The following is a 72089-nucleotide window of genomic DNA, read 5'->3' on the forward strand; positions in this document are numbered from 1 at the left end:
GTCAAGGGAAATACCGCATCCAAGTGCCCACTTGCCTCAGAGATATCGGACTCTGCGTCCGTGTTGTCACACTCTGCCATGGCTGCCAATACCTTATTTGGGCGATTCGGACGTTTCGGGCAGTCGATCAAGAAATGATCCGATTGACCGCAATAGAAACACAAACGCTCACGGAGCCGGTGTTCGCGACGTTCGTTGGTCTCTCGCTTTTGCAGAGAGTCCACTTGCATAGGAACGTCCTCGGCCTCCCGTGGTGTCCTGAGAGCGGGTTCTCTAGAAGGAAACGCAAAGTTGTTTACACGGTTTACAGCTGCCCATTTTTCCTGTCTACGCTCCGTCAAGCGGGTATCAATACGCACACAGTGCTGGAGAAACAGTTCAAAATCCCCTGGAGATTCGGAACGAGCTAACTCGTCCTTGATGGTACCGGACAAACCTTTTCTGAAAACAGACAATAATGCATTGTTTCCCCAGTCGGTGTCTACCACTAACCTCTTGAACTCAGTGGCGTATTCAACGACAGAACGCTTTCCCTGACGTAAGGAAAGGAGAGCCGATTCAGCGGTAGCACGGCGATTCGGATCATCAAACATTTGCACCATTGCGTTCAGAAAGTCATCCAGGTGATTTAAACGGATGTCCCGATTCTCTATCATAGGATTAGCCCAAGCCAGTGCTCGTGAGGTTAATAACATGATTATACATAACACTTTGGACCGGTCAGAACGGTAATAATCAGCATGTACATCAAAACAGTATACATTGGTTCACAAATCCACGAAACTGACTACGATCACCATTGAAACGGAATGGGGGTAACCTAGGCATACCGGCAGCTGATACGGACGTAGTGGGGACGGCTTCCTGAGCCTCCACTCTGACTTGCAAATCCTGAATAGCCGGACCCAGTACCTGGTGATCATGGCCCAGCTGTGCCTCCACATCTCTGAGTTTAGTTTGCACCGCCTCCATCTCCTGCTGCAAGGAGTTGATCATGGAAAAGAGCTGATCTACTCGTGTCTCAGTCATTGCCCCAGCGAAATCCTCTTAAGGCCTGAGTATAATGTAATACTACTGTATGTTCTGAGGATTTCGATAGCGTTAGGGCAATGACAGAGACGAGTTCTTGGTACAAGATGTTATATAATATGTAACCACGGTAGATACACAACGGGAATAAACACAGTAAAACAACACACAAAACACTTTCACGAAACGGAGCGAAGGGGATTCCCGGGGCCACGCACCGGACTCCCCCAGGGAGACCACCAGAGCGAACCCCTATACAGGGACTGTCCGGCAATCAACCCCGGAAGGCCTAAATGCGCAGCAGCCGGTACACAAGGGGCAAGTGGTATAGTCCAGGAGTGTCCGTACGGGATGATTGTCCAGAGTGGTTACGAACCGGGCAGAGTGCTGATCAAAGACGGCAGACGGAGTCCGGGCACAGCTTGAAGAAAACCGGGTATGGTCCAGAGTCGGTCGGTAGAGTTTCAGGAAAATCCAAGGCAATCAGGAAGTAGAAACAGCAAAGCAGGAGCACACAGCAAGCAGTATACTCAGGCACTGGACTAGGCTTAGAGGCGGCCTTTTAAGCAGCTGGACAGGAAGTAGGGCAACAGAACAGTAAACTCCATGTTAACCGAGGGCAAGCTTCTTCAACAGAGAACTGGAAAACCCGGAAATCTGACAAACTGTGTCATCGTCTCAGGCTGAGTGAGTACCACAGTGCCGCAAGGCACAGTGCTGCCCCCGCGTCCCTGCGCCCACCAAGCCCTGTATCACCCACCTCATCACTGGGCCCCGGGATCACCAACCCCTACCCACGGAGGGGCAACACAACAACTGGCTGCTTCATACCATCCTTCCTGGGATCCCCATACAGAGCAGCGGTGGTGTCAACCAAATCACCACAACCGTGGGTGGCGTCACGGACAATAACCAATCCCCACACCCAAAATCCCCTTTCACTCACGGGCGAGGAGCGCCGCTAGGGTCCCCGGAATCCGGCCCATCGCTCGAGCCACCGAGCAGCAGCAGGCCGCAGCAGCCGCGGCAGCCGGACCCGAGCAGCAGTGGAAGAGCGCGGCGTCCCCTCCTCCGCCCGCGACATTTCCACCAAACAACCATGCAGGTGCAGGGAGTGAATCTCCCAGTTGTAACTTGACAAACAAGGGACGGTCTCGTCATCTCCAACAGTCTACCCGTACCATTAGCACCGTATCTGGTGCTGGTAACAGCAATTTTATTGAATCTTTTCATAATTTTTTTAGACCCTCCTTTGCAAGGCCACCAGAGACAACAAGTCTGACACATAGTCAACGGCTGGAGAGGATGATACAGGAGTATCTCCAAATGAACATCGATGCCATGACTTTGCAAATGGAGCCTTGCTCATTTTGGGCTTCAAATCTTGAAAAATGGCCAGAGCTCTCCACTTACGCCTTGGAGATTTTGTCGTGTCCAGCTGCCAGCGTTGTCTCTGAACGTGTCTTCAGTGCTGCTGGGTGTGTGCTGACAGATAAGAGCACGCGTCTGTCCAGTGACAATGTGGACAGACTAACGTTCATCAAAATGAACAAGTCATGGATCCACAAGGAATTTACTGCCCCTGTGTCATCCTGGGGAGAGTAAATGCTTGTGGATTTGGAATGTGCTTGATGCAAATCAAAACATCCTGTTTGCAACTAGGGCACAAGTGCTGCCACTGAAGGGTTTAGTGTCTGTGTGGTCCAATTTTTGGAAAAAAAGGGAGACTCCGCTTGGAGTAACCCTTACTTACATTGTTTTTAAAAATGATCCAAGATGAACAGAGCTGGGATCAGGAAAGACTTTGCTACCTACCCCAGTGTCATCCTGGGGACGGTTAAGTATGGCGTATTTTTGAATGTGCTTGATGCAAATCTAGCTGTGAAGTGTACAACTAGGGCACAAGTGCTGCCACTGAATGGGTGGTGTGTGTGGGGCCCAATTTTTGGAAAAAAAGGGAGACTCCGCTTGGAGTAACCCTTGCTTACATTGTTTTTAAAAATGATCCAAGATGAACAGAGCTGGGATCAGGAAAGACTTTGCTACCTACCCCGGTGTCATCCTGGGGACGGTTAAGTATGGCATATTTTTAAATGTGCTTGATGCAAATCTAGCTGTGAAGTGTACAACTAGGGCACAAGTGCTGCCACTGAAGGGGTTAGTGTCTGTGTGGCCCAATTTTTGGAAAAAAAAGGGAGACTCCGCTTGGAGTCACCTTGCGGTGTTTTACATGATTTTAGAAGGGCGTGCCATGCCTATATCTGTGTCTCCTCCTCTTTTTCCTTGTCCAGCTCTTTTGTTTTCGCATGAGTATATGTCCTTGTCACTTCCCCATGTGTTTGTGTTGTGTTGTGAGTTGTTTGTCACCTTTTGGACACCTTTGAGGGTGTTTTCTAGGTGCTTTTATGTGTTTGTGATTGCCTGCCATTGTTTCCTATGCGGTTCGAGTTCGGTTCGTCGAACGTTCGACGAACCGAACTCGAACGAGACCTCCGTTCGTCGAACCGAACTCAAGCCGAACCGCGACCGGTTTGCTCATCTCTAATAATTACAGGACATGTGAACTCAACCTGACTGAGAATGTGATGACAGATAGCAAAGTTTAGGCCACTTCAGCAAGCATGGTTTATCCCAATTGCTGAAAAAAATCACATATTGATATATAAAAGGGCTGAAATGGATATTGAATAAGTAGTGTCAACAGCCTATTATTTGTCATCATTTTATTTTCAATTAAAAGGAATAAACCAGTGAGGACTAGTTATTTTTTTCTGTTTACTGACTTAAAAGATAAAGATTTACCGTATTTTTCAAATTATAAGACACAATTTTCCTCTTAAAACTTTTGGAGGAAAATGAGGGGTGCTTCTTATAATCTGAATGTAGCTTACTGGGGGGTGTAGAGAGGGGTAACAGGAGGTAGGGGCAATGCTGTGCGCTGTGCTGCGGGCGCTACTCTGTGCCAGGGCTATGGGCCTCCGTGCGGCAGGCATCTGTGCGGCTGACGGCGGTGGGCATCTGTGCGTCCGGCGGCAGTGAGTATTTCAAATAATGGCACCTTGAGTTGGCGCATGCAAAGATGTAGATCTTGGCTCAAGCTCTAATTAGCGAAGATGCCGACTCCGGACTCCATTTTTTTTTTAGCCCCAGCGCAGAGCAGAGCCCAGTACCAAAGAGTAGAGCTCGTAGCTCCAGGACAGAGCAACGCCGCAGCCGGCAGTAAGTATCTAGGTGCCCCTCTGCATCACCCGCAGCATTGTCTACTCCAGCACTGCCCCTGCCTCCTGTGCCCACCACTGCTGCCATCCCCCTCAGGTAAGACACCACCGGATTATAAAATGGACCCCATGTTTTGTTTTTTTTTACCTTTTTTTTCTCTAAATTTGGAGTGCATCTTATAATCCAGTGCGTCTTATAAAATGAAAAATACGGTATTTTATCTTGTGAATAGATGTAGCGCCATTCACCATCTTGAGTAAAATATCAGTTGTTATTGGATTCCTTTAAAACATACAGGTAAGCCAGGGATCTGACAGTGTGCAGCCAGACGACGGGTGTTTTGCGTGTTTACACGCTTCTACAAGTCTGTGTCAGAAGCATGTTCATTTGCAAAACAGAATCCAATAAAGACTGATATTTTACTTCAAAAAGTGAATGCTGCTACATCTTGTTCACAATAACTACAGCATTTTGCTTCCCATTTCTAGGATTTAGTAGCTGTGCACCACAACTGTTTTTTTTGTTTTGTTTTGTTTTATGGTAGCTTTCTTACCGTAATTAGCAGTAAACTCCACACCCTGGTTTAACAGTGCCTAGTTTTGCCCTACTTTTGCTTGGATTATATTTATTTTATCCTGTAATATGAACTCATAGAATGTAATAATTACATGTATAAGTTTTAAATTGTTTTTATAGGTAAAATTCCCTTTATTCTTTCCTCCCTTGGTATGACATGGTGAAATTCTATCCTTAGATTCTGTACACTACAGCCAAGCATAGACTGTGCAGCATGTCAGATGACCTCATTGATGATGTGGCATTTGAAAGCGTAGGATAAGCCTATGTGCATGCCTCTACTTCTAGACTGGATGCACAACTGTGAAAAGATTTCACTGAAACAGTTAGGGTATGTGCGCACGTTGCTTTTTACCTGCTTTTTACCTGCTTTTTTGCTGCTTTTTCTTCTGCGCTGTTTAATGCCAAAATGGATGTGTTCTTCTATTCAAGCAAAGTCTATGTGAATTTGGGTTTCTTGTTCACACTATGTTGTTCAAAATGCTGCCTTTTTGTGGCAGAACTTTGGTCAAAAACTCAGCTTTTCAAAGAAGCAACATGTCAATTGTTTTTGCCATTTGGGTTTTGCACTGCAAAGCTGAGTTTTTGACCAAAGTTCTGCCACAAAAAGGCAGCATTTTGAACAACATAGTGTGAACAAGAAACCCAAATTCCCATAGACTTTGCTTGAATAGAAGAACACATCCATTTTGGCATTAAACAGCGCAGAAGAAAAAGCAGCAAAAAAGCAGGTAAAAAGCAGGTAAAAAGCAACGTGCGCACATACCCTTAATCTCATCTTTCAGGGTGTGTACATGGACAGATTATGGGCTGCTGTTGCTAGAGTCCTTCTATAGAGAAATAAAATAGATATTATGATCTCTCTAGGAAAAATCATGTCATTTAAGTTATATATGCTTATTTAATGCATGGGCCCAAATAGGTGGGTGGATTTCAGAAAGCAAATTATTGATTTTTAATTTAGAATTTTAATAGGCCTACTATAATGGAACATTTGCTCTATCTATTGTATTTACTCTAAATATACTATAAATCATCATAGAATATATTTCAACTTGCATATTGTGGTGAGTCTGTTTATATTGTTAAAGACAACTCCTTGTCAATAGCTATATTTTCCCCTCTGTAAAATAACAACCCTTATTCTAACCTCTGTTGCTGGCGCCATTCCAGCAGTGTCAGCACGGGTTCTCCTGGGGCTTGCGTGACACTGTTATGTCACAAGATCCCTATGGCCAGTGCTGGCTTCATGCTTCATTCTCCTCTCATTCAGGCATAATTGACATCCAGGGAAGGAGAGAGGGCAGATAGAAGGAGAGAGGGAGAATGAAGCAAGCATTACAGTATCACGCAATCCCCTGGAAAAAGAGAGAGATATTTTTTTTCCAGAACAGGGACTCAAGAGGAACTACCGTAACTACACAGATACTTTGGTCAGGGGCAGGGGGACATTTGGATGGTGCAGATGGAACGGAAGTTGCTGGGCGATGCCAGCTGTACCTGGATGATAGGGACTGTGATAGCCATGAAGACAGAACAGAGGTTCCCAGGCGATGTTTGCTGCCTGCTGCACATGGATGATAGGGCCTGTGGGGGCCAGGGGCTGTGTCAGGGCAAGTAAAAGAAAAGGGAGTTGAGCATTTGGCTCGACCACCCATAGTACTCGATTGATCACCGAGTATTCCGAACACCCCGATGCTCAATCGAGTATCGAGCAGTGTCAAGCACACTCAATCATCACTAGTTACAACTACTGCACCCAGTAATCTAAAGCTGGTGTCACACACAGCGACAACGACAACGACGTCGCTGCTACGTCACCATTTTCTTTGACGTTGCAGCGACGTCCCGTCGTTGTCGCTGTGTGTGACATCCAGCAACGACCTGGCCCCTGCTGTGAGGTCGCCGGTCGTTGCTGAATGTCCAGCTTCATTTTTTGGTCGTCATTCTCCCGCTGTGACACACACATCGCTGTGTGTGACAGCGAGAGAGCGACGAAATGAAGCGAGCAGGGAGCAGGAGCCGGCGTCTGGCAGCTGCGGAAAGCTGTAACCAGCGTAAACATCGGGTAACCAAGGGAAGACCTTTCCCTGGTTACCCGATATTTACCTTCGTTACCAGCCTCCGCTCTTGCTGCCAGCGCCGGCTCCTGCTCTGTGCACATGTAGCTGCAGTACACATCGGGTAATTAACCCTATGTGTACTGTAGCTAGGAGAGCAAGGAGCCAGCGCTAAGCAGTGTGCGCGGCTCCCTGCTTCTCTGCACTGTGACATGTAGCTGCAGTACACATCGGGTTAATTAACCCGATGTGTACTGTACCTAGGAGAGCAAGGAGCCAGCGCTAAGCGCAGCTCCCTGCTCTCTGCACATGTAGCGACGTTATGATCGCTGCTGCGTCGCTGTGTTTGACAGCTAAGCAGCGATCATAACAGCGACTTACAAGGTCGCTGTTACGTCACAGAAAATGGTGACGTAACAGCGATGTCGTTGTCGCTGTCGCTTAGTGTGAACCCAGCTTAAGTGACACATCATTGGATTCAGAATTTCTTTGCCTACATAATGCTGCTCAAATGAGGTATCAAAAAACCTGCTGACAGATTCCATTTAAGTGGTGAGAGTACAGCCAGTTGCAGACTGATTTATCAAAATGTGGCTGCTATATACCAGAGAAAATCCTCTTAAAATTTCCACAATTATGCTAGTAAAACCTTTATTTTACTCTGGTTTGCAACTGCATGCAGGTGTCTTCCCATACTGCAGCCACAACTTGAGAATCCAGCCTTAAAGTGGTTGTCCGGTCTAGAATGCCACTCTTTGTGACTGCAGACTTTTAAATCCTACCAGATGTCTGCGAATCCGACTAGTGGGCACAGCCTCACTCAATACACTTGTATTAATGGAGTTGTCCGACATAAACTCAACATTTTTTGTTAAGCTAATCTGTGCTGTATTGTCATATAAAACACCCCTACATTGTTATTTTTTGTTTTCTAACTTTTGTTCCTCTTTAATTATCCCTTTATTCTCTGCAGCTCTTTGTTTCCATTCACCTCCAGCAAACATGATAACTTTCTGTGCTAAACCTCCCAGTCAGACCTGGCACCACCCGCCCTCACTGTCCAGCCCACCCCAGTGTCCAGCCCCGCCCCCTGCCCGCCCCCTGCATGCACATTCCCTGTCAGTATTCTGCCCCAGCACTGACCTGCTATCACTACAGCATTGGAAATAACAGCCCCACATCGGGCTCTGCACCTCACACCACATCGGGCTCTGCACTCCTCCACCACATAGGGCTCTGCACCACACACCACATCGGGCTCTGCACACCACACACACATAGAGCTCTGCACCACACACACATCGGACTCTGCACCGCACACACACATAGGGCTCTGCACCGCACACACACATATGGCTCTCCACCGCACACACACATATGGCTCTGCACCACACACACATCGGACTCTGCTCTGCACACACACATAGGGCTCTGCACACCACACACACATCGGACTCTGCACCGCACACACATCGGACTCTGCACTGCACACACACATTTGGCTCTGCACCACACACACACATCAGACTCTGCACCGCAGACACACATTGGACTCTGCACCACACACACACATCGGACTCTGCACTGCACACACACATATGGCTCTGCACACCACACACACATATGGCTCTGCACCGGTCACACACATAGGGCTTTGCACTGCACACACACATAGGGCTCTGCACCGCACACACACATAGGGCTCTGCACCCCACACACACATAGGGCTCTGCACCCCACACACACATAGGGCTCTGCACCGCACACACACATAGGGCTGTGCACCCCACACACTTATAGGGCTCTGCACCCCACATACACATAGGGCTCTGCACACCACACACACATAGGGCTCTGCACTCCCCACACACACATCAGGCTCTGCACCGCACACACACATAGGGCTCTGCACACAACACACACATCGGACTCTGCACGGCACACACACATAGGGCTCTGCACACCACACACACATAGGGCTCTGCACCGCACACACATCGGACTCGGCACCGCAGACACACATCAGACTCTGCACCGCACACACACATATGGCTTTGCAACCCACACACATCGAACTCTGCACCGCAGACACACATCGGATTCTGCACCGCACACACACATTGGACTCTGCACCGCACACACACATATGGCTCTGCACACCACACACAGATATGGCTCTGCACCACACACACACATAGGGCTCTGCACCGCACACACACATAGGGCTCCGCACCGCACACACATATAGGGCTCTGCACTGCACACACACATATGGCTCTGCACCCCACACACACATAGGGCTCTGCACCGCACACACACATAGGGCTCTGCACCCTACACACACATAGGGCTCTTCACCGCACACACACATAGGGCTCCGCACCGCACACACATATAGGGCTCTGCACTGCACACACACATATGGCTCTGCACCCCACACACACATAGGGCTCTGCACCGCACACACACGTAGGGCTCTGCACCCTACACACACATAGGGCTCTGCACCGCACTAACATATGGCTCTGCACCGCACACACATAAGGCTCTGCACTCCCCACACACAAATCGGCTCTGCACCGCACACACACATAGGGCTCTGCACACCACACACACATAGGGCTCTGCACCACATACAAACATAGGGCTCTGCACCCCACACACACATAGGGCTCTGCACCGCACACACACATATGGCTCTGCACCGCACACACACAGGGCTCTGCACACCACACACACATAGGGCTCTGCACCGCACACACACATAGGGCTCTGCACACCACACACACACACATATGGCTCTGCACCGCACACATACATAGGGCTCTGCACCGCACACACACTTAGGCCTCTGAACCGCACACACACAAAGGGCACTGCACCGCACACACACATAGGGCTCTGCACCGCACACACACATAGGGCTCTGCACCGCACACACACATAGTTCTCTGAACCCCACACACACATCGGGCTCTGCAACCCCCCCCACACACACACATGGCGCTCTGTACCGACCCCCCCACCATCGTTCTCCACCGACCCCCCTACCCCCATAGGGAACACATGTAGGGAATACATACTTACCCCTCCTCAGTCCCCTCTGCTCCTGCACATTCGCACGCTGTCTGGTCAGGACATATCAGCACAGTAGTGACGTCAACGCTGTCCTGAACTGTCAGACACAGACAGCGGGACAGTGATGAGAAGAAGCGCAACGCTTCCTCTCATCAGTGCTTTCAAATGTATTGGCATCTGTGATCTGTGATGCTGGTACATTTGAATGTGCGATCCTGAGCAGGGGGCCCGGTGCTGGCGGTGACACCGTGTGCAGCTGCCGCCAGGCCCCTCCCCTCAGCTCACGGGTCCCACAGCAGTGCCGGGGAAGGTTGTGGGGAGAGTACAGCTGCGGGGGAAAGTGTGGGAGGGTGCAGGAAAGGGGGGCGGGGACTCCACGCACTGTAGCCGCCCAGCAGGGTCTTCAGGTTCCTTTTCGAGCTTGTCAAGGTAGGCGAGAGTCTGATGTGCTGTGGCAGAGCATTCCAGAGTATGGGGGAGGCACGGAATAAATCTTGGATGCGATGGTGGGAAGAGGAGATGAGAGGGGAGTAGAGAAAGAGATCTTGTGAGGATTGAGACAGAGATAGAGAGAGACAGACACACACACAAACAGACACAGAGATAGAGAGATATAGAGAGAGACTGATACAGAGACAGAGAGATAGACACAGAGACATAGACACAGACAGACAAACAGGGAAAGAGACAGAGAGACAGACAGACAGAGACAGACAGACAGATACTGGGGGAGAGACAGAGACAGTTACTACACACACACACACACAGACACACACAAACACACACACGCACAGCCGGCTGCACTCCACGATTCTGAAGTTGGTTTCTTATTTGTCTAGTTTTTTATTCACCTATTTGTTTTCTGTTTTTTTTACAGGTTTCTCAACAAAAATAAACCATCCCAAGTATATGATACCATGCAGTCATGTGCCCTGTATATAATACCATGCAGCCATGTGCCCTGTATATAATACCATGCAGTCATGTGCCCTGTATATAATACCATGCAGTCATGTGCCCTGTATATAATACCAGGCAGCCATGTGCCCTGTATATGATACCATGCAGTCATGTGCCCTGTATATAATACCATGCAGCCATGTACCCTGTATATAATACCAGGCAGCCATGTGCCCTGTATATAAAACCAGGCAGTCATGTGCCCTGTATATAATACCATGCAGCCATGTGCCCTGTATATAATACCATGCAGCCATGTGCCCTGTATATAATACCAGACAGCCATGTGCCCTGCATATAATACCATGCAGTCATGTGCCCAGTATATAATACCATTCAGTCATGTGCCCTGTATATAATACTATGCAGTCATGTGCCCTGTATATAATACCATGCAGTCATGTGCCCTGTACAGTCATGACCAAAAGTTTTGAGAATGACACCAAAATGATATTTTCACATGATCTGTTGCCCTCTGGTTTTTAATTGTGTTTGTCTGATGTTTACATCACATAGAGAAATATAACTGCAATCATATTATGAGTTCCAAAAGGTTTTATTGACAGTTAAGGTACTGTCACACATAACGAGATCGCTAGCGACATCGCAGCTGAGTCACCGACACTTACCAGCGATCAGGCCCCTGCTGTGAGATCGCTAGTCGTTGCTGAATGGTCCAGGTCATTTTCTTCAAAGGCGACGTCCTGCTGGGCAGGACACATTGCTGTGTTTGACGCTGTGTGACAGGGTCACAGTGACTGCTGAGATCGTTATACAGGTCGCTACTGCGACCTGTATTGTTCCTGCATCGCTGGTAAGATCTGACTGTGTGACATCTCACCTGCGACCTCCCAGTGACTTACCTGCGATCCCTATGAGGTTGCATCGTTTTCGGGATCACTGGTAAGTCGTTGTGTGTGACTGGGCCTTTAGGGGTGCTTCACACATAGCGAGATCGCTACCGAAATCGCTGCTACGGCACGGTTTTGGTGACGCAACAGTGACCTCATTAGCGATCTCGCTGTGTGTGACACTGAGCAGCGATCTGGCCCCTGCTGCGAGATCGCTGCTCGTTACACACAGCCCTGGTTCGTTTTCTTCAAAGGCGCTCTCCCGCTGTGACACACAGATCGCTGTGTGTGACAGCGAGAGAGCGACGAAATGAAGCGAGCAGGGAGCAGGAGCCGGCATCTGGCAGCTGCGGTAAGCTGTAACCAGGGTAAACATCGGGTAACCAAGGTGGTTACCCGATATTTACCTTAGTTACCAGCCTCCGCAGCTCTCACGCTGCCTGTGCTGCCGGCTCCGGCTCTCTGCACATGTAGCTGCAGTACACATCGGGTTAATTAACCCGATGTGTACTGTAGCTAGGAGAGCAAGGAGCCAGCGCTAAGCAGTGTGCGCGGCTCCCTGCTCTCTGCACATGTAGCTGCAGTACACATCGGGTTAATTAACCCGATGTGTACTGTAGCTAGGAGAGCAAGGAGCCAGCGCTAAGCAGTGTGCGCGGCTCCCTGCTCTCGCGGTTATGATTGCTGCTTCGGCTGCTGTGTTTGACAGCTAAGCAGCGATCATAACAGAGACTTACAAGGTCGCTGTTACGTCACAGAAAATGGTGACGTAACAGCGACCTCGTTGTCGCTGTCGCTTAGTGTAAACCAGCCCTTAGAATGAGTTAATGCAGCAAGTCAATATTTGCAGTGTTGACCTTTCTTCTTCAGGATCTCTGCAATTCTCCCTGGCATGCTCTCAATCAACTTCTGGACCAAATCCTGACTGATAGCTGTCCATTCTTGCATAAGCAATGCTTGCATTTTGCCAGAATTGGTTGGTTTTTGTTTGTCCACCCGTCTCTTGATGATTGCCCACAAGTTCTCAATGGGATTAAGATCCGGGGAGTTTCCAGGCCATGGACCCAAAATCTCTATGTTTTGTTCCATGAGCCATTTAGTGATCACCTTTGCTTTATGGCAAGGTGCTCCATCATGCTGGAAAAGGCATTGTTGGGCGCCAAACTGCTCTTGGACAGTTGGGAGAAGTTGCTCTTGGAGGACATTCTGGTACCATTCTTTATTCATGGCTGTCTTTTTAGGCAAGACTGTGAGTGAGCCGATTCCCTTGGCTGAGAAGCAACTCCACACATGAATCGTTTCAGGATGCTTAACAGTTGGCATGAGACAAAACTGGTGGTAGCGCTCACCTCTTCTTCTCCTAATAAGCTGTTTTCCAGATGTCCCAAACAATCGAAAAGGGAATTCATCTGAGAAAATGACTTTACCCTAGTCCTCAGCAGTCCACTCCCTGTACCTTTTGCAGAATATCAGTCGGTCCCTGATGTTTTTTCTGGAGAGAAGTGGCTTCTTTGCTGCCCTCCTTGAAACCAGGCCTTGCTCAAAAGTCTCCACCTCACAGTGCGAGCAGAAGCACTCACACCAGCCTGCTGCCATTGCTGAGCTAGCTCGGCACTGCTGGTAGTCCGATCCCGCAGCTGAAACAGTTTTAAGATACGGTCCTGGCATTTGCTGGTCCTTCTTGGGCGCCCTGGAGCCTTTTTGGCAACAATGGAAGCTCTCTCCTTGAAGTTCTTGATGATGCGATAGATTGTTGACTGAGGTGCAATCTTTGCAGCTGCGATACTCTTCCCTGTTAGGCCATTTTTGTGCAGAGCAATGATGGCTGCACGTGTTTCTTTAGAGATAACCATGGTTAACTGAAGAGAAACAATGATACCAAGCATCAGCCTCCTTTTAAAGTGTCCAGTGGTGTCATTCTTACCTAATCATGACTGATTTTTCGCCAGCCCTGTCCTCATCAACACCCACACCTGTGTTACTGGAACAATCACTAAAACAATGTTAGCTGCTCCTCTTAAGGCAGGAATGCAATGATGTTGAAATGTGTTTTGGGGGTTAAAGTTCATTTTCTTAGCCAATATTGACTTTGCAAGTAATTGCTGTTAAGCTGATCACTCTTTATGACATTCTGGAGTATATGCAAATTGCCATTAGAAAAACTTAAGCAGTAGACTTTGTAAAAATTAATATTTGTAGCATTCTCAAAACTTTTGGCCATGACTGTATATAATACCAGGCAGTTATGTGCCCTGTATATAATACCATGCAGTCATGTGCCCAGTATATAATACCATGCAGTCATGTGCCCTGTATATAATACTATGCAGTTATGTGCCCTGTATATAATACCAGGCAGTCATGTGCCCTGTATATAATGCCATGCAGTCATGTGCCCTGTATATAATACCATGCAGTCATGTGCCCTGTATATAATACAATGCAGTCATGTGCCCTGTATATAATACCATGCAGTCATGTGCCCTGTTGTGAATACACTTAAAAACACCTAAAAAAAATTATAAGACTGCCACAAAAATGGACATCAAACTGGGCACTGAGGTATGTTATTGAAGGGGTTAAATGGCTTTGGGCCACTGATCTCACACTACATTTACATACCTAGTGATGCCCCACATCCAATTCAAGTTACTCCAGCCTGGCCCAAATGGATTTCAAGAATCAGAACTGGCATCAAAGTGGGAAAATGAGGGGCATCACTAGGTATGTATTTATGGTGAGGTATCGGTGTCACAAAGCCATTTAACCCCTCAAAAACACTTGTTACTTAATGAATAGTGGTGAGCGAGTACTAAAAAGCTCGGGTGCTCGAGGCTCGGGCCGAGCATCCCAAGATACTCGTGTACTCGGCCCGAGCACCGAGCCCGATGTTATCCTATGGGAGACCCGAGTATTTTTCTGAAATGACCCCCGGCAGCATGTAGAAACCCTAAAAATGTCACAAAAGTCTCAGAAGAGTGCTCAAATGACATGGCAACAGCATGGGGAAGACTCCTTGAAGCATTTATCACTCAAAAGTCACAGCTGTGAACAATTTTGTCCGCGTTTTACGCCATTTTTACGGACTCACCAGAAAACCTTCAAAAATGACACCAAAATGAATTTTCATGGCGGAAATGTTAAGGGCACATACCCAATAGTGAGATAGAGCTGGTGTAAGTTACTTTTGGAGATTACATGAAAGATTTTACGTGAAAACATTGTGTGGCACTCCCATGTCCCTGAGAAGAGATGTACATGAAGGCCTCTTGAGTCTAATGTGCCCATTTTGAGGAAGTGAGTCTTTGTAGTATTTTCCTTTGCCAGGGCAGTCCAAAATTGTGAGGTTCACCAATGCCCCTGCATACAGACGTGCATGAGGGCCTGTAAACCAGAAGTGCCCATTGTAAGGAAGTGGGTCTATTGTAGTATAGCCCTTAGGCAGGGCAGCCAAAAATTGGGAGGCTCCACATTGTCCCTGGATAGAGACGTGCATGATGGCCTGTAAACCTGAAGTGCCCATTGTAAGGAAGTGGGTCTATTGTAGTATAGCCCTTTGGCAGGACAGCCAAAAATTGGGAGGCTCCACATTGTCCCTAGATAGAGACGTGCATGAGGGCCTGTAAACCTGAAGTGCCCATTGTAAGGAAGTGGATCTATTGTAGTATAGCCCTTAGGCAGGGCAGCCAAAAATTGGGAGGCTCCACATTGTCCCTGGATAGAGACGTGCATGAGGGCCTGCAAACCTGAAGTGCCCATTGTAAGGAAGTGGGTCTATTGTAGTATAGAACTTTGGCAGGACAGCCAAAAATTGGGAGGCTCCACATTGTCCCTGGATAGAGACGTGCATGAGGGCCTGTAAACCTGAAGTGCCCATTGTAAGGAAGTGGGTCTATTGTAGTATAGCCCTTAGGCAGGGCAGCCAAAAATTGGGAGGCTCCACATTGTCCCTGGATAGAGACGTGCATGAGGGCCTGTAAACCTGAAGTGCCCATTGTAAGGAAGTGGGTCTATTGTAGTATAGCCCTTAAGGTCCAGTCACACTAAGCAACTTTCCAGCGATCCCAACAACGATAGGGATCGCTGGTAAGTTGCTAGGAGGTTGCTGGTGAGATGTCACACTGCGACGCTCCAGCGATCCCACCAGCAACCTGACCTGGCAGGGATCGCTGGAGCGTCGCTACACGAGTTGCTGGTGAGCTCACCAGCAACCAGTGACCAGCCCCCAGCGCCGCGTGGAAGATGCTGCGCTTGGTAAATAAGGTAAATATCGGGTAACCAACCCGATATTTACCTTGGTTACCAGCGCACGGAGCTACACGTGCAGAGAGCAGGGAGCAGCGCACACTGAGCGCTGGCTCCCTGCTCTCCTAGTTACAGCACACATCGGGTTAATTACCCGATGTGTACTGCAGCTAAATGTGCACAGAGCAGGAGCCGGCACTGACAGTGAGAGCGACGGAGGCTGGTAACAAAGGAAAATATCGGGTAACCAAGGACAGGGCTTCTTGGTTACCCAATGTTTACTGTGCTTACCAGCCTCCGCAGAAGCCGGCTCCTGCTGCCTGCACATTTAGTTGTTGCTGTCTCGCTGTCACACACAGCGATCTGTGCTTCACAGCGGGACAGCAACAACTAAAAAATGGCCCAGGACATTCAGCAACAACCAATGACCTCACAGCAGGGGCCAGGTTGTTGCTGGATGTCACACACAGCAACATCGCTAGCAACGTCACAAAAGTTGTTCGTTAGCAGCGATGTTGCTAGCGATGTTGCTTAGTGTGACGGGGCCTTTAGGCAGGGCAGCCAAAAATTGGGAGGCTCCACGTTGTCCCTGGATAGAGACGTGCATGATGGCCTGTAAACCTGAAGTGCCCATTGTAAGGAAGTGGGTCTATTGTAGTATAGCCCTTTGGCAGGACAGCCAAAAATTGGGAAGCTCCACATTGTCCCTGGATAGAGACGTGCATGAGGGCCTGTAAACCAGAAGTGCCCATTGTAAGGAAGTGGGTCTATTGTAGTATAGCCCTTAGGCAGGGCAGCCAAAAATTGGGAGGCTCCACATTGTCCCTGGATAGAGACGTGCATGAGGGCCTGTAAACCTGAAGTGCCCATTGTAAGGAAGTGGGTCTATTGTAGTATAGCCCTTAGGCAGGGCAGCCAAAAATTGGGAGGCTCCACATTGTCCCTGGATAGAGACGTGCATGATGGCCTGTAAACCTGAAGTGCCCATTGTAAGGAAGTGGGTCTATTGTAGTATAGCCCTTTGGCAGGACAGCCAAAAATTGGGAGGCTCCACATTGTCCCTAGATAGAGACGTGCATGAGGGCCTGTAAACCTGAAGTGCCCATTGTAAGGAAGTGGATCTATTGTAGTATAGCCCTTAGGCAGGGCAGCCAAAAATTGGGAGGCTCCACATTGTCCCTGGATAGAGACGTGCATGAGGGCCTGCAAACCTGAAGTGCCCATTGTAAGGAAGTGGGTCTATTGTAGTATAGAACTTTGGCAGGACAGCCAAAAATTGGGAGGCTCCACATTGTCCCTGGATAGAGACGTGCATGAGGGCCTGTAAACCTGAAGTGCCCATTGTAAGGAAGTGGGTCTATTGTAGTATAGCCCTTAGGCAGGGCAGCCAAAAATTGGGAGGCTGCTCCACATTGTCCCTGGATAGAGACGTGCATGAGGGCCTGTAAACCTGAAGTGCCCATTGTAAGGAAGTGGGTCTATTGTAGTATAGCCCTTAAGGTCCAGTCACACTAAGCAACTTACCAGCGATCCCAACAACGATAGGGATCGCTGGTAAGTTGCTAGGAGGTTGCTGGTGAGATGTCACACTGCGACGCTCCAGCGATCCCACCAGCAACCTGACCTGGCAGGGATCGCTGGAGCGTCGCTACACGAGTTGCTGGTGAGCTCACCAGCAACCAGTGACCAGCCCCCAGCGCCGCGTGGAAGATGCTGCGCTTGGTAAATAAGGTAAATATCGGGTAACCAACCCGATATTTACCTTGGTTACCAGCGCACGGAGCTACACGTGCAGAGAGCAGGGAGCAGCGCACACTGAGCGCTGGCTCCCTGCTCTCCTAGTTACAGCACATATCGGGTTAATTACCCGATGTGTGCTGCAGCTACATGTGCACAGAGCAGGGAGCAGCACACACCGCTTAGCGCTGGCTCCTTGCTCTCCTAGTTACAGCACACATCGGGTTAATTACCCGATGTGTACTGCAGCTAAATGTGCACAGAGCAGGAGCCGGCACTGACAGTGAGAGCGACGGAGGCTGGTAACAAAGGAAAATATCGGGTAACCAAGGACAGGGCTTCTTGGTTACCCAATGTTTACTGTGCTTACCAGCCTCCGCAGAAGCCGGCTCCTGCTGCCTGCACATTTAGTTGTTGCTGTCTCGCTGTCACACACAGCGATCTGTGCTTCACAGCGGGACAGCAACAACTAAAAAATGGCCCAGGACATTCAGCAACAACCAATGACCTCACAGCAGGGGCCAGGTTGTTGCTGGATGTCACACACAGCAACATCGCTAGCAACGTCACAAAAGTTGTTCGTTAGCAGCGATGTTGCTAGCGATGTTGCTTAGTGTGACGGGGGCTTTACGCAGGGCAGCCAAAAATTGGGAGGCTCCACGTTGTCCCTGGATAGAGACGTGCATGATGGCCTGTAAACCTGAAGTGCCCATTGTAAGGAAGTGGGTCTATTGTAGTATAGCCCTTTGGCAGGACAGCCAAAAATTGGGAGGCTCCACATTGTCCCTGGATAGAGACGTGCATGAGGGCCTGTAAACCTGAAGTGCCCATTGTAAGGAAGTGGGTCTATTGTAGTATAGCCCTTAGGCAGGGCAGCCAAAAATTGGGAGGCTCCACATTGTCCCTGGATAGAGACGTGCATGATGGCCTGTAAACCTGAAGTGCCCATTGTAAGGAAGTGGGTCTAATGTAGTATAGCCCTTAGGCAGGGCAGCCAAAAATTGGGAGGCTCCACATTGTCCCTGGATAGAGACCTGTTAGGTTCTTAGTGCGTCCGTGCTTGCATTTAAAAACCGCACGTGTGTGCCTGTTGGTGGCAGTGTTCAGGTGCACTTGTGTGCGTTTTGCACAAACTTGGATATAACGCACAAGTCTAGTGAATACACAGCAGCACAGGATTGCTAAATGCGCAAGGGCGTTGGCAGCGAACAAGGAAGTGGACGTGATGGTGGTGCAGGCAGAGACCAAGGTCGTGTGCAAGCTCTAATTTCGCCACAACAAAGAGCCACATCTACTCGCTCGCACGTCCTGTCCCAAATTCTTGGGGACCGCAGCAGTACACCGCTCTTGAACCAAGACCAGTGTCAACAGGTTGTTAGTTGGATAGCGGATAATGCTTCCAGTCAGATTGGCACCACCACAAACACTCTGTCTTCCATACGGTCAAGTGTCAGTAGCCGTGATACTGCACCGCACATTTCAGAACCTGATCCTCCTTCCTACCACCAGGCCGAGTACACGTCCACAGACATTACTGATCCCACACTTGGACACTCGGAAGAGCTGTTCATGTTTCCATTCACACATTCTGGCCTCTCGCCAGCTCCTGTTGAAGTGGGCCATGACGAGATTGTATGTACAGATGCCCAAATATTTGAGCAGCAATGTTCTCACGAAGTTAGCAACGTGTCTCAACAAGGGGTGGACGATGATGAGACACAATTGTCAGGAAGTCAGGAGGAGGAGCAGGGTGCGGAAGAGGAAGACGACGTGGTGGATGATCCAGTAACTGACCCAACCTGGCAGGAGGATATGCAGAGCAAGGACAGCAGTGCACAGGGGGAGGGAGGCGTAGCATCCCAACAGGCAGTAAGAAGCAGGGTGGTGGCCCCAGGCAGACGTCAGGCAACCGTTCCCCGGAACAACAACACGACACAAGGTGCCTGTACAAATGTTAGGTCTTCCCGAGTCTGGCAGTTTTTTAAGTTGCCTCTAGATGATTCTAAAAAGGCCATTTGCAACACCTGCCATGCCAGCATCAGCAGGGGTACCAAAACTAGCAGCCTGACCACCTTCAGCATGATCAGGCACATGTCAGCCAAGCACCCGACTTTGTGGGATGTACAACAGAGTCGAGGAGCAGTGCTTGCTGATGTCACTGCTGCGTCTTTGCTTGTTGTGCATGCGAGCCAATCCCTTGTCCATGCTGCCCGCAAACAAGCCTCCTCCGGCCCTGCACCTGCAGTTGCCCACGCAGAAATAACACCATCATCAAGCACGTCCTTGTCCCAGCGCAGCGTTCAGTTATCCATTCAGCAATCCTTTGAACGCAGGCGCAAATACACTGCCAACGCCCCACATGCCACACTTCTAAATGCTAACATTTCGTGACTGCTTGCGCTGGAAATGTTGCCTTTTAGGCTGGTGGAGACAGAAGCATTCCGCGACCTGATGGCGGCAGCTGTCCCACGTTACTCGGTCCCCAGCCGCCACTATTTCTCCCGGTGTGCCATCCCCGCATTGCATAACCACGTGTCACAAAACATCACACGTGCCCTGAACAACGCTGTTTCAGCCAAAGTCCACCTAACCACAGACACGTGGACAAGTGCTTGTGGGCAAGGCCGCTACATCTCGTTGACGACACACTGGGTTAATATTGTGGAAGCTGGGACCCAGTCTGAGCGAGGGACGGAACACGTCCTTCCCACACCAAGTTTTGCAGGTCCTACCTCAGTGAGGGTTTCACCCACACTCTACAGCTCCGGAATGTCATGCTCCTCAGCCTCCTCCTCCACCTGCGCATCCTCATCCACTTTACCCTCCACACCAGTCCCAAGCTGAAAGTGTCGCGGGCGGAGGAGGGGACGCTGCGCTCTCCCACTGCTCGGGTCCGGCTGCCACTGCTCTACGGCTGCTGCTGCTCGGTGGCTCGAGCGATGGCCGGATCCCGGGGACTCGAGCGTCGCTCCTCGCCCGTGAGTGAAAAGGGGTGGTTTGGGTTTTGGGGATATTGTCCGTGACGCCACCCACGGTTGTGGTGATTGTGTGGACATCACCGCTGCTCTGGACGGGGATCCCGGGAGCGGTGACAGGGAGCAGCTTTGTTGTTATTTCTCCCCTCCATGGGTAGGGGGGTTGGTTGTCCCGGGGCCCGGTGATGGGGTAGAGATGGATGACAGGCGGGTTGCGGGGCCTGATGAGGTACAGGGTCGTAGGGGCAGCGCTGTGCCGCACGGCACGGAGGTACTCACTCAGCCCAATGATGATGACACAGTTCACGGTAAAACAAGCGGCTGGATGGACGGGTCCCTCGGACGGCTTCGGTTGTTCCTCCCTGCAGGTTAGTGATGACTGTCTCTCCCTGCACCTAAGTTCAGTGTTGGTAGCGATGGGTTCCCACCGGTAACCCGCTCCCCAACCTGGATATGGGCCGGAGGAGCCCCTTTTGCCCGCAGGCGCTGGCCCTGGGAGACGGTTGCCCTTGGCGGTGGCGGTGTCTCCCCTTCACGGTTGGACGGTTGCCTTCTATCGGGACTTGGCTGTTTGGAAACCCGGAGGTCCCCTTCACTAACGGATTTGGCAAATTCACGGCGACTCCAAGCCTTGCCGGGATCCGAAAGGCCCCTGCCAGTGGTGCTGGCTTCTCTTTGTATACCGGTCCGGTACCGCCGGGTCACCACCCATCCACGGTCCTTACGGCAGACTCCAATCGGCCTCCACTGCAGACGGTTACCATCGCCTGCCAACCTTGCTGTCCTGTCCGGGCCACACACCCGGACCAACTTCAGGCTCTTTGCTGTCACTTTTCTCCTCTCTACTACTTTCCTCCTTCCACTTCCTTAGCTTAACTCTCACTGCCTGTGTTTTCACTCCTCCAGAACTGTGAACTCCTTGGTGGGTGGAGACCAACCGCCTGGCCCCACCCCCTGGTGTGGACAACAGCCCCTGGGGAAGGCAACAAGGATTTTGTGTTTTGACTATGATGTGCCTGCAGGGAGTGTGGGGTGTGTAAGTGTTGTGCTCTGTGGCCCCTGGCTTGTCCAGGGCGACACAGAAGCACTGCAGCACTGCCTCGGCGAAGCGGCAACAGGCTGTGCTGAAGCTAATCTGCATAGGTGACAAACCCCACAATGCAGAAGAGGTGTGGACAGCTCTGAAACAGCAGGCAGATCACTGGCTCACACCTCTGAACCTAAAGCCAGGAAAGGTCGTGTGTGACAATGGCCGGAACCTGGTGGCGACTTTGAGGTGAGGCCAGCTGACACATGTTCCATGCGTGGCCCATGTGCTCAACCTCGTGGTTCAGCGGTTTCTAAAGTCATACCCAGAGCAGTCTGATCTGCTGGTAAAAGTTCGCAACCTGTCTGCACATTTTCGAAAGTCACCTACTGCTTCAGCCGGCCTTGCCGGCTTTCAGCGCCGTTTGCATCTTCCGGCTCACAGACTGGTGTGTGATGTCCCCACGCGTTGGAATTCAACTCTGCACATGTTGGTCAGGATATGTGAGCAGAAGAGGGCAGTTGTTGAGTATCTGCATCACGTAAGCCGTCGGGAAATGGGTCAAACTCCACACATAACACCTGAGGAGTGGAGATGGATGTCCGACCTATGTACCATCCGCCAAAACTTTGAGGACTCCACCAAGATGGTGAGCGGCGATGACGACATTATTAGCGTCACCATACCGCTTCTCTTCCTTCTAAAATGGTCTCTGCTCAAAAACAAACATGATGCATTGCAGGCGGAGCGCGATGAGTTGGAGCAAGGAACAGTAGTGGGTGTGGGTGATAACACACAGCCCAGCCTCGTCTCATCACAACATGCAGTGGAGGACTATGACGAGGAGGAGGATGAAGACATGGAGCAACTCTCCGGCCAAATTGAGGATATGACATGCACACCAGTCATATCCTCGGTTCAGCGTGGCTGGCCGGAGGACAGGGTAGATGATGATGATGAGGAGGTGGAGGAGGACAGCATGTTCAGTCATCGTGTTGGTCAGGATACTGAAGTGATGGCTGTTAAGAGTCTGGCGCACATGGCTGACTTTATGGTAAGCTGCCTGTCTCGTGACCCTCGTGTTAAGAACATCTTGGCCGACAATCATTACTGGTTGGTAACACTGTTAGACCCACGCTAAAAGGAGAACTTTATGTCTCTTATTCCCGAGGCGGAGAGGTCAGGCAAAATGCAGCAGTTCCGGAAGGCCATAGTCACGGAAGTAGGCAAAGCATTCCCCTCACAAAACGCTAGCGGCATAGGTCAGGAATCAGTGGACAACCAAGGCGTACAGCCGAGAGGGGCACAAGTCCAATCCGCCAGAGGTAGGGGAACAGTCTTTAAGATGTGGGACAGTTTTCTCAGCCCCTCACGTACCACAGCCCCTGAGGTGCGGGGTAGTGCCACAAGAAATCTTAAGTCTGCCCAGATGCTCAAGGAGTACCTTGCAGATCGAACAACTGTACTCCGACCTCTGTGCCTTACAATTATTGGGTATCCAAGCTGGACACGTGGCATGAATTGGCTCTCTACGCCTTGGAAGTCCTGTCGCTAGCGTTTTGTCAGAGCGTGTTTTTAGTGCCGCAGGTGGAATCATTACAGATAAACGCACCCGCCTGTCAACTGAAAATGCTGACAGGCTGACTCTGATCAAGATGAACAAGGGTTGGATTGGGCCAGACTTCACCACACCACCAGCAAATGACAGCGGAATTTAAAGTTTGTAACGGGAATTTGCCATGTACCTCCACTCACCCATGGGTACACACTTCTGGACTTTGGATAATCGCTGGACTGCTCCTCCTTCTCCTCATGCGCCACCATGATGACCGTTACAATAGTTAGGCCGTTGTTTCAGGTATACCTCCAGTGGTAAATTTTTTCGCCCATTCTTTCAGAATGGGCATTACAACAACAGGAGACCCGCTCCTTTGCAATGGGAACAATGTTTTGAGGCCCTCATGCACATCTCTATCCAGGGACAATGTGGAGCCTCCAAATTTTTGGCTGCCCTGCCAAAGGGCTATACTACAATAGACCCACTTCCTTACAATGGGCACTTCAGGTTTACAGGCCATCATGCACGTCTCTATCCAGGGACAATGTGGAGCCTGACGCTGCCACCGACAGCCACACACGTGCGTTTTTTAAATGCAAGCATAGACATACTAAGAACCTAACAGGTTTTTAGGAGCGACATTTACTGAGAAGTTTAACACTATCAGACACTGCTGACTGACGTGTATTATTCACTAGACTTGTGCGTTATATCCAAGTTTGTACAAAACGCACACAAGTGCACCTATACGCTGCCACCGACAGGCACACACGTGCGGTTTTTAAATGCAAGCACGGACGCACTAAGAACCTATCAGGTTTTTAGGAGCGACAATTACTGAGAAGTTTGACACTATCAGACACTGCTGACGTGTATTATTCACTAGACTTGTGCGTTATATCCAAGTTTGTGCAAAACGCACACAAGTGCACCTGTACGCTGCCACCGACAGGCACACACGTGCGGTTTTTAAATGCAAGCACGGACGCACTAAGAACCTAACAGGTTTTTAGGAGCGACAATTACTGAGAAGTCTGACACTTTCAAGACTGTTTTAGGCCCCCTTCACACGTCCGTGATACACGTGCGTGTTTGGTCCGTTTCCGTATATACCGGAGACACGGCCAAACGTGCACCAATGTTAATCTATGATTGTGGTCACACGTGCGTTATTTCATTATGTCCGTGTGTGCGTGTCCATGATCCGTATGTGTTTGCGTTTTGCACGGATGCATGTCCGTTATCTGCATGGAGCACGCACACGTGGACACAATGAAAGTCTATGGGTATGTGCACACACGTTAGTAAACACGTATGCATCTACCTATAGTCCGTGTCCGTTTGGTGTTTTTATTTCTAGTGATGTCGGCTATTCTTTCTATTTCTGTGTATGTCGGTCAATCTCCCTGAGTCCGTCGGTCAGTCTCTCTGTCTGTCTGTCCCTCTCTCACAGTCTGTCGGTCAGTTTCCCCCCCTCTCTCATACTTACCGTTCCCCGATCACCGGCGCGGCGCTGCACGGCAGTCACACTGCTGCGGCGGCTTTTACTATTTTGAAAAAGTCGGCCGGTCATTAAACAATCTCCTATTCCCTGCTTTCCCCGCCCACCGGCGCCTATGATTGGTTGCAGTGAGACACGCCCCCACACTGAGTGACAGGTGCCTCACTGCACCCAATCACAGCAGCCGGTGGGCGTGTCTATGCTGTGCAATAAAATAAATAAATAAATAATTAAAAAAAAACGGCGTGCGGTCCCCCCCAATTTTAATGCCAGCCAGATAAAGCCATACGGCTGAAGGCCGGTATTCTCAGGATGGGGAGCTCCACGTTACGGGGAGCCCCCCACCCTAACAATATCAGTCAGCAGCCGCCCCGAATTGCCGCATACATTATATGCGACAGTTCTGGAACTGTACCCGGCTCTTCCCGATTTGCCCTGGTGCTTTGGCAAATCGGGGTAATAAGGAGTTAATGGCAGCCCATAGCTGCCACTAAATCCTAGATTAATCATGTCAGGCGTCTCCCCGAGATTCCTTTCATGATTGGGTGCAGTGAGACAGCTGTCACTCAGCGCGGGGGCGTGTCTCACTGCAACCAATCATAGGCGCCGGTGGGCGGGGAAAGCAGAGAATAGGAGATTGTTTAATGAGCGGCCGGCTTTTTCAAAATAGTAAAAGCCGCCGCAGCAGTGTGAATGTCGTGCAGCGCCGCGCCGGGGATCGAGGAACGGTGAGTATGAGAGAGGGGGGGAAACTTTAGTCACTCGGGGGATTAGCGGTCACCGGTGAATCCTTCACAGGTGACCGCTAATCAGTACTCGACACAGACAGAGCCGCGGTATGAGGATAAAGTCGGGTGAAGTTCACCCGAGTTCATTCTCATCGCGCAACTCTGTCTGCTGTCAGCCGACATTTATAAACGACATTGTGCATCACACACACGGACATTCCACACGGACATTCCACGTACACATACACGTTAATTCCACACGCACACACGGACGTTCTACACACAAACACGGCTAGCATACGCAATTCACACAGGTGCCACACGGACCATAAAAACGGACACAAAAACGGGACACGGACCCGAAAAACGGCCCGTAACACACGTGCGTGTTTTTCACAGACGTGTGAAGGGGGCCTTAGACTGTGTACACCAGCCCCAGATATGATGAAGGCTGGTATACAGTCACCACTAGGAATGGCTATATACCCTGCCTGCGTGCCTGTATACATCTACAATAGTCCTGAGAAGGACTCTTCTGGTCACTAGCCTGTATTCCGACCTGGCTATACCCTGCCTGCCCTGCCTGTATACAGCAACAATAGTCCTGAGAAGGACTCTGCTCCTGTACTCCGACCTGGCTATACCCTGCCTGCCTGTATACAACTACAATAGTCCTGAGAAGGACTTCTGGTCACAATGTTTGCAGCCCTGCTACGGAAATAACTATAAAGGGACGCAAACCTTTCCCTGAAGCAGCAACACTCTCCCTGCACTGACTGTCTGGATGGCTGTGTGCAGAGCACAGCGCGCCCGCCGGTATAAAGGCTCGGTCACGCTGTGCAGGCCGGCCAATCACTGCAATTCCACAACTAACAGGGCTGTGGCATTGCAGTGGTCTGCCAGCCAATCCCTGCATGAGGGCTGGCTCTCAAAAGAGCGCCAACATGCAGGGATGAAGACCACGAGTACAGCACGAGTATCGCGAGATTACTCGGTCCCCGCCGAGTAGCCCGAGTACAGTGATACTCGTGCGAGTACCGAGTAGTGACAAGCATACTCGCTCAACTCTATTAATGAAATCTGTGAAAATTGGGTTTCTGCCCACTTTGATGCCAGTTCTGATGCCCACAACCCATTTGGGCCAGGCTGGAGTAGCATGAATTGAATGTGGGGCATCACTAGGTATGTAAATGTAGTGTGAGATCAGTGGCCCAAAGCCATTTAACCCCTTCAATAACATACCTCAGTGCCCAGTTTGATGCCCATTTTTGTGGCAGTCTTATTTTGTTAAGTGTTTTTAAGTGTATTCACGACAGGGCACATGACTGCCTGGTATTACCGTATATAAAGGGCACATGACTGCCTGGTATTATATACAGGGCACATGACTGCCTGGTATTATATAAAGGGCACATGACTGCCTGGTATTATATACAGGGCACATGACTGCCTGGTATTATATACAGGGCACATGACTGCATGGTATTATATACAGGGCACATGACTGCATGGTATTATATAAAGGGCACATGACTGCCTGGTATTATATACAGGGCACATGACTGCCTGGTATTATATACAGGGCACATGACTGCATGGTATTATATAAAGGGCACATGACTGCCTGGTATTATATAAAGGGCACATGACTGCCTGGTATTATATACAGGGCACATGGCTGCATGGTATTATATACAGGGCACATGGCTGCATGGTATTATATACAGGGCACATGACTGCCTGGTATTATATACAGGGCACATGACTGCATGGTATTATATAAAGGGCACATGACTGTCTGGTATTATATACAGGGCACATGACTGCCTGGTATTATATACAGGGCACATGACTGCCTGGTATTATATACAGGGCACATGACTGTGTGGTATTATATACAGTTCACATGACTGCATAATATTAAATACAGGGCACATGACTGCATGGCATTATATACTTGGGATGGTTTATTTTTGCTGAGGAAGCTGTAAAAAAACAGAAAATAAATAATAGCCGAATAAGAAACCAACTTCAGCCCCGAATAAGAAACCAATTTCACCATTGTCTGCACCCCCATATCACACACATCCCTGCAGCACAACCATATCCCACACAAGCTGCAGCACCCCCATATCACACATAGCCTGCAGCACCCCCATATCACACACACCCTGCAGCACCCCCATATCACACACAGCCTGCGGCACCCCCATATCACACACACCCTGCGGCACCCCCATAATACACACAGGCTGCATCACCCCTATATTACACACAGCCTGTAAACATATACAGGCTGCATCAACCCCATATCACACACAGCCTATACACATATACACACACAGCCTATACACATATACACACACAGCCTATACACATATACACACACAGCCCACAACAACCCCGGTATTACATAGCCTGTACACATATGCACAGACACACAGGCTGCAGCACCCCCATATTACACACAGCCTGTACACATACACACACACACACAGACACACACACACACACACGATGCAGCACCCCCATATTACACACAGCCTGTACACATATACACACAGGCTGCAGCACCCTCATATTACACACAGCCTATACACATATACACACACAGCCTATACACATATACACACACAGCCCACAACAACCCTGGTATTACATAGCCTGTACACATATGCACAGACACACAGGCTGCAGCACCCCCATATTACACACAGCCTGTACACATACATACACACACACACAGACACACACACACACACACACACACGATGCAGCACCCCCATATTACACACAGCCTGTACACATATACACACAGGCTGCAACACCCTCATATTACCCAAAGTCTGTACACATATACACACACACATACACACACACAAGCTGCAGCACCCCCATATTACACACAGCCTGTACACATACACACACACACACACACACAGACACACACACACACGATGCAGCACCCCCATATTACACACAGCCTGTACACATATACACACAGGCTGCAGCACCCTCATATTACACACAGCCTATACACATATACACACACAGCCTATACACATATACACACACAGCCCACAACAACCCTGGTATTACATAGCCTGTACACATATGCACAGACACACAGGCTGCAGCACCCCCATATTACACACAGCCTGTACACATACATACACACACACACAGACACACACACACACACACACACGATGCAGCACCCCCATATTACACACAGCCTGTACACATATACACACAGGCTGCAACACCCTCATATTACCCAAAGTCTGTACACATATACACACACACATACACACACACAAGCTGCAGCACCCCCATATTACACACAGCCTGTACACATATATGCGCGCACACACACACACACGCTGCAGCACCCCCATATTACACACAGCCTGTACACATACACGCTGCAGCACCCCCATATTACACACAGCCTGTACACATACACACACAGGCTGCAGCACCCCCATATTAAACACAGACTGTACACATATACAAACAGGCTGCAGCACCCCCATATTATCCAAAGCCTGTACACATATACAGACATAGCCCGCAGCAACCCCCGTATTACACACAGCCTGTACACATACACACACACACACACACAGGCTGCAGCACCCCCATATTACACACTGCCTGTACACATACACACACACACACACACACACACAGGCTGCAGCACCCTCATATTTCACACAGCCTGTACACATATACACACACAGGCTGCAGCACCCCCATATTACACACAGCCTGTACACATATACAGACACAGGCTTCAGCAACCCCGTATTACACACAGCCTGTACACATATACACACAGGCTGCAACACCCCCATATTACATACAGCCTGTACACATATACACACACAGGCTGCAGCACCCCATATTACACACAGCCTGTACACATATACACACACACATACACACACACAAGCTGCAGCACCCCCATATTACACACAGCCTGTACACATATATGCGCGCGCGCACACACACACTCATACACACACACATACACAGACAGGCTGCAGGACCCTCATATTACACACAGCCTGTATACATATACACACGCAGGCTGCAGCACCCCCGCATTACACACAGCTAGTACACATATACACACACACATACACACACACACACACACACACAACCCTACAACAGGCACATTTCTCTACACACACACTATACAGTACCTCATCTTGCAGTTCCTTGGGGCCCGGTGAGCAGATGAATGAAAGGGGAGGGGCCCGAGCTGTCAGCTGGGCCCCCCTCCTGGCTTCTGCTCACTGGGCCCCCTACAGGAGTCATAGTAGTAATGCCCTGATGGCAGCCCTGACTGCAGGACTGATATCTACCACTATATGGTCACCATATGGCAGTATTATCAGTGTTGGCCTTTGTGTAGATTTATTTTTCAGTAACAGCTTGGTCATCTGATGAGGTTCCTCTAAACCCATTAAGGCGTGATACTATAGTTGTTACTAGGTTAGGGGCCCATTCAGATGTTTCTCCCGCCCTGAGCTGAACTACTAGCTAAGCCATTGCCCTATTCCTATGGTTATTGTGCGCAACCATAGTTGTAATCAGGGCTATCTGATTAGGGGCCCACTTACTGTAGACGTGTCATCCCCTCTGAGCTGAACCCCTAGCTATGCCTCTGGATTCATGTATAAAAATAAAATTAAATACTTTATTTAAAAAAACAAAAAAACACTCCTCAACCCTATCCCTTCTTTGACCATTTTATTAAAGAAATTGATCTCTTACAAGTCCCATTTATTCCACCTAATCATTTACTTTTAAAAGCCTTGTCCTAACAAACTTGTGCTTTCTGCTTGCTATCTACTGAAGACTGTATCCTGTAAATTGCGCATACCATACTTACTGTATCAGATACTGCAGCAGCAACTCAAAACTACTATGATCAAAATCAGATCTGCAGGAGAAGACACAGACACACAGGATGAACACTTATATGACATGATATCATGTAGTCGGAATGTACCTGAAAGTATACATATCGCATACTTTTCCCATTCCCACTTATTGTTGACACTGGCACCAGAGAATCATCAGAACATGTGCTGCACGCAATGTAAGGATTCACAATTCTGCAGTCAGACAGTGACTTGAGACTCATAAAAAACATGAAAAAGCCCTTTAAGCCCTTCATGACATCTGACATAACTGTATATCACGATCAAAAAAGAGTTCCTGCAAAATGACGGACAGTTACATCATGGCTGTCATATAGGCACATAAGCTTGGCTTAAGTCTGTCTTAGCTTAAGCCCATACAAACGGCACTCCTGTGACATAATCACGGGCTACTGATGGTGGTTGTAGCATCTCATGGGACCTGCAGGGCTTAAGCCCGCTTTACACACTACAATATATCTTACGATGTGTCGGCGGGGTCACATCGTAAGTGACGCACATCCGGCATTGTAAGTTACACTGCAGTGTGTAACAGCTAAGTGCGATTGCGATTGAACGGTAAAACGTTCATAGCACGCACATTGTTTATTTCTCATGAATTGAATGTCAGATTGTTCATCGTACCCGGGGTAGCGCACATCGCAGTGTGTGACACCCCGGGAACGATGAACAGATCTTACCTGCGTCCTGCGGCTCCCGGCCGGTAATGCGGAAGGAAGGAGGTGGGCGGGATGTTTACGTCCTGCTCAGCTCCGCCCCCCGCTTCTATTAACCGGCTGACGCGTAACGTCACTGTGATGCCGAACGTCCCTCCCACTCCAGGAAGTGGACGTTCGCCGCCCACATCGAGGTCGTATGGACGGGTAAGTATGTGTGACGGGGGATAATCGTATGTGCGGCACATTCAACAAAATTGAACGTGCCGCACATACGATGGAGGCGGTTACGATCGCATACGATATTGTATGCGAAATCGTAACATGTAAAGCAGGCTTAACTCCTCACTGGGCCAGTGGTATTTGCGGTTGCTATGAATAGCCTGATCTGGCTTCGTGGCCCCGTCGGCTATATAAAAGAGGGTGCAAGGTGATGGGTAATAGGGGATGAGGGTTTGCTTTTGCAGTGCCACCTGTGGTGTGCGACCAGGGATTAGCCACCGTTATGAGATGTTGCTCTCCTCTGGGGCTGATGGCAACACAGCTCAGACAGTCCAGCATCCCACAGGTGGAGCAAGCCCCAGGGAGGACGGTGGTGACAGGGGAAGGGTCGTTGGCGCCAAAGCGCGGGGCGGCGGCGCTGGTAAATCAGAGTTTCACACAGGGGCTGTGGTTCCACGTGTTTTACTCACAGTTCGTGTGCTGCGCCCTCAGAGTACTGGTCATCACCGTGGTGGGCCACAGCCGATCCCGGATGAATCAAAGATCGCCACCGGTGTGTAAAGCGTGTGAGACCTTCCTCCCTGCGCCTTGAAGTGTGGATCCCCGTGGGATGAAGCTTCTAATGTCTTTGGCTTTAGTCGTCGTCCCATACGCAGGCAGCACGAAACTTTTTATGGACCCGACCATGGCCATGGCTTCTGTCTCTGTATGCTGCCGGTGCCTCGGGACTTTTGGTGGTGGGCAATTGGATGTGAAATCCCCCTTCCCTGCAGATTCTGGTAGTTTAACGTGAAGTATGTTCTACCCTAGGGCTTCTGCACCCTGTTTGGCGCCGGTCCTGAAGAGGCTGTTGAGGCTCACCCTCCGTCTACTGTGTTGCTCCTCTGTCTCACAGCTCCACTGGGTAGTCTCCTGCTTCTCTCTCAGTATGCCCGGTACCCAGTCGGCCCCTCTGGGGGGGGAGCCGTTTGCCATCCCCTCAGATGCCTTTCTCTTCTCTGTCTCAAGCTGCTCTATCCTGAAACTGTTCTGAAGTTCTGAAGTGAAATTGTGTGTGCTCTCTCACTTCCCCAGGCAGCCCCCACCTTTCTGACAACTCACCAGTGCTGGGGAAAACCCATTGCTGTGGTGCCCACCTGCAGTCCAGTCTGGCGGGAAACCACCTAAGTGTATTGTGTAACTGCTGACTCATTGTGTTCTGTAAGCTAGAAAATACCAGTGGTTAACGTCTTCTTACCCAGGATGAGCATGCACCTTAAAGGGAAGGTATCGCAGTTTTTTATTTTTGTATTAAAAATAGTGATTATGAAATCAAGTATTTCTAATAAAAAAATGAAATCGCAGCTTATTTAGTTTTTATTTAACTCTTATTTTACTGGAGGCACTGGGGGCTGCCATGCTGGATTTGCCGTGTGTGTAACGACAGTAATTCATTCCTTTATGGCAGCCCCTGTGCATAGAGAACAGTAGTCGGGATCCGACCCCATGCAGTACGTTACAGTGGGTGTCTGCTGTGACCTGGACACGCCCCCTGGGCTGTCCAGATCACACCAGAGGGAGGAGCTCAGCGCCATTATTGTGGAGCTCACAGCGCATGCTGTTTGCTCCTCTATACCCCTGTCAACCGCCGGGATACGTGAGTATGGGCCGCCTACCCTCCCCTCCTCCCATTACCGTATCTGATGACATCCCATCCTTCTGTTCTCCCCAGCCCCTGCTCTGCCCCCGCTACTGCCGCCGCCCCTCCCCCCCGCCATTACCGTCTGCAATTACATCCCCCTCCCTCTGTTCTCTGCCCGCCACCACAGCTCCCCCCGCTCTGCCCGCTGCCGCAGCTCCCCCTGCTCTGCCAGCCGCTGCAGCTCCCCCCCCTGCTCTGCCCGTCGCCGCAGCTACCCCCGCTCTGCCCGCCGTCGCTGCTGTGTGTGTGTGTGTGTGTGTGTGTGTGTGCGCACGCGCAACTGCATGTGAGTACCTGAGTGTGTACCGGTGATACTATCTGCAGGGTTGTGTATCTAATCCTATTCCTGTGTGATACTGTCTGCATAGCTGTGTATCTAATCTCCTGTGTGATACTGTCTGCTGAGCTGTGTATCTAATCCTATCCTGTGTAATGCTGTCTGCTGAGCCATGTATCTAATCCTATCCTGTGTGATACAGTCTTCTGAGCTGTGTATCTAATACTCTGCTGTGTTATACTGTCTGCACAGCTTTGTATCTAATCCTCTGCTGTGTGATACTGTCTGCAGGGCTGTGTATCTAATCCTATCGTGTGATACTGTCTGCACGGCTGTGTATCTAATCCTATCGCGTGATACAGTCTGCTGAGCTGTGTATCTAATCCTGTCATGTGATACTGTCTGCTGAGCCATGTATCTAATACTATGTTGTGTGATACTCTCTGCTGAGCAGTGTATCTAATCCTATCCTGTGTGATACTGTCTGCTGAGCTGTGTATCTAATCCTCTCCTGTGTGATACTGTCTGCATAGCTGTGTATCTAATCTCCCATGTGATACTGTCTGCTGAGCTGTGTATCTAATCCTATCCTGTGTGATACTGTCTGCTGAGCCGTGTATCTAATCCTATCCTGAGTGATACTGTCTGCTGAGCTGTGTATCTAATCCTCTGCTGTGTGATACTGTCTGCACGGCTGTGTATCTAATCCTATCCTGTGTGATACTGTCTGCATGGCTGTGTATCTAATCCTATCGTGTGATACTGTCTGCACAGCTGTGTATCTAATCCTGTCATGTGATACTGTCTGCACGGCTGTGTATCTAATCCTATCATGTGATACTGTCTGCACGGCTGTGTATCTAATCCTGTCATGTGATACTGTCTGCACGACTGTGTATCTAATCCTGTTGTGTGATACTGTCTGTTGAGCCGTGTATCTAATCTTATCTTGTGTGATACTGTCTGCTGAGCTGTGTATCTAATCCTATCCTGTGTGATACTGTCTGCTGAGCTGTGTATCTAATCCTCTCCTGTGTGATACTGTCTGCATAGCTGTGTATCTAATCTCCCATGTGATACTGTCTGCTGAGCTGTGTATCTAATCCTATCCTGTGTGATACTGTCTGCTGAGCCGTGTATCTAATCCTATCCTGAGTGATACTGTCTGCTGAGCTGTGTATCTAATCCTCTGCTGTGTGATACTGTCTGCATGGCTGTGTATCTAATCCTATCCTGTGTGATACTGTCTGCATGGCTGTGTATCTAATCCTATCGTGTGATACTGTCTGCACGGCTGTGTATCTAATCCTGTCATGTGATACTGTCTGCACGGCTGTGTATCTAATCCTATCATGTGATACTGTCTGCACGGCTGTGTATCTAATCCTGTCATGTGATACTGTCTGCACGACTGTGTATCTAATCCTGTTGTGTGATACTGTCTGTTGAGCCGTGTATCTAATCTTATCTTGTGTGATACTGTCTGCTGAGCTGTGTATCTAATCCTATCCTGTGTGATACTGTCTGCTGAGCTGTGTATCTAATCCTCTGCTGTGTGATACTGCCTGCACGGCTGTGTATCTAATCCTATCCTGTGTGATACTGTCTGCACGGCTAAGTATCTAATCCTGTCATGTGATACTGTCTGCACGGCTGTGTATCTAATCCTTTCGTGTGATACTGTCTGCTGAGCCATGTATCTAATCCTATCCTGTTTGATACTGTCTGCTGAGCTATGTATCTTATCCTCTCCTGTGTGATACTGTCTGCATGGCTGTGCATCTAATCCTGTCGTGTGATACTGTCTGCACAGCTGTGTATCTAATCCTGTCGTGTGATACTGTCTGCTGAGCCGTGTATCTAATCCTATGTTGTGTGATACTGTCTGCTGAGCAGTGTATCTAATCCTATCCTGTGTGATACTGTCTCCTGAGCTGTGTATCTAATCCTCTCCTGTGTGATACTGTCTGCTGAGCCATGTATCTAATCCTATCCTGTGTGATACTGTCTGCTGCGCTGTGTATCTAATCCTCTGCTGTATGATACTGTCTGCATGGCTTTGTATCTAATCCTCTGCTGTGTGATACTGTCTGCACGGCTGTGTATCTAATCCTATCGTATGATACTGTCTGCACGGCTGTGTAGCTAATCCTCTCCTGTGTGATACTGTCTGCTGAGTTGTGTATCTAATCCTATGCTGTGTGATACTCCTGATGTCCTTAGTGACTCTTTAGACATTTGTGGTCATCAACAATATGGCTCTGCACTATGTCCGTACATGTCATTCTCTGTTATCTGTTGTAAACACTCAGATTAGGAGGGGGGAGGCGTGCCATCACACACAGGAGAGCAGACTCCGCCCACTTTACTGCAGGCAGTAATGTGAGCTTTTTTTACAGTGGGATTTCTGTAGGATTTCAGCAGCTGCTCCCCCTAGTGTTTAACAGTGGAAAATATCAAACTTTCTATTTTTTTTTTTTAGATTTTGCTCAATTAAAAACAAATAATAATATTTAAACAAAACATTAAAACATTATTACTTTACATTTTTTCAGTTGTTGAAATTTTTTTTTTTTACGATACCTTCCCTTTAAGTCAGATGCAATTGTGATGCCCTGGCCTATCAGGTCGTCATAGGGTATTGTGCAATCTCCCCTTCTGCACAGAATCCACATCCTCCTTGGTTACGGGTCCCAGACTTTTGGTGTTGCTAAGAATAAGCTAATCAAAATCCTAGGAACACTCTGCACCACACCCTCCAGACACACCAATGGGCAGCCTGAAGGGAATAGGGCCGCCCACTTGGGGGGTTGGTAAGGGAGGGTCAGGAGTGTCAGGAGTGTTGTTGAGAGGGGTAGTGTTGGAAGAGGTTGGGAGCAGGGCTCCTGGAGACTACTAGGTGGCAGACTTGGTGTGGGCCTGATAGGAGCTGGAACCCCGGTCACAGGGGATCGTGACAAGGGGCACGGAACTGCTGAGGAGGGCAGCCGGCAGCCTTGTGCCCTCTCCGGGCAGGGGCCAGGGCATGACGGGGTACGTGGACCCTAGGCCGGGAAGTAGCTTCAAGCGTCCTGGTAATTCACCCGACAAGGACGGAGCCTTCAAGATCCGTTCTCCACCAGCTCCAAAATCGGGGTGCTAGCGCAACGAGGGGGACAGGACTTTCCCAATCCACAGTCCAGAAAATCCCAAGTGTGAACCCTGAGAGCAAGGGATCCGACTAGTTTTATACTACAGGGGCCAATCAGTAGAAAGGTGCCAAGGAAAAGGTCACAGGCTAACAAGCAACACCAACTGGCATTGGATCCAGACGTGCTACCTCCCTGTTACAGTGGTGTTCAGAACTTTGGTTTACAAGTTGTCGGTGTGAGCATTATTGGACTGAGTGAGTATGCAGTGACCCTTACCTCCCTAAAGATATCCCTCCACCAGCATCACCGAGCCCTGGGGCATTCCCCCTACCCACGGAGGGGTTAAACACCTGGCTGCCATCCCATTGCCACTGGGTGCTCCCAACGGCAGCGGTGGTATTCCACCTTACCACACACTGTGAGTGGCGTCATGAACCTTCAATATACAGTTCCCTGTAAATACCCCCCCCCCCCTTTTGTTTTGAGTGGCCGCACGACCCCCGGGTTCGAAGAACCCCTCGAGACACCACGGATTCGGATCCGAGCAGTCTCGACTGCTGGCATGGGGGCGGCACACAATACCCTGTGGCGACTGAGCCCCAGGGGTGCCACATAGTCATGGCAACCAAGTCAAATAAGGATCTCCTCCTGGTCTGCAAGCTACAATGGCCAGTTTGACCATGTCAGGAGAATGGTCAAGAAACTTATGTGAGTGTAACACTGACTGGTGAAATGCTTTGTAATGTATTATATGAGTAATCAGATTAATAAAAGTTAAAGTGCCACACAGGGACTATGTAAAAAAATAAATTGTAAAAATATTTAAAAATAACACAGGTCTGCAAGGGCAAAATTGTTTGAAAAGTAAGAGGGGATTTTTATAGACTTTTAATCTCTGAACTCAGTAAAAGTATCTAAAAAATTCCATCACTTACAGTTTTTTCACAAACACTGACTCCACAAGCTTCCAAAAGAAAAGAATTTCATAGGATTCTAAAAGGAATTCTTTCTATACATTTCTCAAGACAGTGCTCTAGTGTATTGCAGTGATGTTCCTGGACTGATGGAAAAATGTAACATTAAGTACAATGTGAGCAAGTGGACTCTCTTCATTGATTCATCCAAAAAAAGTCTGAAAGCTGCTACCGCACAATGGCAGCAATTATGCTTCAGTGTCTATAGGGTGTTCTGTGCACTTGAAGAAAATCTATGAGAATTTAGAATTATTCTCAATAAACTTAACTACAAGGACCAAGGATGGTCAATATGTGGTGATCTCAAAGTTCTCTCTTTGCTCTTTTGGCAGCATAAAGGATACACTAAATACCCATGCTTTTTGTGTGAATGGGACATTCAGGATAGGACTCATCTCTGGAGCCAAAATAAATTGGCAACAAGAATATCTTTGCAACCTGGACTCAAGACAATAGTTACTGAGAGTTCAGTGATCCCAGTAAAGTTCTCCTGCTACGATTCCACTTCAAGCTTAGGGTCTCATATATCGCTCCCCATTACTAACTTCAGGGTTGATGACAGCTGTGATTTTTGACAAATCCCAGCTGTCATTAATATCTCATATTACCCCGATTGCCACTGCACCAAGGCAATTGGGATGAGCTGGGTAAAGCGCGAGGACTGACGCATCTAGCAACAATGGTACACCGGCAGTCTGACTGCAAACAATCACAGATCCTGTCAGAGAGAGAGGTGGGCAGAGAAAGGAGTGAACATTCATAAGCTTTAATGAGCGGACCTGGAAGTAGTGTGACAGCCATGCGGAGATAATTGCCCTGCTTTAATTTCCATTTTGCTTCCTTTTGCAGCCCCCTAGCCCTTACTAACACCATTTTACAGCACAGGTCTCCAAGTTCAGGTCTCCATAGACTTATATAGGGCTCAGGGTCCGGCCTCAAGTTCGAGGGTTTTTTAAAGTCCGTCGGGACTCGCCAAACCCAATCATCTGCGGGTTTGACCATCTGTAATCCTGATGTGTGCTGGTCATTATGAATGAAGGTTATTTTAGTTAACTGCTCCTTTGCTCACTTTAATGTTATTTACTTCAGATCTGCTGGTGTATGTTATAAACCCAGAATATATAAATTAAGGACAGTCCAACACCTCTTACACTCTGGATGCCTGATGGACCCTATTTACTATAATAGGTTATGCAAGGTTTTCTTTCATGCTCTATGAATTGCTCTAGAGACCTCAGTAGTCTAGGAAGTTTACTACTTGCTGTCAATTTTCCATTTAGCCAGTAAAAAGTATTAGCAACTGAAGTCTCTCAATTTGAATCTTTTCCAGGTATCATGCAAAGTACAGGAGAACACATAAGGGTGCTTTACATGCTGCGACATCGCTACCGATATATCGTCGGGGTCACATCGTTAGTGACGCACATCCGGCGTCGGTAGCGACATCGCAGCGTGTGACACCAAGGAGCGACGATCAACGACCGTAAAATCATTCAAAAACGGTGATCGTTGACACGTCGCTCTTTTCCTTAATATCGCTGCTGCCACAGGTACGATGTTGTTCGTCGTTCCTGCGGCATCACACATCGCTATGTGTGACACCGCAGGAACGACGAACATCTCCTTACCTGCGTCCACCAGCAATGCAAAAGGAAGGAGGTGGGCGGGATGTTACGTCCCGCTCATCTCCGGCCCTTCGCTTCAATTGGGCGGCCGCTTAGTGATGCCGCAGTGACGCCGAACGCACCTCCCTCTTGAGGGAGGGATTATTCGGTGTTCACAGGTATGTGTGTGTGATGCTGCCGTAGCGAGCACCAAATGTCGCACGAACGAAGGGGGAGGGTGCTATCACGCTCGACATCGCTAGCAATCGCTAGTATGACGCTCTGGCCGGGCCAGGTAGTCACAAATAGGCCCCTGCACAACACCGTTCCCTCACAGACAAGAGCAGCTAACCTTTAAAACCCTAGTCACCCCCCTCAGGGCTAGATGAACACACCAGGGGCAGAACCAGGCGGTTGGAAGACGTGCACCTAGGAGTCTAGACAGCCCGGGGCGGGAAAGTAGACAGAAAAGTGTTAGAGTTCAAGTTGGAGAGGAGTGTGGGCTGGAGCTGTGTCCAGCTCCAGCAGAGGCGAATACCCCAAATTGAACGGCGCCAGGGTAGGAGCCCTGGTGCCATTGGGTAGGAGGCAGATGGCAGTCTCCGTCTGCAGGAGCCGGGAAGATGGCTCGGTGGAATCGAGGTGGACCGGGACAGGGTAGTGGCCCGTCGCTACCGACCCGGGGAACCGACTCGGAAACCGGAGCACACAGGGGGATACTCAGACCCTGAAGCCAAGTCCAGAAGCTACTGGAACTGGTTAATTCACCGATTGAGGCCAGGACTAGAGGTCCTGTCCCACCCAAAGTCCCTATTAGAAGACAACAGCCCATGGAGGGGGATAAAAGGCCACCGCCAGGGCTCAGAGATCGCATGGGCCAGCGTCTGTAGGCAAGGGCTCCTTAGGCCACATCAAGCCGGGAGCGGACTCCTAAAGGTGCATGCACAGGCAGTCCACCATTTTACAAAGGTGCAGGAGAAAGACAGAGACCACCAGCCGGGTGGGGGACCAGAACGCAGCCGGCTGCGGGCACTGACCACCATCACCTTGGTTTACCAGAGACTCATGTGTTTCCTTCAACAGTGAGTACACCAGCACCCTGCGGTCACCCATCCCCCTTCACCAAACCCCAATGGGTTTCGGGGCCACCATCCCTGCCCACGGAGGGGTTAACAACTTGATGCATAACATCTCCCACGGGTGCCCCGTAACTGCAGCGGTGGTGTCCAACCTCACCACATACCGTGGGTGGCGTCACAAACTTAATACGGCTCAGCCCGTACATATACGTCCTACATCCACCATTACAAACCCCTTTTTGATCGAAGTGACCGTGAGACCCCTGGGTCCAGAGACCCTCGAGCCACCCACAGAAGGTCTGGATCTGAGCAGCACGGCTGCTGAGAGCTGGGCGGTACACTAGCGATGTCTCAGTGTGTAAAGCACCCTATAGGTTCAGGTTTGCAATGTAATATTGCAGAAGATAATATTGGTAGGCATTAAAGTAGAGTAATTTTTTTAAGCAGTGGGACCAATGTGAATATCTTTGTGCAGTCAGCAAAAAGATATCTCCACCAAATTAGTCAATCTAGGCCACAAAATAAGCAACATAGTTCTGTACACTAAAGGGCACTTTACACGCAGTGATATCACTATCGATATCGCTAGCGAGTGTACCCGCCCCCGTCGGTTGTGCGTCACGGGAAAATCGCTGCCCATGGCGCACAACATCGCTAGGCCCCGTCACACATACTTACCTGCCTAGTTACGTCGCTGTGGCCAGCGAACCGCCTCCTTTTTAAGGGGGCAGTTCGTACGGCGTCACAGCGGCGTCACTAAGCGGCCGCCCAATAGAAGCGAGGCGGCAGAGATGAGTGGGACAAACATCCCACCCACCTCCTTCCTTCCTCATTGTGGGCGGCCGCAGGTAAGGTGATGTTCCTCGTTCCTGCGGTGTCACACATAACGATGTGTGCTGCCACAGGAACGACGAACAACCTGCGTCCTGCAACAGCAACGATAATCGGGAAAGGAACGACGCGTCAACGATCAACGATTAGGTAAGTAATTTTGATCGTTAATGGTCGTTAATGCGTTTCACGTGCAACGACGTCGCTAACGAGGCCGGATGTGCGTCACCAATTTCATGACCCCAACGACATCTCGTTAGCGATGTTGTTGCGTGTAAAGCGGCCTTTACACTACCTTTTTTATTCTGCCAGCTTCTATACCAAACAGATCTGAAAACAATTATCCTGATAGATATGCAGATTTTTTTAATCTATAAAAGAACTGAGACAATTTAAATATAAGGTCGTATTCTCCCCAAACCATATCAAAATAGTATGGAAGATCACATCTCTCTAATAATGAAACTTATGATAAGTAACAAATCTACACATGACCATACTTTTATTCTTTCTTGGATACCAGTATAGTATATAGCTATTTACATTTTATTCCATTATTTAAGATCGGAAATAGTCTATAAAAGAAACTTGAGTCTCTGCTTCGTACAATAGATGATAACGAGGAAAGACTTCCAAATAACAGATAAATCATAACCATTAGTCTTGCCATAAGCAAGTTGAGGCCTCTTATTCCCTTGAAGCATTTCCAATTTTATGACTTTCTGACTTTTGCAATAAAGCGTGAGGCACCAGTTAACAAGTCTTTTACTAGGCAATAAAAGTTTGTTCCTTCGGGGTATTTTATATATTTTTTCTTTACTATCTATATCTGTTTTGAAATAATGGACTAAACACCTTTGTAAACAGAGCTAATTAAATTCAAAGAAAGAAAACTCCAACTAACAAAATGCTCTAGCCTTGGGCTCTACAGTAATCTTCATAAAAAGGAAACATTATATTAACTGCCAGATTATTGCAGTAAACCCTACTTTTGTGAGCTAATTAGATAAGAGAGAAGCTCTGAACAGAAAACAGCATTATCCAAACCTAGAACTATGAGACTTCTTTACCCAAAGCACAAAGCTAATAAAAGAGCTGCTAATACCATAAAGTAATGTGTATGTAATAGTGATGAGCGAATATATTCTGCACTATTTGTTGCTCGCACGAATAGCAGGGTTTTCGCAATATCCATTACTCAACCGGCATTTTGGTCCTTGCATTGTGAGCTTGGAGTTCCTTCCCCACGTTTGGTACCTGATTTCCAGCAACTAAACATGCAATCACAGTAATGCTGTAGCCATGTTAGCTATTGGCATTACTGTGATTGGCAGGCACAGTGAAAAAAAAATGACGTGCGGCCATTAAAGCAGGAGAATTAAACTTACTGAATGTTTTCCGCTGCTGTGAAGAGAAGGTTGTATAGATTCCATCTTGAGAGTTCAAAGGCCTCTCGTTAAAGGGGGGTACTATCACGGTCTTCTCTTTGTTGAGGAGTTTTGTGACAGGTTCTCGGTCAGTATCTCACTTTACCTTATGAGACTCTGCTGATTAAATTAATTCCCTTTCTTTTGGGGAGGAGAGAGTTAATGTCAGTTTACCTTTCAGCAGCTTCTGACTCCTGCTCAGATGTTTCCGAATTGGACCACTCCCAGGGCCTATATATACTCTCTACTTCCAGCAGAAGGTGCCAGTTATTTTCATTCATGTAGAAGCTTGGTCAGGAGGAGATAGAAGCTGGAGAAACCCTCTCTCTGTTCTGCCTTTTGGGATGCAGCATAGGTGTTGGCTGCAGCAGTTCGTGGTGTGCGGGTTGTACGGTATGAAAGTTTCCCAGTAGTGTGTTATCTTCCCCCCTTTTATGTTGTTTCCTCTTATGTACACGTTTAGTGGCTTCTTTGTGTGGTTGCCGTGTGTACAAGTTGTTGTTTTCCCCTGTCTGTTTGTGGGGGTTGGTGTGGGAGGGAAATTACATCAGGCCTAGGACAAGAGTCAGGGCCAGGTCAGGGGCCTGGACCTCCTAACCTTCAAGGGTATAAGGGTGAGCGAAGGGTCACCAGCCTTAGGGCCAGCATAGTTTACCTTGTCTTCCCTGGGAACCTGTGACATCAGTGAACTCACCTCAGGTGAACTCATTGAACTGAGTAGCAGATTACCTGTTTAGGTTATGTGCTCACATTAAGTATTTTATTGCAGAAATCTCTGCACCAAATCTGCATCACCTGGCAGAAAAACACACCAAAAAACATATCAGAATTGTATCTCGTTTTTGGCTGCATTTTTGCCAGGAGATGCATTGAACTCAGTGGACTCTCCTCCACTGAGTTTATTCAGTTTACCTGAGGTTAGGCCACTGAGCATATTGAGTTCACCTGAGATCAGTTCACTTGAGGTCACATCTGGGGTATAGTGGAAACCCCACCTGTGATCTCAGGTGAACTCATTAAACTCAATGACCACTTGCAGGATTAGGAGATGTGCGCATGTTTAGTATTTGGTTGCAGACACATCTGCACCAAATCTGCATCTCCTGGCAGAAAGACATATTGAAAGCACAAGCATTTTTTTATGTAGTTTCGGTGCGGTTTTCTGCCAGGAGATGCAGATTTGGTGCAGAAATGTTTGCAGCCAAATACTCATAATGTACACATATAATAATCCAGCATTGACTTCAATGAATTCACCTGAGGTGGGTTTACCTGAGGTCACAGCTGGGGTACCGTGGGAAGAGCCAGCTGTGACCTCAGGGGATCACAGTGATGTTATCGCTGACAGTTGTGGCTTTATCAGTGTGTCCCTGATGCCACAATTAACAGTCACATTTTATAATGTTACCACGCACTGTGACACTAGATGTAGGAAAGCTGGAATCGCTGTGGGACATCGTGGTGTGGATTATGTCCGACCTGTAGGGGTGTTTTGAAGGTTAAAAAAATTGGAGAAAGAGGGTGCTTTTTGTTATGTTTTTTAAAATACATGATATGTTTATTTCTCTTTACTTACACGATTAGTAATGGAGTGGTCTCATAGACTCCTACTTGTTACTAACTGTAGGCTTGATAACAGCTGTGATTTTTTGACAAATCACAGCTGCCAGTAACCCCAATTGCCACGGCGCCAGGACAATCGGGATGAGCCAGATAAAGTGCCAGAATTGGTGCATCTAATGGATGTGGCAATTCTGGGGTGGCTGCGGGTTGTTAATTTTTAGGCTGGGTAGGGTCCAATAACCATGGATTTCCCCAGCCTGAGAATACTAACCCATAGATATCTGCTTTATTTTGGCTGGGTATCAAAATTGGGGAGGGTGGCCCTCAAAGTTTTTTTTTAAATAATTAAAAAAAAACACATGAAGTCTCTCGTATTTTGATACACAACCAAGATAACGCACACAGTTGGGGGCTGCAGCCTGTAGCCATCTGCTTGTTCTGTGCTGGGTATCAAAATATGTGAGACCCTGCACCATTTTTTCCAATTATTTATGTATTTTTACATTCCACTTTTTAGAAACAAGCCAGCTAGTGTGACTGCAATCACAGACAATGTCACAGACAGTGGGCGGAGGGAGCAGGAATACAACCAATCACAGACACTGTTATAGAAGGTGGGCGGGGTAAGCACTGCATATTCCTGAACTTTAATGTTCAGACCAGGAAGCAGTGTAACAGCTGCAGGGAAACTCATTAAATATCATTGTCCTGCTTAATCTCAGAAACCAGCTGTGAGTCAGAAATGCATCCAGGCATATTCCCCATGCAGTTTCCAATCAGTTTCAGCACTTTTTCATGCATTGCTGCATTTTACAGCCCTCCTAGACCTACTTCCAAGGTCCTCCAGAAAATTATTTGAGTTTTCCATTGACTATTATTAGGTTCGTTATTCAGTAGGAATACACAAATAGTAAAAAATATTCTGCAAGAATAATCCGAACCTAAATATATGAGTATTCACCCATCTCTACTATGTAACTGTTTCTGAAAGTTCTCAGAAATAGAGATTTGTGAGATAAAATAGTGGGGCAGATGTTTCTACTGCACTTCTTAGTAATTCCAATGTACTACAAACTCTCCACAGCTAAAACTAAAATGTACGTTCAAGTAACATTTCATAAAAAGCTGTCCTATGTGTACATGAGGAATAACACTATAATTGGCCATTATATGACTTATATCTGACATTTCATAATTTTTTGCCTCTGTAGCCTCTATCTCTTAATTTGCAATTGATTCTGATATGGTAACAGAAGACTAGTTGCTATGATGCCTTGATGCCTCTCATGTACATTATAGCACACAGGGATGGCTTCTTCCTATTCATTATTTAATTAACATACAGAGTGAAGCAGTAGTAGGGAGGAAATTATACAGAAGTCATATGATCTGTAGATCTGAATCCAGAAATGGGATGAGGTATTAGACTTGTTAGAAAGCTCAAAGAAACCTTTCTCTATCTCCATCTTCTTGTTTTCTCACTCCTCTTTCTCTTCCTTCTTCAATAGAGTATAATGTGCTGTGTAATCTGACATCTCACTGTGCTGTCAGTGAATTCATGTAGGTTGACATTTTTTCTACAGAGTAGATGATAGGTTTGGAAGCTAAGGGGAAGTGTCTCATACATAATGAAAGATTCAGAATTCTGTGAGATGATTTATTACAAAGTTTCTTACATTTACATATTCTATTATTGATGCAAGTGGTTAGTCACCCAATGGTTTTCTTACACCCTTGTACAGTATTTAAAAATTATCCTACTTGTCATAGTCCCATTTTAATACCAAGACACCTATGAGGATCAGTCCAATTTGGTAATATTAAGACAAAATATAGTATGTGTTTATAAATAAAGGTTTTGCTGCTGAATTCATATGCTGTATCTGTGACACCCCACTGAGCCCAGGATAGGAGCTTCAATCCTAACCTGGTATACCCGTCGCCGGGCCAGTGGTTTGTAGAAGTCGTGGCCTGACCCAGTTCCGTGACCCCGTGGTGCACAGTAAAAAGGGGGTTAGCAAGGATTGTTCCTGGAGAGGTCGTCACCGATTACAGACAAGGAAAGTGTGTATAAACTGGTCTGGAACTGGTGGCTCCTCTGCTCTGCCTCCCTGAGAGAGAGACAGAGCTCCCTAGAGAGCTGCAAAAGTGTGCTTCCACTCTATCTGGTCTCCCAAGCGTTCTGAGGTAAACTGAAACTAAGCTCTCTGCTCTACAAGTCACCTCCTTGCACATGCCCCCACCTAAGGAATGTTCCCTCTGTCTGTGTGTGTGTGTGAGGCTGTGTGAAGCAGGAAACAAAACTTACAACCAAAAAGAGAATTATATATTCTTTTATCAGGGGTATAATCACTATAATACCGACAAAAAAACCCCTATTTAAAATATACAATTTTATTTGACATACCACATCAAAGAACAAGTGCAAAATTTAAAATTAGGTCAATGCATATATTATGGTTAGTGAGAGTTACGTGGGCAAGTCCCTAAAACTCCCCCTACCTACCCGTGGGGGTCGGCACCCTATGACGTGACGCTCATGGTGCCCCCACTCTACGTCGACTGGCCCTGTTAGCACCCTAAACTCCACACTTTTTGGTGCTGCTATTCTGAGGGGCTCTTTTAGTTTAAAGTGGTTCCCATTCATACCTCAGTAATGAAACATTGTTGATCTTGCTCTGGTCAACAATATTTCTAATACATAATTTCAATGTTCACAATAAATCTAGCAATCATTTATAATTGATTTAGAGCCAGGGTCTGGGATCCAGTCCAGGGTTCCTGCATTAATCCCAAGATATCATCAAACTAGATGGATCGACAAAAATAGCCCGTCCTTATTACTGCCCGACGCGTTTCCCCTCCAGGACTTGAAATCAGAAGGAGGTTCTTCAGGGGCTTTTCCAGATTGAACTCACATAGATGGTAAACTGTAACAACAATATGCCTTAAATTAATCAAAACAACCCTTTGATAATTCCACCAGCCATATACATGTTTTCCACTCCCTAAAAAGTCTCTACTTACTAAATATCCCATTTATCAAGAAATGAATCGATCCTTCAATGAGGAATTCTCTTATTGCTGAAAACACAAAATATATAGATATATATAGACATTGTCATTCCAAGGTCCCCTATAGTTTCCACATTTTACTCCCACAATGGTACTCACTTGAAGACAGAGCAGCACAAATGAAGCAGAAACTCTGTCCTGAACCACCACAAGATAAGCAATTGTTTGCGCTAGTCACCCACTGGGTCTAATTTCCCTCCAATATGGAGATATAAATAACTGCAATACATATATGAGAGAACATCAGTCTCTCCAAAATATCACCGATAGCATAAGGTCCCATAGAGTAATAGTACTTACTGTTAGGTGAGGCGACAAAAGATATATGCTGGAGGTTTAGCTGGGAGTGCAGGTGATACACGCCTGCTGGACATGGCTTCCCATGGGGTTTAAGTACCCCTCCACAAGCCCTCTATTAACGGTTCCAAATATAGGAATAATTATTGTCATTTTTACCAGCCTATCGGGCTGAACAACACCCGTGAGGTCATTTACGGTAACTACATCCGGTTCTCCGGGTAAGATGCGACACGTCACTTCCGTTCTGAATGCTCCACATTATTCTACTTAAAACGGAGCATAATCAATAACGGGGCATAGTATATCCATGAAGCCCATTATATCAATTATTCGGGATGTGTATTCATTATAATTACAAGTATTTTACATTATTACATGTATTGCAGTTATTTATATCTCCATATTGGAGGGAAATTAGACCCAGTGGGTGACTAGCGCAAACAATCGCTTATCTAGTGGTGGTTCAGGACAGATATTCTGCTTCATTTGTGCTGCTCTGTCTGCAAGTGAGTACCATTGTGGGAGTAAAATGTGGAAACTATAGGGGACCTTGGAATGACAATGTCTATATATATCTATATATTTTGTGTTTTCAGCAATAAGAGAATTCCTCATTGAAGGATCGATTCATTTCTTGATAAATGGGATATTTAGTAAGTAGAGACTTTTTAGGGAGTGGAAAACATGTATATGGCTGGTGGAATTATCAAAGGGTTGTTTTGATTAATTTAAGGCATATTGTTGTTACAGTTTACCATCTATGTGAGTTCAATCTGGAAAAGCCCCTGAAGAACCTCCTTCTGATTTCAAGTCCTGGAGGGGAAACGCGTCGGGCAGTAATAAGGACGGGCTATTTTTGTCGATCCATCTAGTTTGATGATATCTTGGGATTAATGCAGGAACCCTGGACTGGATCCCAGACCCTGGCTCTAAATCAATTATAAATGATTTCTAGATTTATTGTGAACATTGAAATTATGTATTAGAAATATTGTTGACCAGAGCAAGATCAACAATGTTTCATTACTGAGGTATGAATGGGAACCACTTTAAACTAAAAGAGCCCCTCAGAATAGCAGCACCAAAAAGTGTGGAGTTTAGGGTGCTAACAGGGCCAGTCGACGTAGAGTGGGGGCACCATGAGCGTGACGTCATAGGGTGCCGACCCCCACGGGTAGGTAGCAGGAAACAAAACTTACCAGCTATGCTGTTCCTACTTGTTTTATTTAAAACTGTTATTTAATGTTTTTCATGCTTGTCTTCTGCTGCCATCTACTAGTCAGACCTTTCGGCTCCTCTGTTTCTTTTCGTCCAGCCCACGGGAGTGTCTGCTGCTTCTCTTACATCACATCCTGGCATCCTGTTCAGTTCACAGCCAGACATTGTGAGAATCACACTCCTTATTTGAGCTCCCAGAAGCAAAGTCTTCTGAACTAAGTGGCATCAGAAACAACATCACTAGAATACCACAACACCAAGAACTCGGTTCTCTGTAACTGTGCATGTTTTATGGAGAAATAAACCACCGTTGTTCATCTCAGCGCACGTTTCATCCATCAATCTGAAGCGCTCTGGTCATGTGTGCCTCACCTATTGGAAAACGAAGGTAAGATTCTCACGCCATCCCACAACTATGCAACTTCAATCACCTTTAAGTGGGGACAGAACAGTCAGAAGACTGCTTAACAGCTCAATACCCCGGCTACAGATCCCTAAGAACCCTGTAACTTCACTTGTAATCTGCCTAGCAACAAGCCTTGTGCACTAGTCTGCCTGCAACAGTGCATGCCTGGACAAGCCTAAGGGGAAGCTCTCCCATCTGCCACATTTCCATTATGAAGTCCAGGAGGCAGATCCCATGCTTCTAGCAGACCAAGTTGTTCGACCAAAGTGCTCTTCCAAACCCATGATAAAGGCCACTGAAAACTATCACACTATGAAAGATGAGCTATGTGAACACCTGGAAGAACAGTGGGAACGAGTCACCTATTACATGTCAAGACTTGAATCCTCATCAAGCGATGCCGCATGCTTACAAGCCGCTATGGAACGGCTGAACACAGCTCATGAAAGATACAAGAGACTGTCAACAAGGTACATTACCTTTCTAAAAGACTCTAAAATTGATGAAGCTCTTTCAGACCTGAGCAAGGCAGAAGAGGTGGACAAGGAAAGAGATGCCAAGGTGCAAGATGCCATAGACAAGGCCGAACACCGTATCTTTCACCAGCAAGAAACTATATCACACCGATCAACCTCATCTAGACATTCCTCTCGGTCATCCGGGTCATCATCCTCAAGAAGCTCAGCCCTGAGCGACAGTATACTAGAGGCCCACATAAGAGCAGAAGAATCCAAGTTGATACATTCCTTCACAGAAAGAGAAGTAGAGGAAGAAGCCAAAAGGGCAGAAGCAGAAGCCAAAAGAGCAGAAGCAGAAGCCAAAAGGGCAAAAGCAGAAGCCCTTGCAAAAGCAGAAACCGCTAAGGAAGAAGCCAAAAGGGCAGAAGCAGAAGCCCTTGTAAAAGCAGAAGCCGCTAAAGCAGAAGCCAAAAGGGCAGAAGCGGAGGCTCGAATAAAGATTCTTCGGTCACAGATGGAAGAGGAAGTTGCGCTAGCTAAAGTGAGACTACTTGAGCAAGCATTGAGCCAAGGTCCTGATCCAGCTCACTCGCCACCACTGGAAGCAGACAATCCAGTTGATCGCACAAGAGACTATGTACTGAATCAGTTACCTGTAGCAACCCTGGTTTGCAGTACCGTCCAAGCCGACAACACCGAAACCTCAAACTTACCTCTATCATTGCCAGTATCATCTAAAGCACCCGAGCAAATTAATAACAGTCACCAAGAGGTGCCCTCTCAAACACAGTCACCACGGCAAGATGGCAACCAAGTGCTTCCTGACCCACTTCCACAGCTCAAGCAGCGGTCATCAGAATTCACAGAGGCTAAACCACAGCTCAATCCTGCAGCAACGTCATTCTACCCGGGAACATCTCATCCATTCATGCCAGGCAGCCCATACACCCCAGGGGCATCACGAGTCATCGTGGCAACAAGTGGTGAGAAATCATATATGTCTGAGTTTCCCAGGTTCATGGTGAGCAGAGAGCTAATCAACACTAGTCTCACAAAATTTGATGATCGTGCAGAGAGCTACAGGGCCTGGAAAGCAACTTTCAAGGCAGCCATCGCCAATCTCAACTTAACTGCAGAACAGGAGCTCGCCCTCATGATCAAGTGGTTGGGCCCAGGCTCTACAAACTGTATCAAGAGCCTAAGAACCATCTATGTGGGACAAGCAGAAGCAGGTCTCGCTGCTGCATGCCAAAGACTGGAACGCCCCTTTGGCAGCGCAGAAGCAATAGAGAAAGCCCTATTCAAGAGACTGAAGAACATCCCAAAGATCAACCTCAAGGAAGTCCCCAAGCTTCAAGACCTAAGTGATTTGCTCATGGAGCTGGAGCTCACCAAGAGAGACCCTCGTCTGTCTGGGCTGTGCTACCTGGATACAGCCCATGGAGTGAACCCAATCGTGGTGAAGCTGCCATACAGTCTGCAGGAGAAATGGGCAATGTCAGTCTCAAAGTACAAAAGAATGCATGACGTCACCTTTCCCCCATTTATTCACTTCTGCAGGTTCATCGTCGAGAAGGCCCAGATGAGGAAAGACCACAGCCTCGACTTCCTAGAGTTCAACACTTCGGCAGCTGCAACAACATCATCATCAAGGTATGAAGGTGCCATACACAAACGCAGAGACATTAAGAATAGTGATGAGCGAGTACTAAAAAGCTCGGGTGCTCGAGGCTCGGGCCGAGCATCCCAAGATACTTGTGTACTCGGCCTGAGCACCGAGCCCAATGTTATCCTATGGGAGACCCGAGTATTTTTGTGAAATGACCCCTGGCAGCATGTAGAAACCCTAAAAATGGCACAAAAGTCTCAGAAGAGTGCTCAAATGACATGGCAACAGCATGGGGAAGACCCTTTGAAGCATTTATCACTCAAAAGTCACAGCTGTGAACAATTTTGTCCGCGTTTTACGCCATTTTTACGGACTCACCAGAAAACCTTCAAAAATGACACCAAAATGAATTTTCATGGCGGAAATGTTAAGGGCACATACCCATTAGTGAGATAGAGCTAATGTATGTTACTTTTTGAGATTAATACATGAAAGATTTTACGTAAAACATTGTGTGGCACTCCGATGTCCCTGAGAAGAGACGTACATAAAGGCCTCTGAGTCTAATGTGCCCATTTTGAGGAAGTGAGTCTTTGTAGTATTTTCCTTTGCCAGGGCAGTCCAAAATTGTGAGGTTCACCAATGCCCCTGCATACAGACGTGCATGAGGGCCTGTAAACCTGAAGTGCCCATTGTAAGGAAGTGGGTCTATTGTAGTATAGCCCTTAGGCAGGGCAGCCAAAAATTGGGAGGTTCCACGTTGTCCCTGGATAGAGACGTGCATGAGGGCCTGTAAACCTGAAGTGCCTATTGTAAGGAAGTGGGTCTATTGTAGTATAGCCCTTTGGCAGGGCAGCCAAAAATTGGGAGGCTCCACGTTGTCCCTGGATAGAGACGTGCATGAGGGCCTCAAAACATTAAGTGTCCATTGTCAGGAAGTGGGTGTATTATAGTATAGCCCTTAGGCAGGGCAGCCAAAAATTGGGAGGCTCCACGTTGTCCCTGGATAGAGACGTGCATGAGGGCCTCAAAACATTAAGTGTCCATTGTCAGGAAGTGGGTGTATTATAGTATAGCCCTTAGGCAGGGCAGCCAAAAATTGGGAGGCTCCATGTTGTCCCTGGATAGAGACGTGCATGAGGGCCTCAAAACATTGTTCCCATTGCAAAGGAGCGGGTCTCCTGTCGTTGTAATGTCCATTCTGCAAAGAATGGGCGAAAAAATTTACCACTGGGGGTATACCTGAAACAAAGGCCTAACTATTGTAACGGTCATCATGGTGGCGCATGAGGAGAAGGAGGAGCAGTCCAGCGATTATCCAAAGTCCAGAAGTGTGTACCCATGGGTGAGTGGAGGTACATGGCAAATTCCCGTTACAAACTTTAAATTCCGCTCTCATTTGCTGGTGGTGTGGTGAAGTCTGGCCCAATCCAACCCTTGTTCATCTTGATCAGAGTCAGCCTGTCAGCATTTTCAGTTGACAGGCGGGTGCGTTTATCTGTAATGATTCCACCTGCGGCACTAAAATCACGCTCTGACAAAACGCTAGCGGCAGGGCAGGCCAGGACTTCCAAGGCGTAGAGAGACAATTCATGCCACGTGTCCACCTTGGATACCCAATAATTGTAAGGCACAGAGGAATGTCGGAGTACAGTTGTTCGATCTGCAAGGTACTCCTTGAGCATCTGGGCAAACTTAGGATTTCTTGTGGCACTACCCCGCACCTCAGGGGCTGTGGTACGTGAGGGGCTGAGAAAACTGTCCCACATCTTAAAGACTGTTCCCCTACCTCTGGCGGATTGGACTTGTGCCTCTCTCGGCTGTACGCCTTGGTTGTCCACTGATTCCTGACCTATGCCGCTAGCGTTTTGTGAGGGGAATGCTTTGCCTACTTCCGTGACTATGGCCTTCCGGAACTGCTGCATTTTGGTTGACCTCTCCGCCTCGGGAATAAGAGACATAAAGTTCTCCTTGTAGCGTGGGTCTAACAGTGTTACCAACCAGTAATGATTGTCGGCCAAGATGTTCTTAACGCGAGTGTCACGAGACAGGCAGCTTACCATAAAGTCAGCCATGTGCGCCAGACTCTTAACAGCCAGGACTTCAGTAGCCTGACCAACACGATGACTGAACATGCTGTCCTCCTCCTCCTCCTCCTCCTCATCTACCCTGTCCTCTGGCCAGCCAGAACCGAGGATATGACTGGTGTGCATGTCAAATCCTCAATTTGGCCGGAGAGTTGCTCCATGTCTTCATCCTCCTCCTCGTCATAGTCCTCCACTGCACGTTGTGATGAGACGAGGCTGGGCTGTGTGTTATCACCCACACCCACTACTGTTTCTTGCTGCAACTCATCGCGCTCCGCCTGCAATGCATCATGTTTGTTTTTGAGCAGAGACCGTTTTAGAAGGCAGAGTAGCGGTATGGTGACGCTAATAATGGCGTCATCACCACTCACCATCTTGGTGGAGTCCTCAAAGTTTTGGAGGATGGTACATAGGTCGGACATCCATCTCCACTCCTCAGGTGTTATGTGTGGAGTTTGACCCATTTCCCGACGGCTTAGGTGATGCAGGTACTCAACAACTGCCCTCTTCTGCTCACATATCCTGACCAACATGTGCAGAGTTGAATTCCAATGCGTGGGGACATCACACACCAGTCTGTGAGCCGGAAGATGCAAACGGCGCTGAAAGCCGGCAAGGCCGGCTGAAGCAGTAGGTGACTTTCGAAAATGTGCAGACAGGCGGCGAACTTTTACCAGCAGATCAGACAGCTCTGGGTATGACTTTAGAAACCGCTGAACCACGAGGTTGAGCACATGGGCCACGCATGGAACATGTGTCAGCTGGCCTCGCCTCAAAGCCGCCACCAGGTTCCGGCCATTGTCACACACGACCTTTCCTGGCTTTAGGTTCAGGGGTGTGAGCCAGTTATCTGCCTGCTGTTTCAGAGCTGTCCACACCTCTTCTGCATTGTGGGGTTTGTCACCTATGCAGATTAGCTTCAGCACAGCCTGTTGCCGCTTTGCCGAGGCAGTGCTGCAGTGCTTCCAGCTTGGGACTGGTGTGGAGGGTAAAGTGGATGAGGATGCGCAGGAGGAGGAGGAGGCTGAAGAGCATGACATTCCGGAGCTGTAGAGTGTGGGTAAAACCCTGACTGAGGTAGGGCCTGCAAACCTTGGTGTGGGAAGGATGTGTTCCGTCCCTCGCTCAGACTGGGTCCCAGCTTCCACAATATTAACCCAGTGTGCCGTCAACGAGATGTAGCGGCCTTGCCCACAAGCACTTGTCCACGTGTCTGTGGATAGGTGGACTTTGGGTGAAACAGCGTTGTTCAGGGCACGTGTGATGTTTTGTGACACGTGGTTATGCAACGCGGGGACGGCACACCGGGAGAAATAGTGGCGGCTGGGGACCGAGTAACGTGGGACAGCTGCCGCCATCAGGTCGCGGAATGCTTCTGTCTCCACCAGCCTAAAAGGCAACATTTCCAGCGCAAGCAGTCGCGAAATGTTAGCATTTAGAACTGTGGCATGTGGGGCGTTGGCAGTGTATTTGCGCCTGCGTTCAAAGGTTTGCTGAATGGATAACTGAACGCTGCGCTGGGACAAGGACGTGCTTGATGATGGTGTTATTTCTGCGTAGGCAACTGCAGGTGCAGGACCGGAGGAGGCTTGTTCGCAGGCAGCATGGACAGGGGATTGGCTCGCATGCACAACCAGCGAAGACGTAGCAGTGACATCAGCAAGCACTGCTCCTTGACTCTGTTGTACTTCCCACAAAGTCGGGTGCTTGGCTGACATGTGCCTGATGCTGGTACGGCAGGTGTTGCAAATGGCCTTTTTAGAATCATCTGGAGCCAACTTAAAAAACTGCCAGACTCGGGAAGACCTAACATTTGTACAGGCACCTTGTGTCGTGTTGTTGTTCCGGGGAACGGTTGCCTGACTTCTGCCTGGAGCCACCACACTGCTTCTTACTGCCTGTTGGGATGCTACGCCTCCCTCCCCCTGTGCACTGCTGTCCTCGCTCTGCATATCCTCCTGCCAGGTTGGGTCAGTTACTGCATCATCCACCACGTCGTCTTCCTCTTCCGCACCCTGCTCCTCCTCCTGACTTCCTGACAATTGTGTCTTATCATCGTCTACCCCTTGTTGAGACACGTTGCCAACTTCGTGAGAACGTGGCTGCTCAAATATTTGGGCATCTGTACATACGATCTCCTCATGACCCACTTCAACATGAGCTGGCGAGAGGTCAGAATGTGCGAATGGAAACGTGAACAGCTCTTCCGAGTGTCCAAGTGTGGGATCAGTAATGTCCGAGGACGTGTACTCAGCCTTGTGGTAGGAAGGAGGATCAGGTTCTGAAATGTGCGGTGCAGTATCACGGCTACTGACACTTGACCGTGTGGAAGACAGAGTGTTTGTGGTGGTGCCAATCTGACTGGAAGCATTATCCGCTATCCAACTAACAACCTGTTGACACTGGTCTTGGTTCAAGAGCGGTGTACTGCTGCGGTCCCCAAGAATTTGGGACAGGACGTGCGAGCGACTAGATGTGGCCCTTTGTTGTGGCGAAATTAGAGCTTGCCCACGACCTCGGCCTCTGCCTGCACCACCATCACGTCCACTTCCTTGTTCCTTGCCAACGCCCTTGCGCATTTTGCAATGCTGTGCTGACGTGTATTCACTAGACTTGTGCATTATATCCAAGTTTGTGCAAATCGTGCACCTGTACGCTGCCACCGACAGGCACACACGTGCGAATTTTTTAATGCAAGCACGGACGCACTAAGAACCTAACAGGTTTTTAGGAGCGACAATTACTGAGAAGTCTGACACTATCAGCCACTGCTGACTGACGTGTATTATACACTACACTTGTGCGTTATATAATAGTTTGTGAAAAACGCACACAAGTGCACCTGTACGCTGCCACCGACAGGCACACACGTGCGGTTTTTAAATGCAAGCACGGACGCACTAAGAACCTAACAGGTTTTTAGGAGCGACAATTACTGAGAAGTCTGACACTATCTGGACTGTTTTAGACTGTGTACACCAGCCCCAGATATGATGAAGGCTGGTATACGGTCACCACTAGGAATGGCTATATACCCTGCCTGCCTGCCTGCCTGCCTGTATACTGCTACAATAGTCCTGACAAGGACTCTTCTGGTCAATAGCCTGTATTCCGACCTGGCTATACCCTGCCTGTATATAGCAACAATAGTCCTGAGAAGGACTCTGCTCCTGTACTCCGACCTGGCTTTACCCTGCCTGCTGTGTAGAACTACAATAGTCCTGAGAAGGACTTCTGGTCACACTGTTTGCAGCCCTGCTACGGAAATAACTATAAAGGGCCACAAACCTTTCCCTGAAGCAGCAACGCTCTCCCTGCACTGACTGTCTGGATGGCTGTGAGCAGAGCACAGCGCGCCCGCCGGTATAAAGGCTCGGTCACGCTGTGCGGGCCGGCCAATCACTGCAATTCCACAACTAACAGGGCTGTGGCATTGCAGTGGTCTGCCAGCCAATCCCTGCATGAGGGCTGGCTCTCAAAAGAGCGCCAACATGCAGGGATGAAGACCACAAGTACAGCACGAGTATCGCGAGATTACTAGGTCCCCGCCGAGTAGCCCGAGTACAGTGATACTCGTGCGAGTACCGAGTAGTAACAAGCATACTCGCTCATCACTAATTAAGAACACTGTGAGTGTTAGGAAAACTGAGCTACCATCACCTGCAGCATGCACAGATAAACTACACCATTTCATCACGAGATAAGTCTTTCAATCGAGAATGTCCCATCCATAAAAAAACACATTCACTGAACAAGTGCAGAGGGTTTAGATCCAAAACCCTACAGGAGCGCAAGAAAGTCCTCATAGAGCTTGGGATCTGTTTCAAATGCTGTGCATTACTTGAGCACATGGCCAAGGACTGTAAATCCATCGTCAAGTGTGAGGAATGTCATAGCGAAAAACACGTTTCAGCCATGCACCCAACCCAGCTAGCTAAAAATACACCGGCTGCAGTCACCACCGCTCCCTCTCCAAGTCATGGCGGGGAGTCCAAGAATCAGACTGACACCACCACAGCCATCTCCTGCTCATGCTCAGAGGCATGTGGAAAGGGCCAAATGGAGAAATGTTGTACCCGAATATGCCTCATCAAGGTTTATCCCGAGGGACATCCAGGAAAGGCAATGAAGGTGTATGCCATCATAGATGACCAAAGCAACCTGTCCCTGGCAAGAACCAAATTCTTTGAAGCCTTCGGAATTAATAGACTGTCAGAACCCTATACCTTGAACACCTGCTCGGGTCGCATAGAGACCAGCGGCAGAAGAGCCCAGGGATTCATTGCTTCTCCTATCAATGGGAACACTGAAATACCTCTACCGATGCTCGTTGAATGTAACCAAATACCCAGCCACAGGAATGAAATTCCTACCACAGAAGCTGCATTTCATCAACCACACCTGAGACACCTCGCTAGTGTTATCCCACCTTTGGACAACAACGCAGAGATTCTACTCCTGCTCAGCAGAGACTATCTAAGGGTACACAAGGTGCGACAAGAGTGTAATGGGCCTGACTATGCACCATACGCCCAGAGACTGGACTTGGGGTGAGTAGTCATAGGAAATGTCATCTGATCTGATCGATCAGAAATTGACTCCTTTAAGACTTACGTGCATGGAGATGGGCGTACAACCTGCTTAAAGCCATGTCCTCATCACTATGGAGTAAAAGAGAAGTCTCCAGACACAATACAGCTACCTGACATCACTTCTTCTCTGCATATCGACAACTTGGGAAGTTCAGTCTTTCTCACAACCAAGGACGACGATAAAGCCTTGTCAGTAGGGGACAGAGAATTTGTGTGTACCCTCCCCCATCGTTTGTGCGTCACGGGCAAATCATTGCCCGTGACGCACAAAATCGTGTGGACCCATCACACTACTTACCTGCCTAGTGACGTCGCTGTGACCGGCGAACCACCTCCATTCTAAGGGGGTGGTTCGTTCAGCGTCACAGCGACGTCACTAAGCGGCCGTCCAATAGAAGCGGAGGGGAGGAGATGAGCGGGATGTAACATCCCACCCACCTTCTTCCTTCCTCATTGCCAGCGGCCGCAGGTAAGGTGAGGTTCCTCGTTCCTGCGGTGTCACACATAGCGATGTGTGCTGCCGCAGGAACGACAAACAATATCGTACCTGCAGCAGCAACAATAGTTGGAAATAGGGGGGCATGTCACCGATTAGCGATTTTTTTGAATGTTTTTGTGACGATTCAAAATCGCTCATAGGTGTCACACGCAACAACAACGCTAACGCGGCCGGATGTGCGTCACAAATTCCGTGACCCCCAACGACATTGCTTTAGCGATATCGTAGCGTGTAAAGTGGCCTTAAGACTCCCAAACAACCGAGATCAAGCTCAGACCAGATTTAACTCTCTTCATCGTTTTATGAACAGCAAACCTGAAATGAGAGAACATATTGTTGCCTTTATGGACAGAATATTTTGCAACAACCATGCAGAACCTGCTCCATCCTTGAAGAAGAATGAAGAGTGCTGGTATCTGCATTCATTCAGTGTATACCACCCACGGAAACCGAATCAAATCAGGGTTGTCTTCGACTCCAGCACCAAACATGAAGGCGTATCCCTGAACAATGTTCTCCTCACAGGTCTCAACCTACCAAACAACTTGGTAGGAGTATTGCTGAGGTTCAGAAAAGAGCTTGTCGCTATCACTGCCGATATTGAACAGATGTTCCACTGTTTCCTAGTCAGAGAGGACCACCGGAACTTCCTCAGATTTTTGTGGTACAAGGACAATGACACCAATAAAGAGATGGTGGAATATCGTATGAGGGTCCACGTATTTGGAAACAGCCCTTCACCTGCACTTGCAACCTATGGCCTTCGGAGAAATGCATTAGAGGGAGAGTCCGAGTATGGAACAGACGCCAGAGACTTTGTTGAGAAAGACTTTTATGTAGATGATGGGCTCAAATCACTACCCACCAAGGAAGCAGCCATTAATTTGCTCAAAAGGACCCAAGGGATGCTGTCCCAGGCAAAACTCAGGTTACACAAAATTGCTTCAAACAGCCTGACCATAATGAGAGCCTTTGAGTCGGGTGATCACACGCCTGGGTTCAAGGACATTGACTTGGGGCTAGACAGTCCAGACAGAAACATCATCACTAGAATACCACAACACCAAGAACTCAGTTCTCTGTAACTGTGCATGTTTTATGGAGAAATAAACCACCGTTGTTCATCTCAGCGCATGCACGTTTCATCCATCAATCTGAAGCTCTCTGGTCATGTCTGTCTCACCTATTGGAAAACGAAGGTAAGATTCTCACGCCATCCCACAACTATGCACCTTCAATCACCTTTAAGTGGGGACAGAACACCAGCCTTTAACCTCCGCTTGCTCAGGGTGGACAGATATTATAAAATACATAAAAATACAAAAAAATACAATACCCTCTAGCACCCAGTCTCAGGGGCGCTACATATTCATATGAGATTTAAAGTATTGCTGTAAAGTGGGGTAAATATACTTGACTTCCAGGAAAGATTGGTACATTAAGAACAAAACTGAAAGGCACAAGGTTAGTGCAGTGTCAGTGTGTATTAATTATGAAACAATTGCAGGTTTGCAGTTACCTTGGACTGTTTCCGTGTTACATTTTTTTTTATTGTGATCCTATGCACATATTTGTTATGATGGTAATTTTTTTTAGTTTTTTTTGTTTTAAATAAAAGTTCTTTGTGAAGTTATGAAGCAACTACAATGGTTCTCCAGAGATTTTTTTTTGTCTTATTTTCTAATAAAATAGTATCCAGACAATTTTTTTTCTTTTACAAAAATTCCCTATGATATGCTGACTAAAGGAATTCCCAATGATCAGCTAAACTTTGGGGCATCTAGTAAGTAGTTTTCCACACAGTATTAGGCTATGTGTCCACGCTGCGGAAAATGCGGAGATTTTGCCGTGGATTTCACACGGAAAAGCCGCGGTTTTCCCGAAAATCTGCAGCAGCGGCACTTCCCAGCCATTTCTATGGCATTTTGGAAATGCTGTGCCCATACTGCGGATTTTTCCGCCGCGGATTTGGTGCGGATTTTGATCCGGAAAAATCTGCAACATGTCAATTATTGTTGCGTATTTTGATCCGGATTTTGGCTTTAAAATTGGGGGAAAAAAAAAAAAATCCGCACCAAAATCCGCGGCAATTCCAAAGGTGCAGATTTTGCGGGAAAGCCGTGGATTTTGATGCAGAAAAATCCGCAGCTACATTCTCTCGTGGACACATAGCCTTATTAGGCCTCTTTCACACGTCCTTGTCTCCGGTACGTGTTTGGTCCTTTTCCTCATGTACCGGACACACGGGCACACGTAGATCCATTAATATCAATGGGTCTGTGCTCAAGTGCGTGTTCTGCCATGTGTCCATGTGCTCTACACGTCAACATGTCCATTTTTCTCCGGCATCACAGGTGTCACACGGAATGCAAACGGATCACACGGAGGTGTTCCATGTGACACGCGCCTGAAAAAACACACGTGTCTGAGAAAAAACAAAAACTTTACTCACCTTCTCCAGCCCTCTGTCGCTGCTGTCACTTGCTTCCGACCAACGCTCATTGCATATTCACTTCACTGCGGCCGGAAGCTGCAGCAGCAGGGAGTTGGTAGGACCGGAGACCAAAGATCAGCACCACGGACAGCGACGCCAGGGACAGGTGAGCAGAAAGTTCCCATTCTCTGTGTGTTATCACGGTTAACACACGGAGAACACTCGTGTGCCATAAACACGGCTCACGCAGGGCAATACGCACCTTTGACACGTCCGTGAAAAACGTACGTGATTTTCACGAACGTGTGAAAGAGGCCTTACTGAAACTAAAATGAAGCATTACACAACAATCAATGGGTAGAAGTTAACTCAAAATTACAGCCCACCAGTGTATAATCATTTTGGCTTCCCCCATTTACAATGAGTCATTTATAACACTGGGGTATCCATTTGTTGTTGACTATATGCCCACTGTAGCTAAACACCCTAAAGGGCTGACAATGCAATTCTCAAATGTCTTGTCTCCACCCTTTTTAGTTTTATTCCTTATATAGTTGTCCCCCGCTATATCGCGGTTCACTTATTGTGGCTTCACTTTATTGCAGGCACCGGGGAGAGGTGGCAGTAGTGGTGGAGAGGGGTCACAAAAATCAGGGGCGATGGTAGAGGGGCAATTGCCCTATGCTGCAAGCGATGCAGCGGATGCTGGCAGAAACATAGATATGGCACCCATAGTTCGCACGTGCGCAAATTGATCTATCGGCTTAATGACAAACTGAGATCTCATCTGCCCATGCACCAACTCTAGGCGCCATTTTCCTTAAGTCCACTGCTGGGAGATCAATGGGCCAGAGACAACGCGTGGACAAATGAGATCTTGAGCTGAGAGCTGACTCCGGGCGCCATTATTTGAAGCCCGGAGTCAGCCCATTATTTGAAGCCCACACTGCCGACAGTTTCAGGATGGCTCCTGTATCAACTTCTGCAGCGCACAGTTCACAGTCCGCAGCATTGTCCCTGCCTCTCCACCATCCCTCAGTAAGTTAGATTCGGCTTATAAGACGCACCTCTCATTTTCCTTTCAAAATTTTGTGAAGAAAAGTGTGTCTTATAATCCGAAAAATAAAGATAAATATAACTCCACTACTTGGCAGATTTTCAGCTATTGCGGGGGTCTCTAGAACATAACTCCCGAGATCGGCGAGGGATCACTGTTAGTGATGGGCGAACCCCCTGATGTTCGTGTTCGGGAGCCTCGCCCGAACGTTTTGTAAAGTTCGAGTTTGGATATTGAGATAACATGATCTTGCATCTGAACCTCGAACTTGGACTTTACAGTTATGGGATGGGGCGGAGGGAGCTGTAATAGCAAGAATACAGTTAGTAATAAACATTGTCATTATACTTACAGGTCCTGCGACGTGTCCTGCAGACTCTGTCTCCCGCCACTTCTGCTTCCGATCCTCGCTGTGCCCTCCTGGTAACCAGTACTGACGATAGGACCTTCCGTGACGTCATACCCATGTGAGTAGTCACATTGTGACTGTTGTATTACCTCGTTGGTTACAGACTGGTCACATGGCTACTGTACCTGGCTAGCATACAAAAATATGGCGAAGCCCACGTAATTTTTTTTTAGTTTTCTGGCAAAAAACTTTAAAGGGAAGGTATCACGGTTTTTTATTTTTGTATTAAAAATAGTGATTATGAAATCAAGTATTTCTAATACAAAATGAAAATCGCAGCTTATTTAGTTTTTATGTAATTCTTATTTTACTGGAGGCACTGGGGGCTGCCATGCTGGATTTGCTGTGTGTGTAACGACAGTAACTCCTTCCTTTATGGCAGCCCCTGTGCATAGACTCTGATAGTCGCGCTCCGACCCCATGAAGTACGTTACAGTGGGCGTCTGCTGTGACGTGGACGCGCCCCCTGGGCTGTCCAGAACACAACAGAGGGAGGAGATCAGCGCCATCATTGTGAAGCTCACAGCGTGTGCTGTTTGCTCCACTTTACCCCTGTCACCCGCCGGGATGTGTGAGTACGGGCCACCTCCCCTCCCCTCGTTACTGTCTCCGATGACATCCCATCCCTCCGTTCTCCCCAGCCCCTGCTCTGCCCCAGCTACTGACGCCACCCCTCCCCCCGCCGTTACTGTCTCCAATGACACCCCCCTCCCTCCGTTCTCCCAAGTCCCCGCTCTGCCCGCTGCCGCAGCTCCCCCAGCTCTGCCCACCGCTGCTGTGTGTGTGTGTCACAAGGTCCCCATCAGGGGTGATTGTGAGTGTGTGTCGTCGCTTGCGATGCTGTGAAGTGAGCTTCCAGGACCTGCGAGAGGATCACATGGGAAGCATGTGATATATTCGGATGTTGTGAGTGTGTGCGCGCGATTGTACAGGTATGTGCGATATCATGAGTGTGTGTGAGTGTATGCGATCGGATGTGTGAGTGTATGCGATCGGATGTGTGAGTGTATGCGATCGGATGTGTGAGTGTATGCGATCGGATGTGTGAGTGTATGCGATCGGATGTGTGAGTGTATGCGATCGGATGTGTGAGTGTATGCGATCGAATGTGTGAAATGTTGGCCGGACGCAGGTGAGGATGGCATGCAGCACAGCTGCCTGGAGCGCCCACCGGAGGTCACAGTGAGGAATGATGTGAAAGGTGTGTGTGTGTGTTTGTGTGTGTGGCACAAGGTCCCCATCAGGGGTAATTGTGTGTGTTTGTGTGTGTGTGTGGCACAAGGTCCCCATCAGGGGTGATTGTGTGTGTGTGTGTGTGTGTGTGTGTGTGTGGGGCACAAGGTCCCCATCAGGAGTGATTGTGTGTGTGTGTAGCATAAGGTCCCCATCAGGGGTGATTGTGTGTGTGTGTGTGTGTGTGTGTGTAGCATAAGGTCCCCATCAGGGGTGATTGTGTGAGTGTGTATGGCACAAGGTCCCCATCAGGGGTGATTGTGTGTGTGTGTGTGCGTGTGTGTGTGTGTGTGTGTGTGGCACAAGGTCCCCATCAGGGGTGATTGTGTGTGTGTGCGTGTGTGGCACAAGGTCCCCATCAGGGGTGATTTTGTGTGTGTGTGCACGCGCGCGCCACTGCATGTGAGTACCTGTGTGTGTACCGGTGATACTGTCTGCAGGGTTGTGTATCTAATCCTATCCTGTGTGATACTGTCTGCTGAGCCGTGTATCTAATCCTCTCCTGTGTGATACTGTCTGCTGAGCTGGGTATCTAATCCTATCGTGTAATACTGTCTGCTGAGCCGTGTATCTAATCATATCCTGTGTGTTACTGTCTGCAGGGCTGTGTATCTAATCCTATCGTGTGATACTGTCTGCTGAGCTGTGTATCTAATAATGTCCTGTGTGATGCTGTCTGCTGAGCCGTGTATCTAATCCTATCCTGTGTGATACTGTCTGCAGGGCTGTGTATCTAATCCTATCGTGTGATACTGTCTGCTGAGCTGTGTATCTAATCCTGTCCTGTGTGATGCTGTCTGCTGAGCAATGTATCTAATCCTATCCTGTGTGATACTGTCTGCAGGGCTGTGTATCTAATCCTATCGTGTGATACTGTCTGCTGAGCTGTGTATCTAATCCTGTCCTGTGTGATGCTGTCTGCTGAGCCGTGTATCTAATCCTATCCTGTGTGATACTGTCTGCAGGGCTGTGTATCTAATCCTATCCTGTGATACTGTCTGCTGAGCTGTGTATCTAATCCTATCCTTTGTGATTCTGTCTGCTGAGCCGTGTATCTAATCCTGTCCTGTGTGATGCTGTCTGCTGAGCCATGTATCTAATCCTGTCCTGTGTGATACTGTCTGCACAGCTGTGTATCTAATCCTATCCTTTGTGATACTGTCTGCAGAGCCGTGTATCTAATCCTATCCTGTGTGATACTGTTTGCTGAGCTGTGTATCTAATCCTATCCTGTGTGATACTGTCTGCTGAGCCGTGTATCTAATCCTATCCTGTGTGATACTGTCTGCTGAGCTGTGTAGCCTATCCTCTCCTGTGTGATACTGTCTGCTGAGCTGTGTATCTAATCCTATCCTGTGTGATACTGTCTGCACAGCTGTGTATCTAATCCTATCCTGTGTGATACTGTCTGCTGAGCTGTGTATCTAATCCTATCCTGTGTGATACTGTCTGCTGAGCTGTGTATCTAATCCTCTCCTGTGTGATACTGTCTGCTGAACTGTGTATCTAATCCTATCCTGTGTGATACTGTCTGCTGAGCCGTGTATCTAATCCTGTCCTGTGTGATGCTGTCTGCTGAGCCATGTATCTAATCCTGTCCTGTGTGATACTGTCTGCACAGCTGTGTATCTAATCCTATCCTTTGTGATACTGTCTGCAGAGCCGTGTATCTAATCCTATCCTGTGTGATACTGTTTGCTGAGCTGTGTATCTAATCCTATCCTGTGTGATACTGTCTGCTGAGCCGTGTATCTAATCCTATCCTGTGTGATACTGTCTGCTGAGCTGTGTATCCTATCCTCTCCTGTGTGATACTGTCTGCTGAGCTGTGTATCTAATCCTATCCTGTGTGATACTGTCTGCACAGCTGTGTATCTAATCCTATCCTGTGTGATACTGTCTGCTGAGCTGTGTATCTAATCCTATCCTGTGTGATACTGTTTGCTGAGCTGTGTATCTAATCCTCTCCTGTGTGATACTGTCTGCTGAACTGTGTATCTAATCCTATCCTGTATGATACTGTCTGCACAGCTGTGTATCTAATCCTATCCTGTGTGATACTGTCTGCACAGCTGTGTATCTAATCCTATCCTGTGTGATACTGTATGCTGAGCTGTGTATCTAATCCTCTCCTGTGTGATACTGTCTGCTGAGCTGTGTATCTAATCCTATCCTGTGTGATACTGTCTGCAGAGCCGTGTGTCTAATCCTATCCTGTGTGATACTGTCTGCAGAGCCGTGTATCTAATCCTCTCCTGTGTGATACTGTCTGCAGAGTAGAGTTGAGCGCGGTTCGCGGTTCGAGGTTCTCCAGTTCGCAGCTCGAGTGATTTTGGGGGCTGTTCTAGATAGAACTAGAACTCGAGCTTTTTGCTAAAGCTTGATAGTTCTAGATACGTTCGAGAACGGTTCTAGCAGCAAAAAGACCAGCTAATTACTAGCTGGCTTTCCGCTGTAATAGTGTAAGTCACTCGGTGACTCACACTATTATGAAATTTCAGTGTATAGTGTGCGGGAACAGCGCATTCAGATCACTGCTGCTGTAGGATTTTTTTTCCTTGTCTTCCTTCCCTAAGCGCGCGCGTGTAGTGGGGCGGGCCAGCATGTCAGCCAATCCCAGACACACACACAGCTAAGTGTACTATTACCCAGAGAAGCAACGGCATGTGTGATAGGATGTCCATGTCACATGTCCCTGCATTATAAAAACGAGTATCTGACCATCCGGATGCCATTATCTCTTCTGCGTCCTTGGTGTCAGTCACCGCTGGCGCAGCTCCTATCTCCGATACTGCTGTGTACGCTCTATACACAGCGCTCTACAGAATAGGGATAGCACTTTCTATCAGTCCTTTTAAGGGCTAATACCGGCAGGGTCAGAGCCATAGGTGACAGGTCCGTGAAAACAGAGTTTAACAGCTACACAAGATGACAGCGTCTGTGTAGCTAAGGTCAGGGATTTCCTCGCTGCATTTCCCCATTAGGAGGGATAGAAAGGCAGGCTTCCTTTCCTCTACCCAGAGACCCACAACCCTGGCACTGTACCCTCCTGTCCTCTGCACACTCCAACTCATTATAACTAAGCCATTATACTAGTAAACACTGAGTGAACTTAGTGGCATCCTAAACGTGGCTATTGGACTTCTGTATAGTCCCACTAGTGCAAAGATATTTGCAGCACGTCTGCCTGCATTGCACACTCAAACTCATTGTTACTAAGCCATTATACAGCAAACACTGAGTGAACTTAGTGGCATCCTAAACGTGGCTGTTGGACTTCTGTATTATCCCACTAGTGCAAAGATATTTGCAGCACGTCTGCCTGCATTGCACACTCAAACTCATTGTTACTAAGCCATTATACTAGCAAACACTGAGTGAAATTAGTGGCATCCTAAACGTGGCTGTTGGACTTCTGTATTGTCCCACTAGTGCAAAGATATTTGCAGCACGTCTGCCTGCATTGCACACTCCAACTCATTATAACTAAGCCATTATACAGCAAACACTGAGTGAACTTAGTGGCATCCTAAACGTGGCTGTTGGACTTCTGTATTATCCCACTAGTGCAAAGATATTTGCAGCACCTCTGCCTGCATTTCACACTCAAACTCATTGTTACTAAGACATTATAATACCAAAAATTGAGTAAACTTAGTGGCATACAAGAAGGGGCTGTTGTACTCCATTAGTGCCCCACTGGTACAAATCTATGTGCAGCACCTCTGCATGACACCCTCCTGCTCTGTTTTTAATAAGCTATAATGATAGCAAAAAATGATGCCATTTAGTGGCATACAAGAACTGGCTGTTGGACTTCCATTAGTGTCCCACTGGTGCAAATCTATTTGCAGCACCTCTGCATGACACCCTCATGCACATTTTGCTACGCTAATTTTATAGCAAACTCAGGGAATTCCTTGCTGCATTTGATAATTCGGAGGGATAGAAAGTGAGGCTTCCTTTAGCTTTTCCTTCTGTTCATAGACAGCATCTCCAAGCCCATACCCGAAGAGCAATTTCTCCTCCACGTGTAAGTGTGGAGAGGCAGCTAGTGCGCATGCGTGTGCCGATTTACCCCAGCCGCAGCCTAACTACAGTGTTTCGCCTAGTGAGTATGCTCAGCCTGACTGTGCCATTCCTGAGGCTAAGTCTTCATTTCGGGATACAGCGCATGCTCCCACACTTAGTGCGAAAAGCCTCTTTGCACAGGTACTTGCACTCCGTGCCGGGTCTAAGTCCTGTGTTGTGCCTAGACACCATGCTAAAGCTGATAGTCTTTTTTCGGAGACTGTATTTCATGCTACTGAGCATGCTCAGGCACTTACTGCATCAGAGACTAGGTCCGGTAATGAACTCTTTGGCACTGCCCCTGATGTGGGGGGCCCATATAAACCACGGGGCATCAGGTGTCCTGACGATGTGGCCAGGCCACTCCCAAATGGCTTTCAGAGGCCCGCCCCTATGACTTGTCACCTCATTATTGATGGTCAGACTATGACTGGTGAGGTGTTTGTGTCGTGGCAGCCATGAGGTCATTATTGAAGTTGCGGTTCCAAATAGGACGCTAGTTATGCCACTCATGACGTGTCACTCTGCTTTTGTCTTCAGGAGGTGCATTGTGGTCCACCCTGGTTTGGGGCGGACCCAGGTTATAAAACGGGCTGGAGCCAACAAGGAGGTGCGCAGTCATCTATTATGCTCCGAAAGAGCACACCTCCATGTGTTGAACCCATTGCAGCTTTAGGCCAGAGGTAGGCAGGGATAGAGCGTCGATGCAGGCCGCCACCACAGTTGGTAACGCAGAACGGTTAAGACCAGCTCCTGTACTACAAGTCCTGCTTGTGCAGCCCAGTGGCATTAACAGGCCTGCTGCTGCTGATGCGCCTGCTGTCCACAAGTGTGGCCACAATGCACACGGTCAGCGTACTCAATGGCCCCTGTGATGTTAACAGGGAGTTCCTGGGCTGGGTGGGCGTGTGGACCCTGTGACGCTAACAGGGCTCCCAGTCTCCAGATCCCAGTGGCGTCTAACTTGGTTCAGGCAACTATTAGTTTCATTGCCACACAGCTCTGTATCCTCCACCTAACCTTCCAGTTGCCAACCTCTCCTTTTCCATCTGGGAGCACGGTGGACACTGACTGCTGATGGGGATATATACCTTTCTCTTTCTTTTCTTATTAATTTTCGTTATATAGCGGTAACATAGTATATACCACCTTATCCAAATCTGCCAGTCCCACCGTAACAGATGGTGTTTCTTCATCAAATGTTACTTATGCTTAACCACCAAACCCACGGACAAAAACTTTTTTCCCCTTTCCAACACAACTGTTCCCCTTTCTACCAGCATCTGTCCTTTTTCAACTCATTTGGTATATGACCAAAAGTGCAACTCTGCAGGGACGCCGTACTCAATGCCATCTCAGCACAGCAGCCAGCCCTCAGTCCCTCAGATGTGGACAAGTAAAAGACCATTTCCTCCTATCCATGACAAAGCATTGAGATTCACTCTGTGCAGCACTGGTGTTTACTGGAAAAGCAGATCTAAGAATCCGTACCAACTTCTGCAGATACTCCTGTATACGTGCGTCCCTTTCTATGGCAGGAATTATTTCGCCAAATTTTGTCTTGTACCAGGGATCTAACAGTGTGGCAACCCAGTAGTTAGCATTACTTCGAATTCGTACAATCCGAGGGTCATGTTGTAGGTAGTGCAGCAAGAAGGCGCTCATGTGTCTTGTGCATCCAGGAGGACCAAGTCCTTGGTGTGTTGGTGGCAGAGAGGTGAGAATTGTGCCTCCTTCCTCTGCCCTCTCCCCCCAACCTCGCACAACCAAAATGTGAGCAAGCTCTCACTCATCTGCTGAGTCTTCCATGCCCATCGCCAGTTCGTCCTCCATTTCTTCATGGGCTCCTGCACCTTCCTCAACAATTTTTACTGATACTATGCGCCCTTGTTAATCCCTCTCCCCCACCATGACTGCCGCCTAGGTGCCGCTCACCATCTGGACCTTGTAGATCTTATTATCCCTTCTGCATATGACTCCTCCTGTACTTCCTCCCCTTCCTCTTGGACCAACACCTGACTCCGAATAATGCTTCCAGTGTGCTCCATCTTGTAGATGACCAGAATTGTCACGCTGAGAATGACATTGCCAGTGCTAAACATCTTCGTCGACATTTGTAAACTGTGTAGAATGGTGCATAGGTCCTTGATCTGACACCACTCCAGCAGCATGATCTGCACCACCTCTGGATCAAGTTAGCCCAGGGTATACGTCAGACCGTATTTCAGCAGGGCTCTGCGGTGCTGCCACAGACGCTGCAACATGTGCAGATTCCAATTCCTGCGTGCCGGAACATCGCATTTCCGGCGTTTAACCGCCAGACCCTAAGACTTCAGGAGCGATGAAAGTTGTTGAGCTGCTGGGTGCGAAGGATGAAAGTGAGCACATAGCAGCGTGCCCGCTGCACAAGGCCATGTAGGCCGGGATGGTATTTTAAAAATTGCTGGAGAATCAGATTCAACACGTGAGCCATACAAGGCACGTGTGTCATTTTGCCCTGCCGAAGGGCCGCAGACAGGTTTGCATCATTGCCGCACACGGCTGTTAAGTCACCAACGTAGTCCACTCAATCAATTTGTACTCCGGTCGCCAGGTGACAACGTGTTCCTTTCGTGCATAGTGCTGATGATGGGAAAGGAGTCGATGCCAGCGGCGCAGGTGGACGCAGGTTATGGTCACCCACTGGGTTGCGTTACCTTGACAGATACAGAACCACAGGCTGAATGTAGGTGGTGGGTATCTCACAGATGAAGTACCATCATTCAGCTACAACCAATGGGAAGACACCACACCCTTTTTTAGGCCCCTCCTGTCTGCAGACCACTGCCAGAAAAAGCTATGAACCTCTTGTTACTGTTACCCCCAGTTCAGTTTTATGATTTTGTGTGCTTGTTACCTGACTACTTTTCCTGCTTGCTGTTTATGTACCTCGTTGGCCGATCCGCATTTCACCTCTGCTTGTTTTCTGATTAAGTCCTGGCCATCCCATTCTGTTCCTCTTCCTCAAATAATGTTTTTGTCCCTGCATGACTACTATTCTTTGGAACTGCAGCCTTCCACAGGTATTGATCAACTTGGGCCCTGTGTAATTCCAAATCACTGTATAGGGGTTAAAGGGTTTCAGGGTTCTGTGTGTCCAGCTTGGTGAGTGGCTTGCCTCTAGCCTATCCTTTAAAGCCCATCTGAGTGTGTCGATCCAGGCAGGCGTTACACCGTGCCCTCTGCAGAAGGCCATGTAGGCCGGGATAGTGTTTTAAAAATTGCTGGACAACCAGGTTTAACACGTGAGCCATACAAGGCACGTGTGTCACATTGCCCTGAAGAAGGGTCGCAGACTGGTTTGCATCATTGTCGCACCCGACCTTCCCTGGCTGCTGGTTGAGTGGAGACAACCATTGATGAAACTCGGTCTCACTCTCCAGAGCTTACCGTCCACAACTCCTCAGCGGTGTGACTCACATTTCCCAGACATTTTTAAGTAAAGAGTCGACCGCATCATGCTGTTGAGCTGTGCTGCCAGCATAGTAAGAAGGTGTGTGGGATTCCTTGGGCGCAGTTACAAGGAAGGGTGGCCTGACCACACAGGGTTTGGGCCAAGGTGGAGGACCCACATGAGGTTGAGGAGGCAGAAGCAGTGGAGGAACTTGTACATACAGAGGAAGGATTGACACACAAGTCGTGGGGACGCAAGACTTGTACAGCAAACCCTTCTCCATCTATCACCATAGTTATCCAGTGGCCAGTCAGCAACATGTAACTCCCCTGTCCATGCTTACTGGTCCAAGTATCTGTGGTGAAATGCACCCTGTCACACACAGAGTTTCTCAAGGAATCGGTGAGGTTGTGTGCGACCTGCTGTGGAGGAGTGATGACTGGCCATCGGCTCTTGGGGCACTGCAATGGGCATAAGGTCTCGAAAATCCTCGGTCTCAAAAGGGTGTAAAGGCAGCCTTTCTGTTGCCAACAAGTTGCAGATGATGAAACTCAACCTCTTAGTCATGTCATGCCCTTCGAAAATCATGTAAAACACAGCGAGGGGACTCCAACCACAGTCTCCCTCGTTTCCACTAATTGGGCCACACACACCCCACTTGACTGGCATCAGTTAACCCCCCTTTTGAAAAAGAAAAAGATGCTTGGCATGAAGCACTCTCAAAAATACGCGTGCCTTTCACCTCCCCTGGATGACCCAGGGGAAGAAAAGTCCTCTGAGAGCCATGACTTGTTCATCTTGGTTCTTTTACAAACACAGCGAGGGGACTCCAACCACAGTCTCCCTTGTTGCCACTAATTGGGCCACACACACCCCACTTGACTGGCATCAGTTGACCCCCCTTTTGAAAAAGAAAAAGATGCTTTGCATGAAGCACTCTCAAAAATACGCGTGCCTTTCACCTCCCCTGGATGACCCCGGGGAAGAAAAGTCCTCTGAGAGCCATGACTTGTTCATCTTGGTTCTTTTACAAACACAGCGAGGGGACTCCAACCACAGTCTCCCTCATTTCCACTAATTGGGCCACACACACCCCACTTGACTGGCATCAGTTGACCCCCCTTTTGAAAAAGAAAAAGATGCTTGGCATGAAGCACTCTCAAAAATACGCGTGCCTTTCACCTCCCCTGGATGACCCAGGGGAAGAAAAGTCCTCTGAGTGCCATGACTTGTTCATCTTGGTTCTTTTACAAACACAGCGATG

The sequence above is a fragment of the Anomaloglossus baeobatrachus genome, chromosome 5 (genome assembly GCF_048569485.1).
Source record: "Anomaloglossus baeobatrachus isolate aAnoBae1 chromosome 5, aAnoBae1.hap1, whole genome shotgun sequence".
NCBI lineage: Eukaryota > Metazoa > Chordata > Amphibia > Anura > Aromobatidae > Anomaloglossus > Anomaloglossus baeobatrachus.